We start from the raw sequence: 72,089 nt of genomic DNA on the forward strand, positions 1-72,089 counted from the left end.
ATTTTGACTTCACCCTTTTTTATGTGAATGGAAATCCTATTACTCATTTTCAATAGGGAGGCTAGTTGATAATTTGTGTGGTTACTGGGCACCCACCTTAGATTGAATATCAAAAATGGAAAAGAAACGGATGTGCTTTTAGTGTTTTAATGCCGATCCTTGATACTAAATTCAAAGGTGAGTGATCATGAATCAACAACTACTGACCAAGAAATCATGACTCCCAATAAAATTTGATTAATTTGAAGTTGAAGAAAAAGAACGGAATAGAAGCATTTTGTGCGCATGATTTCTTGGCTTTTTGAAGTGGAAAGATTATAAACCAACGAGGAAATAAATATAGGTTTGTAACTATATATATCATGCATACGACCCACAAGAATCAAAATTACGCAACTAAATATTCATGCAAGTTGACCACAAACACTACTCTCCTAGCAAAGCAGGTCTGGAGAGTGTTGGAAAAACCTAATGATTTTCGGGTTGGAATTCTAAAAGCTCGCTATTTTCCCAGGGTGATCTTCTCACTGCCATTCGTGGATCCTGTCCCACGTGGGCTTGGTCCAACTTACTGGAAGGTATGAATATCATTCGGGAGGGCTGTAAATGGCAGGTTGGTGATGGTTCTCGGATTCGTATATGGAGTGATAATTGGCTTCCTCCTATCCGCTCCTCTCGCTTAACTCCTACAAGGATTGAACCTGGACCAATTCCAACAATGGTCTCCTCCTTAATTGACACGGAATTTATGTCTTGGATACTTGATACCATATCACATCATTTCTAATCAGAGAAGTCATTTCCTCTATTCCTCTTCACCTTATTGAGAATGAAGACCGGCTCATTTGGCCTTGGATTAGAAATGGGGATTACTAAGTTAAGAGTGGATATCGGTGGGCCATTGAGAAATCTTCGCATGGTTTATCTGCTCCTCCCCACTCTTCCCACCAGATTGAGACAAGAGTATGGAAATTGAATGGAAGCTTAAAATGATTCCCAAGATCAACAAATTTCTATAGAGAACCATGTCTAATTGTGTTCCTATAAAGTTGAATTTGTTCAAACGTCATATAAATCCTAATCCTTCATGTCCTTTTTGCATGGAGCTTGAAGAATCCATTGAACATATCTTATTGTTATGCCCGGAGCAGGTATCGGCTATCGCCCTAATGTACCAGCTGTCACTTCCTTGGACAGGTGGTTTTCAGCTATGAAGCCTATTGATTCTACTCCAATCTCTCAGAATCACAAGGTGCTTGCTTAAGTTGGGAGATATGGAAAGAAAGTTCATACTTCACCTGAGGGATCTCTTTCTTCTCCCATATGGACTGCCCTACTCCCCCTTTTTTCAAGATTAATGTGAATGGCGCATGGATGACTCCTTTTCAGGCCAAGGTGGCTATTGTCTTTCGAGACTCTCAAGGTTTGCTGATTGGTGAGGATGCAAAATATCTAGTTCGGGCTTCTTCTGAAGAAAGAAACCGAGGCTAAAGCTATATTGGCAGGGATTGAGTTGGCTCGCGAACACCACATGGAGCATGCCATTATCGAGAGTGATCCTAAAGCTGTTTTTGAGATTCTTTCTAAGCGCACGCGCAAGGGTTCTTGGCGCATTTGCCCTATCGTTGATGTAAAGTTGGCCAACTCGAGGGTGAGCTCCTAAAGTTGGCCACCTTTGGTGATGGTTTTATCTCATGACGATTTACCATGCCCTCCCGTAAATGAGGTTTGAGGTTGGTGGCTTTGTCCCTCCATCCTCCTCGTTCGGTCGCCTTTTTGCCTTTTGGGTGGTATTTCCTTGTTTGGCTGAGAATCTTGCATTTCCTGTATATTTAGTTTGTATGGCATTTCTTCCATGCTGGGATTAGGTTGGCCTCTAGTGCCTCCTACAATGTGTTGGAATATTCATGCGGAAATTGCAGTAACATGCGTGGCTTTTCTATATTTTTATTGTGTTATTATCACCTACATTAATAAGAAAAAAGGGGAGGTCCAGGGCTGGCTTTCTTGTAAAGGAAACAATGAAACTTACAGCATCATGACTTTTTATGGTTGTATGGTAGTAACAAATTTAAGTGAAGACGCAACAACACAATAATCTAATTAAACAAGAGACGACAAGTGACTTATAACTCGGTTAACAATTTTCATATTTGTAATCGAAGTCACAAAGTTCGATTGAATTTTGAAAAGCTAAGGCCAAAAAAACAAAAAACAAAAAGTTGCTCATGATCATGCACTTTTCAATCAAGAAACACAAATTTAACATTTCCATAACATTGGTCAAGATGAATCGAAAGAATCAAAAGAATAGTGTTTCAATTTTGAATGGCGGAATAACAGAAAAGTTAAAAATAAATAAATAAATAAAGAGTTGGTAATTCACATCAAGTTGACCATTGATCATATCAACTGTGGAGTGAAGAAATCACTTAAAAAAAATCTTAATTATTTTTTTTTAGTAATGACAATCCACCAAAATTTGTGTTCTTAACCTTTCTTGCTGCTGCTGTTCTTGTTGCTGCTGCTTTGAAGCAAACACAAACTTGGTTTCTCTGTGGTGATCATCTTCTGAAGGTGCTGGAAGGTTGAGATCCAAATCCAAATTCAACATGCTTTTCTGCTTCTTCATGGGCAGCTGTGGTTGCTGCTGTTGTTGCTGTTGATGAGATTCAAAGGCCGCTGAGACTGGCGGAGGCGTCAACGACAAGGTTGTGTTGGTGGCTCCAGTCGGCCCCCTGTGGCGCCTCATGTGGCCGCCCAAGGCCTGTCCGGATGTGAATTCCGCGCTGCAAATTGAGCACTCGTGGATTTTAGAAGAGGACTTGTTGGAGCTCAAAACCAAACCCCTGTTGCTCAAATGGAGAGAAAGTGGAGATGAAGATGTCTTGATGTTGTTGTTGTGGAAAATGTTGTTCTTAAACAATTGCGTGTCTTGATCTTCATCCGACGGCGGCAATAGCCCAATTCCAACGTGTTTGTTTTTGTGATCGTCTCCTATATTCGCCTTCGGCTTCTTGTGACTCGCCCTGTGACCCCCTAATGCTTGGAAAGAAGGGAACGTTCTGTTACAAGTCTTGCATTCATACACATAATACCCAGCCGCCCCCGCCACCTTGCCCGCCGGGGCAGTTGTTGCTTCCAAGAATCTTCGACTACTTGTAGTAATATGATCGTTGTGGGGTTGGTGGTGGTGATCGGGGGAGGAAGAAGCCGCCCGGGATTGGCCTTGCGCCAAAAGAATTAGGCAGTTTGCCATGTCCTCCTCTTCTGATGTGGTGCTGTCTTGGAATATTTCAGCTGATGTGGTGGGGGACAAGTTGGTACTATTGATGCAATCGTTGTTATTTTCGCCGCCATCACCACCTCCACGGTCGCCAACGCCACCCTCCGGGGAAGATGAGTTTCTTGGGATGGCAAAAGGGATTGGGGATTGGGGCCTCAGGCGTTTTGTGCGCTTACCCTTCATAATATTAATATTGTTGTTATGTTGTTCCTTGCACCCCAAAATCATGACTTCCTCTTGATGATGACGATCACCACCTGCTGCTTCCATGGCTGGTTCCTCCTCGTCTACCTTCAAGAGACTTGGGAATTAGTGCTTAGAGAGAGAGAGAGAGAGAGAAGAGAGAGAAAAAAGAGAGATTTAATTGGTAGGGGTGGAAGGAAGAAGAGAAGACTGTTATTGTATTATATATATAGTGAATATTGACATGTTGGAGGAAGTCACAATTACAAGGCCATACCCCAACACAACAGTAACTGTGAATTTAGTCTCCCCAATCTTTTGTTGAGCTTCCAAGGTATTTATAAAGGGAAACGATTTATACAAACCTCTTTTCTTCTTGTACGTTCCCGTTTTGTTTTGTTTTTTAATTCCTTATTGACTTAATCAATCTCATGGTCAGGAAAAAGAAACAGGGATGTGCATAAGGAGAAAGCGGGTATACAAAAGTCATTTTCGTTTATAAAATTGAAATTGTTTTTAGAAATTGAAAAACCAACAAATAATTTTAGAGAGTGAGGTTTTAGTAAATGTATGTGGGATAGATAGAGATTTAAGGCAGGGAAAGCCAAAAACAAAAACCAGATGTAACGGAAAAGAGTTGCAAATTTAGAGAAGTGAGGTTGTTAAACGCAAAGTCCGTTTCATGCTCTCTTTCTCACACTTTGCCAACCACGCATTACTTCTTCACCAATTGCAAATTTGCAAACACAAAAACAAACAAACCAAAGCTAATGAGGTTCCACCATATACATTACCATGCACCTTCATAATCTAACCTACTCTCACCTCCAAAGCGCGTGTTCTTCATCTTCCAATTTCCCAACACACACTACGAAGTAATTGCCACCTAGGTAATTAAGCTCTTCACTCAAACAATCAACTTGTACTAGTCCCACAAATTAGGTGCAAAGTCTAAGATTGTATTAAACTACTAATTAATAAGTGTCCTCAACTTGTTGATTGAGATTTAAGGAAGTATGGCTTTTTAAATCACTTACCAACTATACCAAATGTATGTTTTTGGCATTTCCTTTCAGTTAGATGTTAATTAATTAATTATTGTTATGTAATCCTAATTTGAAATAAAGACAGTTAATCCTTGATTCCTAAAAATTAACCAAGTTAGGTTAGGTAGTCAAGACTTGAATATATACATTTGAGTTGATTGTGTTATATTTTTTTTTTTACTCAATAAAAATAATTTAAAGAGAAAATAAACTTAACGATATGGTATCTCACTGAGTATTTATTTTTCTTTTTTCTTTTTTTTTTTATGTAGAGGAACCATATCACCTATATGTAGCATATCATAGCATTTATTCAACAAGTTAAGAAGATCAATACCTGAAAATGAAGGAGAACGAGAGTTAATTATATTGTCTCCTTTAATAAAGTAAGAATAAGTGTTCTATTAATGAAACTTGCATATGTATTGTAATATTTAATGACAAATAACGCATGCAAGTAAAATTTAAGCGATTTGTCCAAATATGTGTAAGCACACTACAAGTCTAAAACGCTTGAAAATGGAATTTCACATAACATAGTACTATGTTCTTTGTGTTTTATTGATCAAAGTTGAAAAGGAGTGGTGTTTGAGCCTAGAGCTTTGTTAGGCGCGTGTGAGTTTACACTCCCACACTTGCTACTAACACGTCTTGTTGAATATACAGCAAAATACAGGCTGCAGTTCCACATGTACATGTGTACATGTTATTTTAGTATTGAGAGAGAGAGAGAGAGAGAGAGAGAGAGAGAGAGAGGGAGAGGATTGGAATTTACAAAGTGTGTTGAAGGGAAGCAAGCAAAGCAAAGGCAAAGGCTGAAAGGCAAAGCCCCATTACTTTGCCTCAACGATTTGTGTAGAGACGATGATTGGAGTGCAAGCCTGGAACCACGGAATCTGCGGTGCTCCCCTCACTCCCACTCCTCTCAACATTTTACCTTATATATATATATATATATATTCTTGTATTTTAATCTATAATTTCTATTATCTATTCTATGTATGACAGTTTATGTTGTCAAGTGTTGTCATGCTTGCACGACCACACATTACATGCAATTTTTGAGTGTCTTCTTAATTTATTTTTGTTGGTTGTGAAAACAAAAACTTGGTTACACCAGTTTTATACACTGATTTATCGTCACATAATGTGAGAGAAAGACACAACCGATGTATGAAACGAGAATATGAGAGTTTTTCTCGCATTTTGGGACTAAATTTAGCGACTTGTAATTTAACTCTCCTATATTTAAGGATTTTCTTTTCCTTTTTTTAAGAGAAATTACATCCAACTAAATTTGGATTCCTCTAAATTCATGCTTCATGATGATCAAGATCTATGGGACAATTATATGACAACAGAGATATATGGTACATCATTTTTGTCATACTTACAACTCAACCACTAAATATGTACTGTATTAGTGATCAATCAAGAATGGAAATTTCTCAATCACCATTCAAGATAAATATGCACATTTTACCTTAAATGCCAATGAATCTCTTGATTTTCTGTGCCATGTAATAGTTTAATATCACCCCTAGCTTGAGAAATTTTCAATGCCTGGAATAAGGGGTGATACGCCATACGTTATTATACAAGTGGAAAATTTTTATTCAAGTGTCCCTCCATTTGTATAATAATGTATAGCGTGTGTGTCTGTACTCCGAGCACACTAAAAAAAAAACTCTCCCAACTTTTAGGCAACATCGTCACCCATCTTCTTTGGTTCAATTGTTTTGGTTAAGTTTTGAGCATTGTTTGACTCTTCTATGTGATAGGGTTCATAAATTGAAAATTAGTCTACCAATATGTGAAACTAATTGTTCAAATTATATGGGACGAATTTCGTACACACATTTTAAAGAGTAATGTTAGAAATATCATATATTTATATCACATTTGTGTATTATCTGATGTGGCAAGTAATGCATACAACTAATAATATCTAACGAGATCAAGTCATTAATTGATGTGTCATGCATACATCACTTGACACATTAAATAATACGTGATACAAAAATGCGTACTCCCTAATAGCTCATTAGAGTCATTATACAAGTAGTCATGCATGTATGTTCCATCTGTTTTTAGTTGAAATTTGAAATACTTTAGATTGCCTTAAATATCAGTTTTCTTTTTTGGGAAAAGCCTTAAATATCAGTTTTCAAGTCATTAAAAATATATATAAATCCAACAAATAAAAATGTCACTAAAATAAAGGAGGAAAATTAATAAAACAAGATGCCTTTTTATTTTCCTCGTTTTCCCTTTCTTTCGATTTCATGGGTTTTGACTTATACAATTCATGCCACCATGTGCGAGGCAGTGAGTGTGATGTCTCGTAGCCTAAATCCTCGTTATATATACCAAGCCAAAGATTAAAGAAAATGATTTATATGTCTTTGGTTGAATAATAAATTATTTTCCAAAAAAAAAAAATTAATATGTATTTTGTTTAAAATAGAGTAATTTTGCTCTTAAATACAAGTAGCACGAAATATAAATATTTTTGGAGTTAAGGGTAAGCTGGTTTGTTTCTCAAACTGCACTTCATGATAAAATTAATTAATGGAAACTAAACAATGCTGCTAAATTTTAAATTTTCTTTTATCCAACAAAATATGAATTTTAAAACGTAGTAATTTGGATAAGTATCTTTGTGAGTATTATTAGGAACACTATTTGTTTGTAATCAATCAGTTCTTGTGTGCTGTTGACCCTGCAGCAGCCAGTCATATTCCCCAAGTACTAAGCCCGTTTCTATGATTATCAACTAATTAATCCTGTTCTGCATATATTCTATGTATAAGCTGATCATCATTGAGGTTCACTTAAAAATATTGAAATGGATGGAAATAATTATTAACAAACCTTATTTTAAATGGTTACTAATAAGAAAGAAAAATTAAACAGAAGTTATATGTTAAAGTGCTGAAGTCATTGAAATTGTGCACCAGAATTATGACACAGCTTATCTTTGGGATGAACATCTCTTCTTAGTGGCGAACTACTACTTGAAGTTGTTCAAGTTATAAATATAGCGTATGCACTTTTATTAGTACGTATTCGAGTACCCTTATTTTTTAGGGAACTTTAACGAAAAGCTCCCGGTACTGTTCATTTTAACGAAAAACCATATTTTTACACTAAAAAGTCAATTATGGTACTATTCATTTTACCCTTTATTTTGTCCTTATCATTAAAACTCAAAGTTTTCAAGCCATTTTCATTAGTTTTCCTTATTTTTTAATACCAGATATATGAGGGAAAGACAATTGAACTTGGGATTGGTGTATGGTCGGGTGAATGCTCTTAATCATCTAAGCCATTATTCAGTTAAAAAGCATTGTTTGATTGAATGAATTAGGTTTAAGAATGTATATGTTTTTTATTGCATAACGTTTAAGAATGTATATATTTTTTAAGGTAATAAGTATTTCATTAATTAAATAAACCGAATTCCATCATAGTTCTTTGTCAGGCGAACAAACAAACAATGAAACCACAACTAAAACAAAGGAAAAAAAAACGTCACAACACAAAATAAACTCTTCAAAGGTACGATTCCTCAATTATGGGAGACTTGCACTTAACCAACCAGAAAGATAAGCTTAGAAGGCCTTAGCCCTACAAGCTGAACCAAACACCGTCAAGACACACAAGGTAAATATTATACCCTCACCTGAAGACTTTGCGACAAGAAAGCGTGATTGTGGATCCCTGAAAGCACTAAGGAAAGACGGGACCAACTTTGGTGATCTTGCAATCGTCGACAAAACCCTGTTATGAGTCAACTCCAACAAAAGTTGAGCTTCCTCCACATAATCCTTGCCAAGCATGCAAACCACAAAAATCACCACCTCAGATTTGGCTCGCTTTAAGATTCGGGTTCATGCCAGGGCGCTCAACCATGGAGGCAATCTATCTCTTACGAAGATTGATGGAAAGATATAGAGATGGGAAAAAGGATTTACACATGGTCTTTATAGATTTGGAAAAAGCGTATGATAGGGTCCCAAGAGACATTCTTTGGAGGATTTTAGAGAAGAAAGGAGTACGAGTAGCATATATCCAAGCTATAAAGGATATGTATGAAGGAGCAAAGACTGCCGTAAGAACTCATGAAGGACAAACCGAAAGCTTCCCCATAACTGTAGGATTACATCAAGGCTCATCCTTAAGTCCTTACCTTTTTGCGTTGGTAATGGATGAGTTAACAGGACATATTCAAGATGATATTCCTTGGTGTATGCTTTTCGCAGACGATATAGTGTTGATAGATGAAACTCAGGAAGGGGTAAATGCGAAGCTTAACCTTTGGAGAGAAGTGTTGGAATCTAAAGGTCTTCGCCTAAGCTGATCAAAGACAGAATATATGGAGTGCAAGTTCAGTGCAAATGGAGGCCAAAATGAGTTAGGGGTAAGGATCGGAGATCAGAAAATACCAAAGAGCGACCGTTTTCGCTACCTAGGATCTATCTTGCAAAAGAACGGAGAATTAGATGGAGATCTCAACCATAGAATACAAGCTGGATGGATGAAGTGGAAGAGTGCATCCGGCGTGTTGTGTGATCGTCGTATGCCACTGAAGCTTAAGGGAAAATTTTATAGGACGGCAATAGGGCCGGCGATGCTGTATGGCACAGAATGTTGGGCGGTGAAGCCTCAACACGTACACAAAATCGGTGTAGCGGAGATGAGGATGCTTCGTTGGATGTGTGGGCACACGATAAAGGATAAGATTAGGAATGAGGATATCCGAGGTAAAGTAGGAGTACCCGAAATTGAAGGAAAACTGAGAGAAAATCAGTTACGGTGGTTTGGACATGTGCAAAGAAGGCCTACTGACGCTCCGGTTAGAAGATGCGACTACGGGACAGAGGTTCAGGGCCGAAGGGGTAGAGAAAGACCTAGGAAAACTTTGGAAGAGACTCTAAGAAAAGACTTAGAGTACTTGGATCTAACGGAGGACATGACATAGGATCGAGCACAATGGCGTTCTAAGATTCATATAGCCGACCCGACTCAGTGACTTGGATTTTTCAAGTCTCCAATCGAGAAGTTTTCCCCACTCGGGAAATTAAGGGAACACTACCTCAACCTACATGCTCCACTCACAAAGCTTCAACATACAAGCTTCAACAAAAGAAAAATTCAAAGAACTTAGTGAAGAAGGCTTTGGTGTATTTAACACAATACGTTGAAATGAAACAAAGCTTATTTATTGATATCTCTAAGAAGTTACAAATATGTACATATACACGAGTCAAAATAAACAAACAAGAGGGAGTCTTCACAAAGGTTGCTTAGGAAAAGTCTCAGCAGTCGGCAGAGCCCCAGAAAGAGAAGGCACCGGAGGGGGATCATTCGGAGCCTCAGTACTGGATAACACCCTAGAAGGAGGAGGCATCGGAGGTTGATCATTTGGAGCTTCATTACGCGGTACAGCCCCAGAAGACGAAGGCAATAAATGCCTTTGGAACAAACCCACAAACCTCTGATGATCATGTAAAATCTAACCATCAGATTCCTTCATCTGGTCAAGCTTCCTCTTCATGTTTGTAGCATAGTCATGTGCGAGCCGGTGCAACTGTTTATTCTCATGCTTGAGCCCTCTAATATCCTGTTTGAGACTCATCACTTCAGCCGCCAATGATTCAACTTGGCGGGTTCGAGCAAATAGGCGTTGGGCCATATTAGACACAGAACCTGCACACTAAACACTGAGAGCCAGAGAATCCTTAACAGCCAACTCATCAGACCGTTTGGAAAGTAGTCTGTTATCTTTGGGAGTGAGAAGGTTCCTGGCCACCACCGCAGCGGTCATATCATTCTTCATCACAGAATCCCCAACGGTAAGAGGACCAGTAGGGGATAAGAAGGATGGGCGCCATATGTTGTCTGGAGAAGGCGTGGCTGCCTCTTCAACAAGGTTAAAGTCAAAACGACGGTCAGAGGGGCCAGACATTTTCAAAGGTGTTGAAGAGAAAAGAGATCGGTCAAATCAAGATCTTAGAAATGCAAGAATGGAGCTTCTACTGGTGGAGATTCAAGTGTGCTTTGGAACTTAATACCAGCCTCTATAAAAATCTGCACTCGATGGAGCTTCAGAAATCGAAGAGGCGTCTGCTCAGAAATCGAAAAGGCGTTTGCTTTCTCAAAAGCTGGGCTGCTCAGAGACCACGAGGGCCGATCTCAGGAATCGAAGAGGCGTTTGCTTTCTCAAAAGCTGGGCTGCTCAAAGACCACGAAGGTCGCTCGTAGAAATCGAAAAGGCTCTTGCTTTCTCAAAAGCTGGGCTGCTCAGAGACCACGAGGGCCGATCTCAGAAATCGAAGAGGCACCGGCTTTTTCAGCCTTGTCAGCACCTGTCACATGCACACTCAACTTTGCGGAAATTACGGGCATTCTGTCGAAGATTTCTAGTGAAGTAGAAAGCACGTGAATGTTACTGTTCAATCATTCACTTTCCACACGCAACATCAGCTCACGGGTACCACAGATAACTTTTCCAAAAATCTCTGACAAAGTTTAGACACGTGAAGCTTGCAGCTCCCATTACATCGCTATGACCAAGAAGGGTAAAAGAATAGCAAAGAAACAGCACTAACAAAGTTTAGACACATAAATTTTGAAGGTCTAGCTACCATATTATTACCCACAAGGGTAAAGGAACAGGACCACTGCTGGATAATTGGAAAGTTCATGTGGGTCAACCTCTGTGCTCCGTGGCAAAGTAGACTAGCAAACAGGCCTAACCTTTACTCACATTCGAGAAAACACTCCCAACAAGATTGTTTGCTTCAAGATCGAAGAGGCACCGTCCTCCGAATCTCGAGAGCCAGACTCCCAACATGATTACTTTCTCAAAAAGTGACGAGACACCGCTATCCGAATCTCGAGAGCCAGACTCCTAGCAGGATTGCTTTCTCAAAAATTGAAGAGGCATCGTTATCTGAATCTCGAGAGACAGATCCCCGACAGGATTGCTTGTTCGAAAACCGAAGAGGCACCGCTTTCTCAACTTCGAGAGCCCCTTAGATAAAGCTTGTCTGTAATCCTCACACCGTTTTCTCAACTTCGAGAGCCAAATCTCCTTGGATAAAGCTTGTCTGTAATCTTCACACGTAACATCAGCTTTCCAGATACCACAGACCACTTTTTCAAAGTGCTCTGACAGAGTTAAAACACGTGAAGCTGGCAGCTCCCACTACCGTGCTATGACCAAGCAGGGTAAAAGAATAGTATTACTCCTTCTTGTCATGGAGACTCCTATATATGTCGACATTCATCCTCAACGGACAGGCAGACCTGCAAAAATGCTCAACCCTTCCTCATATCTGAGAGGGCACTCCCAACGAAGCCTCTCGAAATACTCAGCTTTCTTTCCCCCCGAGAATACCTCTGCAAACAAGCTACACCAGAGCAAGAATATCTCATGTCATCAGGGTTAAAAGCAAGAGTATCCCATATCATGCTTTTTCCCTGTCTTTTCCTTTGGCCTTGTTCTTACTTGCAAGACAAGGAGAAAGAGAGCAATCAGTCAGCACTTGGAATCAAGCTTCCAGTCCGGAACTGACTGCCTGGAACCCCATTGCTCTCGAGTACTCATCTTCAACATCTTATGCTTCCCGAGAAGATACCACATCTGCCTGATGAACAAATAGGGAAAGTGAGAAGGATACAAGGAAGCATGTGGAGACAAGCGCAACAGAACACGTGCCGATACATCCACTACTTTGTCAACAGCAAAAGTATCCCATATCAGCAGGGTCGAATGTACTCTAGATTTGATGGACTTGTTTTGACCCTCAAATTCTTCAGTCGGCCTTATACTCTGGCGGAAACAAGAAAACCCTCCAGCCCAGTTCAAGAATAAGCCTGTGGAAAGTTACTTCTTCAAAAGCAAAAGTATCTCATATCACCTTTTCTCATTTTCTTCTCTTTATCCTTCATGCTACCTGCAAGATAAGGAGAAGAATAACAATCAGCCGGAACTCGAAATCAAACTTCTGATCTGGGACTGATTGCTTGGAGCTCTGATTGCTTACCTTGTCTGTCACCTCTTTCAGCAGATCCCCTAGCTCGGCGACTTGGGGGACTCCTACTACATGGTTTGTATCGCGCTTGACCAAGCCTGAAACTACAAGTAAGCGTCAAGTGAAATTGATACATTACCTTGTGCATCTCCACCAGTTAAAGATACCACCCCTGGAGGGAGGAAGAGTACTTCCAAAGAAGATGCCACATCTACCTATGAGACAGATAAGGCAAGTGTAGACAATACCACACTTCGGTACTTAAAAGTTTCGTGATTACGAGATCATTCTTCCACAATATTTCCTAATGTCATTTGTACTAAATCATTCACTTGTACTCACTAAAGGAGAGCTTGAACCTATATACTGTGTAAACCCTTCACAATTAATGAGAACTCCTTTACTCCGTGGACGTAGCCAATCTGGGTGAACCACGTACATCTTGTGTTTGCTTCCTGTCTCTATCCATTTACATACTTATCCACACTAATGACCGGAGCAATCTAGCGAAGATCACAAACTTAATATTTAAGATGATATTCTTTGGTGTATGCTTTTCGCAAACGATATAGTGTTGATAGATGAAACGCAGGAAGGGGTAAACGCGAAGCTTAACCTTTGGAGAGAAGTGTTGGAATCTAAAGGTCTTCGCCTAAGCCGATCAAAGACAGAATATATGAAGTGCAAGTTCAGTGCAAACGGAGGCCAAAATGAGTTAGGGTGAGGATCGGAGATCAGGAAATACCAAAGAGCGACCGTTTTCGCTACCTAGGATCTATCTTGCAAAAGAACGGAGAATTTGATGGAGATCTCACCCATAGAATACAAGCTGGATGGATGAAGTGGAAAAGTGCATCCGACGTGTTGTGTGACCGTCGTAGGCCACTGAAGCTCAAGGGAAAATTTTATAGGATGGCAATAAGGCCGGCAATGCTGTATGGCATAGAATGTTGGGCGGTGAAGCATCAACACGTAGGTGTAGTGGAGATGAGGATGCTTCGTTGGATGTGTGGGCACACGAGAAATGATAAGATTAGGAATGAGGATATCCGAGGTAAAGTATGAGTAGCCGAAATTGAAGGAAAGAGGAGAGAAAATCGGTTACGGTGGTTTGGACATGTGCAAAGAAGGCCTACTAACGCTCCGGTTCGAAGATGTGACCACGGGACAGAGGTTCAGGGCCGAAGGGGTAGAGGAAGACCTAGGAAAACTTTGGAAGAGACCCTAAGAAAAGACTTAGAGTACTTGGATCTAACGGAGGACATGACACAAAACCGAGCGCAATGGCGTTCTAGGATTCGTATAGCCGACCCCACTTAGTGGGAAAAGGCTTTGTTGTTGTTGTTGTTGTAAGATTCGGGGTAGAGCAATAAGTCACAACCGTTACAAAACTCTCCTCCTCAAAAAGAGAGAATGACCACAACCACAAAGGCCCTCCTTGACAAAGCTAGATAGCAACCACTACCAAAAACAAAAACATAAAAAAAGAGAAGGAAGGAATCAAGAAGGATTGTCACCGACCCCAAAACCAAAGACTGGAGTCAACATCAGTAGGTTTTTCTTTGGTCTTTTTTTCTCCTATAGCGGCTAGGGTTTGTCTCAGCCGCCTACCCCCGAAAATTTTACCGTTTAAGAACGTATAATAACTAATGTATTTGTTGGGGGATACTTCAAATTAAGGAGCGTAAGAGTTAGAGAAATGAAGAAGGTGAAAGTTCAACTTTTAACTTTGAATTGCATTTTATTATCAACGTTTGCATTTTATTATCAACGTGTACACAAAATCAATAGAACTTTTGACCCTTCCATTTGTAGATACATGCACAAACGTCTTCCCTTAATTTCACTTTGGCAATTGGATTGGCCAAGCCAAGTTATGCATATGCTCAAAACTACCAATACATTAATTGAAATTTCAAAAAATGGAAAATATTGTTGTATTAATACGACTACTTTCCTTAAGTATTGGTTTAGAAACTAATATGACAATTATGTATTCATGCAATGAGTACAATAGTACTTCTCCCCCATACATACACATACATACATTATACATACATATATATATATATATATGCATGTATATATGTACAATATCCACAAAATCTACTTTATTAATAGATAATTAATTAATGAAAGTAATATTATTACCGTATATGTCAAGATGCAAAGCATCAAGGTAGGTTTGTTAAGTTATAATTTATTAATTAATGCTTGGCTTGAAGAGTTATCTGGGTGTTGTAACATCCCACATTGCCGAGAGGAGTGGATCATGTAAGCCTTATATGTATATTCTCATCTCTACCTAACACGAGACCTTTTGAGAACTCACTGGCTTCAGGTTTCATCTTAACTCCGAAGTTAAGCAAGTTTGCGCGAGAGCAATCCCATGATGGGTGACCCACTGGGAAGTTCTCGTGTGAGTTCCCAGAAACAAAACCGTGAAGGCATGGTCAGGACCCAAAACGGACAATATCGTGCTACGGTGGAGTCAAGCCCAGGATGTGGAAACAAAACCGTGAAGGCATGGTCAGGGCCCAAAACAGACAATATCGTGCTACGGTGGAGTCGAGCCCGGGATGTGGTGGGGGCCTGTGACAATTTGGTATTGGAGCCAATCCCTGGCCGGAAATGTGCCGACGAGGACGTTGGGCCCCTAAGAGGGATGGATTGTAACATCTCACATCGCCCAGGGGAGTGGATATTCTCATCTCTACCTAGCACGAGGCATTTTAGGAGCTCACTGGCTTCGGGTTCCATTGGAACTCCGAAGTTAAGCGAGTTCGCGCGAGAGCAATCCCATGATGGGTGACCCATTGGGAAGTTCTCGTATGAGTTCCTAGAAACAAAACCGTGAGGGCGTGGTCGGGGCCTAAAGCGAACAACACCGTAATCGAGTCGGAGATGTGGTGGGAGCCCGGACCAGGATGTGACAGGTGTGGTGTGGATAATATACGTTGTGTCCGGCACGTAAGATTCCAAAAACCAGCCTAAGACGAAATTTAAATGTAAAGATGAGAGTAGGGTTTGGTCCTTGGAGAAGCAAGGGATCACTTTATTCTGCTGATCATGGGTTCCTCTCATGACTTCATTTTTACGTACTACTACAAGACAAGATAACCATACATATAATAATATCAAATTCAAACCATATATTAAACATACATATGGTTCATATAATAATATTACACTATAGCTAGCTTGGACTAAGAAATTGCTTGCTAAGCAGGGAAATATTAAGCAACTACGCCAGTTAATAACCGAGTTTTCCATTTTTTTATGCTAATATTGTATATGCATACTATCTGTCTGTACTACTTCACAAGTCACCCATGAGAGAGAGAGAGAGAGAGAGAGAGAGAGATTTTGTAACTTGTGAGCCACTCAATGGAACATGTTTGTTGCAACTAAGCAACCCAAAACACCAAAGTAGTTGAATAGGGTTTCAGTGTGTAACAGAATGAATGAGATTGTATATCTATCTAGATATAAACTATTCAGAACACAAGTCGCAAGGTTTTTTTTTTAATTTTTTTTTTCAAAAAATGGATCAATTGGTGACTTCTCCACGACAGTCCATTCTTTCAGAAGCCTGTAAGACTCATGGAGGCATTTCAACCTCACTCTGGCCACCATCGTGCTATTCACCAGTGCCAAGAATCGAACATAGAATGTGCCGTATGTAATACGAGCCTGGAATTCGTCCCCAACTATTGGACCAACCCTGGTGGTTTAGTCACAAGGTTTATTTGCACAAGTCAACTTGGGCAGCAGAAAAACATAAGATTAAGGCTTAGCCCTGGTTTGGTACTGAGGTGCTTTTGAAAAAAGTGGGTATAAAAAAAAGATGGGAGCTTTTTTATGTTTGGTAAACATTCAACTTCAGTTTTTTTTTTCTTCACAATTTTGGGATGAAAAAAAACCAAAAACACAAAGCTGCAAAACCCAGCTTTGAAAAACCGGCTTTTTTTGCTTGCCTAGCTTTTGCTCAAACTGATTTCGCAAGAGGCACTGAGGCCTTTAATGAAATTTTCCAATACCCAAAATGGTCTTTAGCAATTAAATAAATTATACAGTATACCCGTCGACTTCGACGCGGACCCCACCATGTATCTCTTCTGTCATCTCTGACTCTGAGCTTCTTTTGATTTCTGGGACATGAGCGGCGGAAGGCTCGTCGATTTCTGGGCTTTTGTCAAAATTCGGGGCCTCTTCGTTAGATTTCTGGGCTTTTGTCAAAATCTGGGTTGCACAAAGAATGCTAGATTTGCACCCTTCTGCTTGACACCCAAAATCGCAATGGGAAAGCGTCGACGCCTTCACCGCTAACACCGATGGTAAGTCCTGAAATTGGAGTTCATCCATCTTTCGCGAGTCGGTTGATGCGACCCAACCTTCCTTTCCCCATGACCTAGCCTTCCTTAGGATCAGGCAGAGAGAGACAGAGAGAGAGACGAGGGAGAGAGGGAGTGAGCGGTGGAGGATAGAATATACAAAGGTTCTGCAAAAATAAAATAGGGAAAAAGTAAAGAAGAAATGACTCTTAGAGAAAAGAATAGAATAAAAAAATTATAAATATCTTAATAAAAAAAAGGTAAAAGTGCATTCTTCAAAGCTCACAACTGTTTATAAATAGTTTATATAAATCCTATAAATGTCATAATAAAAGAAAAGATAAAAAAAATTTATTATATAATATTCAACATCATATATTTTTTAGTCATTTTACACGGTTGCAGTAGTATTACATAAAAATTTATCAAACACTTTAACACTGTTTTTTTTTTTTTTTTTGCTAAAAGCACTTTTACAAAAAAATTTACCAAACACTCTATTGCTTTATTTCACAGCTGTTTATTCTCGCAGCATAGCAGAAGCAGTTTTTTTTCAAAGCACAACAATACCAAACCAGCCCTAAACAATATTGGGATCCACCAATTTAATTATCTATGTCAATTATCTATATATAGAGATTACAGACACATGTAGTGATCGTATATGCGCTAGAGACCACTTCTCTCTCAGAGATATGAGTCTCATGCATAATGTGCCATGCTTAATGCCACACTAATTACTTATTACAGAGAAAGCCATCTTTATTTCCCTCTCCCTCTCATGACAGATACTACAACAACCAGCCCAACCCCCCTAATGTGTTTTGGCTGAGCTTGTGATATTCGAATATTTGGGCTTTTATGGATTTCATGGTGTCTTTGTGTTTGAGCAGAAAGCATGGGAAGTTGCACAGGCCCCATTCAAGAATTTGATGATGATGGGTTTCATGATGTGGATGGCTGGGAGTACGGTGCATTTGTTTAGCATTAGAATCACCTTATCACGTATGAATGGTTTTCTATTACCATCAGTCATGGCATTTTGTAGTAGCCACCTTGTCATTGCGGAATAATTCTGGTTTAATGGGAGGGTTTTGATTCTTCATTATTGTTATTCTGCCTTTACATGCATATGTTTTGATGAAATAAAGGCTGATCAGGGCTTGCTGTCATAGCTCTCTCAGTATGACAACAAGATTACTAATTATTCACCTGTGCAGAAAATGTGACTGACATTACCTTCTCAAACATACATATGAGCACAAGATACTATGATCAATCCTGGTGGGGAAGAGCGGAGCCAATCTACGTGACCACATGTCCTCAACACTCAAAGTCAAAGGAGGGTTCAATCTCTAACCTACTCTTCGTTAATATCACCTCAACTTTCGAGAATGGAGTTTTCTTAACAGGTTCTAAAGGTGCGCTTCTCAGTGATTTACGATTCATTAACTTGGATCTGACTTACAGAAGATGGACCAACAATGCTGGTGGGTTGGTAGACTACAGACCGGGATGTCAGGGACTTGTTAAACACAGCACGGCCGGGATCATCATGGAACACATCAATGGCTTGGTGATTGACAATGTTAATATGAGATGGTCCGATGATCCGTTAAGGCAGTGGAATGATCCTTTGGATTTCAGGGCTGCTACTGTAAATAACATATCTCTGCTTAATTTCCACTCCAACTTGTACAAACAATGAAGGAGGTGGATAGAGAGAGAGAGAGATTAGGAAGAAGTATTGAATAATGTCATTCCTTAGATTGTATGTTGGTGATGGATTTTGTTCAAAGTTTTTATTAGATTAAGGGCATGAAAGTTTGTTCAATTGGTCACCCACCAAGCAAAACCAATATCTAGAGTTGTTTTGTATGTTATGGTTTAAAAGTTTTTTAACCAGAATACACTACAAATTCTGTTCACTCACACTCTGAGTTGTGAGAAATACAGAGGTATTTCAACTGAAGTAGTTTGTCGTACTAATTAATATTTAAGATAAAGTTTATAAATATTTTTCTTTTAAAAATAATGTAAATTTAGTAATTCACCTTTATTTGTTAAGAAAATTAAATTAATAGCACATATAGTATTATACCATTTTTGGTCATTTTACACAATCACAGCTGTTTTACATAAAAGTTTACCAAACACTATCATACTGCTTTTTTTTTCCAAAAGCACTTTTACAAAAAAGTTTACCAAGCACTCTACTGCTTTATTTCACAGCTGCTTATTCTCACAACACAACAAAAGCAGTTTTTTTTCAAAGCATAACAATACCAAACCAGCTCGAAGTTCTAGGAAACAGATATCACTTTTTTTTTTGTCGGAAAAAAAAAAAAAGAAGAGGTAGGAAAATGTTACTTCACTCACAAAATAAAACTCTCTTTGAATCACTAATCACTCTAGAATAAAATTGGAAAATAAGTTTGATTGGGTTTTGCCTCTCCCTCCTCAACTGCAGGAAAAAACCATGCTTTGGTCGACCATGGCACTCAACTCTTATGACATCCTTGGAACAACATGTCAAACTCGCCGAGGTTCAACAAACACAGATGTAGTTCTTGGGGGCACAGTGAAGCATCCTGAGGAAGCATCATAGGTAGATCTCTTAACTATTTCATCCGTTGACGTTACCTGCAACAAGTTCATATTTAAAGAACCAGTATAAAACAAATCAAGCAGGTTTATCCTTGGAGCAACTTCAAGTGATCTGAGCTCATCTGACATTCAGAATCTTTCTTCTAGGCTTGAGATGTTATGCAGAAAATCTCTGGCGCTCCTTTCGATTACCCCAAATTTGAGCAAAGAAACAACATAAAAAAACAGCGGTAATTGACGTCAATGGTTTACCTGCACAGGATGCAACTGAAGAGTCCTAGACTGAAGAGGGGGACTGGCAAATGACACCTCTGTTGGACACGCATTGATGATAACCACAATGTAAGAGAAACTGTGCAGCACAAAGGTTTACAAGTGAATTATTTTCCAATCGTTGGTATCGTGGAAAAATTAAAGTTAGAGATATTTATACCGACATTGGATCGAGCTGAGATAACCCTGGCACGCCTTCATGACCATCTTCAATGCTCATTACTATGACTCCAGGGACTAATGAAGGGCCAGTATTATGGAAACGTACCCGTTCCTGAACATTGAATATTATGTATTAAAACTTGGGAGCAAATTTGGTTTATCTCTAAAATAAATGGTTCAGCTCATAGCGTTTGCTATACAAGAAGCCTATCACTTTTTCTTGGTAAAATCAATTCCAAGAAAAAACATTACTATTGTATTGGAACGTAAGTATAGATACGAGGCTTCTCACCTGAATAGCATTTGCCGTCCTCAAACGAAAAAGTGGTGAAGTGTACCTAATACGTAACAAATTAGAAAAGTTCTCCAAAGCAGCGAGGATGTGACTTTTCTGAGGCTTAAAGGATGGATCTGCTAATCTTGGTTTCATTCTGAAAGAAGGAAACATAACCAAAAAATTATCACTTGACATTTTATACCAGTCGTTATAAAGTTTCTGATGCCAGATACACCTTTCTACATCCCATGTCAACGTCACTAAGATATACGCAGGATCAAATGATTGTGGAAATAGACGAGGGCTTACAGCGGCCAGCTGTGTTCGTTCTTCTCTTTTGGAGGAAGGCCAACACCCCAATTGTTAGAGCTATAAGTGAAGTCCAGCCTGGAAATCATACCAAACAAACGTTATGCTTGAGAAAGACAGAAGTTATAGCACGCATGGGTTACTCAATTAGAAAAGATGAAATGGGACTATAGGAGTGAGAATTATTGTTGAACACATAAAGGATCCAACTTGTAACTCGAAAGTAGCATATAATGCAGAAGATCATATACTTATTCGAGCAGTTAGATATAAGATCAGCTAAAATCGTGAAATCTTATGTGACAACTATAACTAAGACTGTAACTTGGGAATGAGATTAGCAATTGACCTATTGAACCAATCACCAGAATTGTATGAGTCACGATCAAGTGATTTTGACCGAAGCAGCTCATCGCCGGCGTGGAAAAATGGTATCCCCTAAAATTAGAAAATCATTTATAACTGATTGGTCATACAATATTCCAAAAAATGAACTATATAAAAATGAATTAATAAACATTATAAATAATCCTAGTAGCCTGCCATTTCATACATGAAATTTTCGTTAAATCAACATTAAATACGATTTAAAACCTGTCCGAGTGCTATTATACTTGTCGCCAAGTGATTTATCCTGCATCTCTCCTCTAAAGAAATTTCCATCGAAGTCTACAAGTAATGGATTGAGTTAGACAAGAAGTTACAAATATGAAGTCAAATAAATACTGCAGAAGTACATGTACCTTCAGAGCCACGATGTCAAACAGAGTTTCGTTGTCATGAGCAGAAACATAATTGATCTGGAGAACAAACGTAGTTGTCAATTGTATGGTTTTTCTATGTTAATATTTGTCATTCTACCTTTAAAGCATCAATATGAAGTTATGAACAATGCATTAACATCCTGAGCAAAATGCATTAACCGAAGTTCATTAACCGCCAATACTCAGATTTGCTAAGCCCACCTTACAGCAGGTTCTCAGCCTAGCATCTAAAATTATACATTACATTACATCGGTTAAGGGTATAAAATATGGCTCAGAAAACATCAAGTACCTTCAAACAGGTGGTGATAGGCACAAAATCACAAGAACTAAAATTATGAATCCTGATATAGATACTTACAGTTTCAGTAGGAGATAAAGTATATGCTACAGGTGTACCGCCATAGGTCAATACTTCTGCTCCTTTTACCTGAATGAATCATTGGAAATGTCAAGGTAATGCATTTTCAGCTAAAACATCAACAGCGGATATTGATACTTAACCCTTTGGAAATTAATGTATACCTCTTTCCCTTCATAATCAGTTAGCACAAAATCCCTCAGGTTTGCAGCCATTCCAACCTGCATTGCTGTACTTCCATTAGATACGATCACAACAAAAAGACTAAAGGAATTATGGCTTATGAAGCCTTTTGCAATATCACCGAAGAAAGACAATAAGATTTGGATCCAAAGTCGGTTAAGTAGTATTATTTAAAAAAGGATGACAATCAAAAGTTCAAATAGATGAGAAAATGATACGTAAAAGAAACTTCAAAGCGACAGAAATTTGTTTTTTATTGAAAATTCTTATCCCCTAGGTGAAGAAACCTATCAGTTTTAGTCTACCAATGCAGCTCATTCCATCAATACAAGAACAATTTTCAGTTTAATTTCAGTTGGCATCCATAAATTTTCATGATTTCATTTGTTCACGGACTAAGGAGACAAAGGTGTCCAGCATCGGGCCAAAAACAAAATGCTAGATATACAAAAATGCATTAAAATGATAAACCTGAATGTGATCCTTTGATTCAGCAAGCATGTGTTTTGCAACACTTTCTGGACCATGATCGTGACCATTAGGCTACAGAAGAAAGATTAATCCATTAACTATGATGAAAGCAATCATACAATATTCTACGTAAGAGATCACTTTCACCCTTAGCATGAGTCAAAACTGTAGTGATATACATATTACTCCTTCAGTGATGCAAAACAAGATATATGTGTATAGAGTGATGCTCTTTCTCCGTATAATCTAGCTCACAATGTTGATCATGCAAATTTCACTTCACCTTATTACGGTCTTAAGAGACTGCGGGACACATAACATGTCAAAATGTTTCAGTACGGAGCACCCACTATACTCATACAACACATATATAGTATATGCATGCAACTTATTAGCACACGAAATAAAATTTGTAGTAGTCTCGCTAAATAATCAACTAATATATAAAGAGCTCCTTTAAAAGTCATTATATACCTGCAAGAGTAGACCGGTCACAAATCCTTGCTGAAGAGGATGGCCAAATGGAGATCCACCAAGTATTGCATCCCGTATTCGATCATTAAAACTGATAGATAAATCAACACCTAGCTATAGGCACTCACTAGGTAGTGAAGAAAGAAATGGAAGAAAGGAAAATCTAGTATATATAGTTCCCACTGAGTTCGCATTTGACTAGAACAAGACATTCCAGTACAAGGTTGAAGTTCAACCACCGTACATCTTTATTTGTGTCTCTTTTGAATCTCTGATAAGGAGAGAAAAACTAAATAAAAATCAGGTGCCAATATCATCCTTTCAACTGTCAATAAGTGAAAGACTTTTTTTAATCAGACAGTCCTATATCTAATTCCTGCATGCAATCCTATTTCCTAGTTCCTCAACGTAACGAAAAGAAATGTTGGACCCCATTTAAAGGAAACGCAAAATAGTACCTTCCAATTCCAGTTCCACGAAGATTGGACTGTGACGCATTTATTCCACGTCCATTATTGGCAACTTCACCAAAATCCCATCCTTCGCCATATCTTGATAAAAGTGATAAAACAAGAATATTGAGCCAAAATCATGCTAAAGATTCAAGAATTGTAAACAAAACAACAGATCCATAGGGAAAATTCAAGCATCGATTTCCAAAGCTACAATAATAGTGTGTTAAATGAATATAGTGACTAATTACATATAGATACTTGAGCCATCAACTCCATCCCTTTCCTTTGTTAGGCTGCAGAGTGCATCTTTTGCTTTCACCTGTGCACGAATTAGTATCTTTTAGGCATTTGGCTATTGAACATCCACTCAATGTACTATGCTAACTGGCTGAGAGTATCATACCATTGTTCTTCTCATTATATGACCCATAAGATCGAACCGGAACCCATCAACCTGCCAAAAGATTCATATGATTCCAGAAACCACCTTTAAGACTTACAAGTATACATCCAATGATGCATAAAACTCAAACCCTTTCAATCCAACGATGAAACTACGTGAGGCTTCTTTGAGGTATTCAAGCACCATTTGACGAGTGAAATCTCACCTTGTAATCAACTGCCCAGTGCAATAGATCATCAACAATTAAACGCTCGACCATAAAATGCTCACTAGCAGTGTTGTTCACACATGTACTATTCTCGATAAAGCCATCTGTATTTCTTCTTAAGTAGTATCCTGGAACAATCTATAAGTAAACTTTAAATCAAAACAGAAGAATAGAAATCATTCAGGAAGACTGTAAGGCAGGACAACAGTCTATATATGGTGGGATCTTATGAATAATAACAAGTCATACCTTATCAAGAACAGAATTCACACTAAATGGCCCACTTTCGGACAAATGATTGTAGACAGCATCCAAGACAACACGAAGGCCGTAACGGTTAAGCGCCTGCAAGCAATATAACCGTTTTCCCATTATTTTTCACCCAAGTAAACAGGAGGCATACGAGGGGACACTAAAAGCAGAAAACAGGAAAGTCTGAGGAGAAGAGGGTGGGTGGAAGGGATGAAGAGAGAAATCGAGTAAATAAATTGCAAAACAAAAGGAAAGAGAATAAAGATCCAGTTAGGAAAATGGAAGAAAAACTTCAACCAACTGCAGATAAGATAACTTGTTAATCTAGTATTAGTATATCACAAGATGCATTAAACACAGAATTTGGAGAAGTGACAACCTAATATCCATACCTGGACCATCTTCCTGAACTCAATTGCACGGTATGTACCATTTGCATTACTTGCATAGCTTCCTTTAGGGACCCCCCAGAGAACAGGGTTGTACCTTCAAAAGACATAAAAGTAAAGATCAAGCCATCAAAAAGTACTTAAGCTAATAATGTAAAACAAACTGACAGAAGCATACCCCCAGTTATATCCATCATCATTTTGGATAGCTGTAATAAGAGCTTGTTGCTCATCCGAATCTGGAGCAAACTTTTCAAGTATCTTGAAATCTGGCCAATGTCATACAGAGGAATGGTGCAATCAAGCAAAAGTAAATTTAGCTTACATAAGACCACAACATTTTATTTCTGAAACATCAATGTATATACACATAACTCATACATCATATTCTGTTTTGCATCAACATCAATGGGAAAGGTTCCTTTATGTTTGAAGTTCAAATGGAAAGGACTGGTTGTTTTGCAATGCCTACGTATATTCACTTACCTACATTCTTCCAGTTCTCATTTTCATCATCAACCCCTGCAAATTGGAAGGCTGGCAGTAGATGGACATGAGTGATACCAGCATTTGATAATTTCTTCAAATGAAATGCACCCGCTGAATCCTTTGAGCAGTCAATTACGTATTTTTAATTAGTACACTCTTATAGAATTCCCCTTTCCTTTCATCCATCAGGTAAGATCCACGTGGAACTGAATACTTATAGTTCTAAGTTAAATTAGTATGCTTCGGGCATACTTGGGTTACGCCTCTTAATAGAATAATAGAACTACCTGCAAAGTGAAGGCAAGATATCCACCACGAAATTCAGAATGCACAGTCTGGTCATTGGCACTGCAATGGCAGCTGAGTATATTAGGAGTGTAATGCAATACCAAAACAATAACCATATTTGGAGAAACAGACACAGATTACTCGTCAAAAGTTAAACATAGCATACATCACTTGAGATCTCTTTTATAGATAATTGGCTGAAAGTGGCATTATATGTTATTACCTGAAATCTCTGATGTGTAACTCATAAATACTTATGTCAGAGAAAGAAATTATATCAGGCTTCTCATAAGCCAATTTATCCCATCCTTCAGGTTTTATATCATCAGAATCAAGATTAACCAGCAATGTCCGCCTGCCATCTGATGAAAGCCTGCTCCAACAAAAATCAAAAGAAATTAAATCTGGGAAATGTCAATAAGCAGGCATATAAATCAATGTTCATGACTAAATACATACTAGTGGATAGCAGTGATGCATAACTTTAGAATATGGAAAAACCTTAGCTATTTTCCGATAACTGTTGGCTAAATTAGACAACCGGCATACCCTCTAGCATATGGATCGTTTGCATAGCACTTTTCAATTTTCAAGGTGCTAGGATGATATACAGACACTTCATACACATAATAGCAGCCTTCCCAACTTTTTGGCCCTTTAGTACTCCAAACGCCATTAACCTCCTCAAGTTGCACAACTTCTTGGGGATTCCCCCCACCTAACGGTTCCTTATAGATGCAAACACATACTTCCTGTTTCGTAAAAAGAAAATGATTGCTTGCATAAGTAGAACTGAGAGGGCAACTCTAGTAATTAATAAAAAAACTTTTCACATATAAGTTATATACCTGAGCCGTAGGCGCCCAAAGGTACAGTGACACTGATTCTTCTGAATAAAGTGCACCAAGGGGACCATTATATGAGAACAATTCATCTAAAATACCAGGTAACTGCAGACCAGTGGCATCACTGCACCTTCCATTAGCTGTATAATATGAAAACAGATAAACCATATATTCACTGGCTGAAATTAAGAAACTGCAATCGATGATTTATGCAGATCTAGATTCACACAAAACACACTCACGGTAATGACTATGTTCCGTCATAAAAAAATTGTGTTTTCAAGATTACCAAGCTTACAAAGCAGTGATCCATCTGACTGAAACAAAGAAAGTTAAAATACTGATCCAAGATCAGAAAAAATTAAACGTAAATGAAGAGCTTCTATATTTTGCAATATAGCACCACAAGTATTTAATGTTAAATTAAATGGTTTACCGGACGGACTGCTACAAAAAATTGTCAACCAATGAAACAATATATGATGTATGTCTAAAGGATTCGAAATAATTAGTCAGGATTCCGATGGAGGTGTTTCATTATATATTCAATCTGAAAGATAGTAGATAATACAATATATGATGTATGTTTAAAGGATTGGAAATAATTAGTCAGGATTTCGACGGAGGCGTTTCATTATATATTCAATCTGAAAGATAGTAGATAATAGTTCTATAAAAAAGCAATGCAAGAACGCTAAACACCTTAAATGGTCCGAGAATAACTTTTAGCACAAACGGGTGACTACTACAAAACATTAAATTACAAATAACTAAGAATATTCAAAACGTAATTGTTTAGAAATTGTGAGTTTTATCTACTTCAGCACTCTCAATCAAATGCACACCCTCAACAAAAGGTAATTGATCAGAATTTGTTGTATTTCACCACTACCAGTCTAGGGAGACAAAACGGTTTATCTAACGGTGGGTTGATAAAAACTGACTGGCAACGGACAAATGCAAAAACATTCTTACCATCGAAAGTAGCAACTTCCAGTTGGCATTTGAGAAGAGGTTTGGCATCCAAATCAGGGGGCACATTAAAAGCTCTGTAATCTTTGATATGTGGAAATTTTTCTTTCACCTAACAGAAATCATTTTATACATGGGTCAGTTCGAAGCAGTTTCAAAACTTCTCCAGAAGTTACACTAAGAAAAAACAGCAACAAGAGGCTCCATGAAACAGCTTCTACAGATTACATAACATAGTACATTTTCCGGAAGCCCATGTTTATCTTCTTCAAGCTTTACTTTTATATCCTCACCTGCTAGCAAAGAAGTCTCATTACACTTAATTTAAAGATTTGAAATAACCACGAATTCCATTACTCAAACTCGAAGTATGAGTCAGGAAAGTCCTTACCTAGAATTCCATCACTCGAACAAGATAAAGCCGCGGTTTTACTAACAAATAAGTAGCAGGAACCATTTCCAACATCGACATTCCAGGCAATAATTGACTCACTAACCCAGAACGCCCTCGAATACAAGAAGCCACTCTGCAGCTGTTCACCCCTCTACACACATACAAGGTCATAACTTAGCATCAACACAAAAAATTGTTTGAATCCCCCTCCCTCCCGTAGTTCAGATTAGATTAGAATATCGCTCGAATAAAAGAAAAAAATACAAGAGAATTGGATTCTATAAATTCATTCGTATCTACCAAAAGAGTAACAAAGTTTAATCCTTTAATCAAAACCCACAACCAACTCGAACTTCTCCATCTTAGTTTTACTCAAATTTATCATCTCGTTCCGAAATTCACGGAAACCCAATTTCGAAATTCCTAACAGGTTTTGGGAGCGAGAGAGAGCAGAAGAAACCTGCGAGGTCGAAGTGGGCTCCTCCTCGGCCGACATTGATACGGACGACGACGACGACGACGAGCACTGCAAATTGGGGTGTCTGAAAACCCCGGCGGAGCGGAGTGGGAGCGGCGGGAGAAGGGGTTTACGCGCGGAGGCGAAACGGCGCCGTAGAGAGGATGAAGGACACGTGGCGGGGCGTTGAGGAGGGAAGTGGCGGTTGGTCGTTGGAGCCGTTGATGGTGGCCGGTTAAGAAGAAACGTAGACGAATATAATAAAGGCATCGAATTTTTAACCAAAAAATAATAATTCAGAGAAAGAGGGTGTGATTGTGAAGCTCTGAATTTTGCTGCTTTTCTTCAGATCTTTTCTGCCATTTCAGATTCTTCCATTTTTTTGTTGTAAATACAAACCCAACAAAAATTCAAACCCTAAGTTATTAACAATATTTGGCAAAGATGTTTTCCAGTGCTTTCTTGAAAAGCACTTTTTTTTTATGAAATTTCAACGCACTTATGACTGTTTTCAAAGAAGCATTTTCAATCAAGTACATGGTTTACCAACTATAAACCAACAAAAAAAAAAAAAAAATCAGAGAAAGAGGGTGTGATTGTGAAGCTCTGTATTTTGCTTATTTTCAATTACCGTGTCATTTTTGCTATGGTAGGGTAATGAGAAAAAAATTTCAGTGTCCCTGAAACATGATCCAGTACACTCAAGTATTATAAAACAAGTAGTTGAATTTTTTATTTTCAAATATCACTTATATTATGACGTTTAATATACCGATACGTGTTCTCAACGTATTGAAAACTCTCTACAATGGTAGACTTTACGACTATCTAGCTCGTATAAAAATAAATTTCTTTTTTACTTTTAAGGAAGAAATTGTACTCTAAAAATAGTGTTTTGCACACCTCAATTGCACTTTACATGACAAACTAATAATTTTATTATGCCATTTTAGAATGCTAATAATGGTTTCCAAGTAATCATATTCGTTTTAGTTTCATTAGGGTTTGATGTAATTTTAGCTCGTAAAGCTACATGTCGGACAAATAAATAAGAATTTTGTACTTTGAAGAAAAATACTACACCTTAAAAATAGTTTCTAATGCACCTCTATCTTGTCTCCATTTCGAACTATCGATATTATTATGTTATTTCTGGAGAGCTAACATTAGTTTTCTAGTTATTTCATATCGTTTTTGCTCTGTTCTGATTATGTACTATTTAACTCATGAATTTTAAGTACAACGTGCGTGCAAAGCATGTGATCAAATGCCAAATCACAATGACTATAGATTGAGGTGAAATATATACAAATAAAACTGGCTACTAATCTTTAATCAAAAGTGGAATTGGACGAACATATAACAAAATAGTACTAATTGGTGGTTTATATACAACTTACTATCATTTTAGTGTTCTTATTTCTTATTTTGATTAAAATTAATATTTGCTATTAGTTTTATTTGTGCGTAATTTTTTAAATTGATGGAAAATTGAATAAGAAATTTAACTTGAATTTTGAAGGGAAAATTTGATATGTTGTTCAATAGACCATTACCCCTTCAAAACGTGTGGGACCAACTATTGTTAAATTTCTCACTGAGCATGTGACTTCATGATGATCCTATGGCTCATGATCAATGGTTTCAAACTAAGAAAGCAACGTCCATAAACATTATATTATTTCTTCCTTCGATTTCATTGACTTGCTTCATTTGTCTAAACCAAACCCTCCAGTGGAGCAGTGAGCTTAGTTTCCTGCTAAACCTTTGCAGGCTATGAAGGTTTTCTTTATGAGAAAAGATCTCAAGTGTCAATATCATCACGATATGTTGCCAATATTGTTCCATTGTATCGATAGAAAATAATATTAATATAAGGTAAATAAGTATTAATATGCGATTTGCTACAACAACAGTGCGACTTGAGAACATTGCTATCGTAATACTGCTATTTGAGATCATTTCTCATTCTCTCTTTCTATTTTTGAATTGATCGGGGGCATTATGGCAGACACTCACAGTGAAGGTGAATGGTGGGCATGCATGCTTCACAAAAAGAAAAATCTCTGGGAGATTTATGATTATTTGTCACAATTATTACGCTACTTTTATGTACCAAGAAAAAAAGCAAAAAAAGTGAGAAGAAAAGCACGAGTACTTTCAATCATCCCCAATGTACCAAAGGGCACTCACAACATGTGATTCTACATTAATTGGAGGCTATAGCTCCCACTAATTTTACATCGACTACAGAATTAGAGCAACTAAATTCAGAGAATAGAAGATTGAATCCCTCCGAGTTAAGGACTAAAAATGAAATAGTTATTAGACGGACCTAAGAAGCTATGAATTTTCATTTGTAAGACTGTTGTTTGAAAAATTCTAACTGATATGGATTGTAGCAATCCATTCCATGCTGCTGCCTTTGCATGTTTGACAGTATGAAAAGGATGTGCAGCCTTAGAAAATTATGTAACTAAAAAGCACAAAATGTTGGTCAATGGAGAACAGTCTTTTGGTGCTTGGTGTTGGGCGGAGAATCAGAACCAGAACCATCAGAGCTTACCAGACTTCTCTTGTTACTGAAACAACTAGCACTACTACTACTAATGCAGGAGTCTCGGTTTAGAAGTCGCCGTGGTGGAGGAGAAATGGCAACCGGTGGGATCTCAATGGACTTTAGTTGGGGAGGAGGGTGCTGCCACTGAGGCAACGGTCCAGCCAGGAGAAGGGTTTGAAGCAGAGGTCCGGCTTCAATCACTGCTTGAAGTAGCCTCCCTTTTTCCGGCAACGGCTTCTCAGCTCCTAATTTCAAAGCAGCATGTGGCAGTGGCGGCGGTGATGACAATGGCGCCGGCGGCATCATAATAGGGTCTGCATTCGGAGATGGAACGATGATCTCGGAGTCAGAAGAGGCAAAGTGTTTGTTTGATTCGTTATCCTCATTTTGTTGCTGCTGCTTTTGTAGCTCTTGTTGGAGCTTGAGTTTGTCCAAAACTAGGGTTTGGCATTTTGCTTCTGCTTCATCTCTCTCTTGGAGGGCTTTGCTTAGGAGATCTTTGAGACGAGCAATTTCTTCTTCTCTTGTCGAAATCTTCTCTTTTGCTGATAAAATTGTCGTCTCAAGCTCCAAACTTGTGCACGAAAGAGAATGCTTTAGCTCTTCTATCCCCTGCAAAAATAAGAACATTACTTAGCCATGCCTATAAGAAAATAGAATTTGAGAAATTGAAAGCTGAAATAGTTATCAGACGAGCTCGAACGAGATCCAGTACCTCTTCCTGATAGAAGAATTCCCAGCTAAGGGGGCTGCACTGAACCTCCATTACGGTTAGTGTCGGTTGCTTACAAGTACGTACTTTGGTTTCTAGTTCTTGTGATATATATGATGGACGTTGAACAAAACACACAAGGCCAAAAGCATTTATAGAAGGTGAATTGCGCTTCAAGTGCATTTTTTGTACCCTACACATGTACACAAGGACTCAACTTTTGTAGGAATGTGAACGTGAATTCTGCAGTTTGAGAGACCTTAAGTCTTCATCAGCGGCACTTTTTGCCCGTAACTGAGCCGCATAGCATGTGCATGTGTGAGTAACGTGGGAATTACCATATTTGCTTATTACATTGTTGAACCCGCACTATATATTTATTGATTACATTACTAATCAAATCACTCGATATTCGATAAAATTAATTGATATTGATATGATATTTGGTAAAGAAGAAGAACTTCTGGAATTAAACAACAGACAAGTCATAAACCATTAACTTGTGTTGGAGAAATTCCGTAGTCAGACAATATAAGTAAAAGAAAAAAGTCATATTTGATGAATAATTAAAGCCAATTTATTTACAACACTTTTCTCCTTTACAGTCTAATCTCATGTGGTCTTTTTGACTCATACAAGGAGAATATTTTGTCTTTGTACGTATTTTATTTAGCCGCAACCCTTGCTCAAATTTAAATGTAATTTTATTTTTTAGTACATTGATATTTTTACAATAGTAGAAGTGAGAGTTCGGCTAAGTCATATAATGGGTAACCTAGTTTGGTATCGAATTCGTCATCCACGATATTCGAACCTAAGACCTCTCACTTCTAAGCAAATTAATTCCTCTTTCCATACAACTTCGATATCACATGACGAGGCCGAAGCATATTTTTGGCTCATGCGTCAAAAGGTATGCTAAAGCAGAGTTGGTAACCACGAAGAATTCGTCTGTGGATTAAGTTGAGGATTTCCAAACCTCTGCTCATATATATCCCACTAGACAAAACTTGGGGAATTTGAGTATACTTATATTGGCAGCAGTGACCAGATTAAGAAATTCCGGCTATAAAAGTACAGAATCTTCATGGATTAGGATGTGTGATTTGCGGATAATTGCTTGGATTTGAAATTACTTAAAAAATTAAAATCTTGCAGATGATGAATGAAAAATTATTGTATAATATTGTGACGCCACAAATATTATATTTGAACAAAGGCATGCAGTGTTCAAGTACCATATAATAACTCGTAAGACTGTTATAAATAACAGAGGTAGATTGTCTGGCCTCCTGTTTGGGTGTCATTCTCATCCCTTTCTATTTTGTGCAGTCACGATTAAGCCATGTCAACATTTTATATTAATTTTTTTATAGAGATAATAAAACAAAAAACAATAAAAATATAAAATGTTGACGTGCCTTACCCGTGACCGCACAAATAGAAGGGAATGAGAAGGGCATCCAAACAGGAGGGCAAACAATCTGCCTCCACAAATAACAACTCGATATTATTTATTAGTGATTCATCCCATGACTTGACTTAACCTCCAACATAATATCGTTCTATAAAAAAATTATTGACGAACTCAAAAGTGAAAACAACAATGTCATATATGACGTTATGGTGTGCCATAATTAAAATGAAGTATTTTCTCCAACCACATGTGACAACGTCTGCCTGAAAGATCTATGATACATATCCTGTTCATCTATAGTTCAACTAAAAGATTCAAGAAGCTGAACCAAAAGTAGTCTAACAAATTAGACAAATTTTTGAGAGTGCTCGAAACACGTCCCAATTCATCAACTCGTCATAATACAAATAATTGGATTCTCCGGAAAATGGCAAAGGAGATAATGGTAGGGTTCTTGAAAAGATAAAATCCTCCTATTTGATCAATTGATTCAGATTTCGTGAGCTCGTCGTATTGGAAGAGTTTTCCAACACTGCCTTGCGCGTGGGTCCTCCTACATCTTACATTAGATGATGACTAAATCTACTCCGCACCTTAGTGTCCGAAGTTTAGGGATCAAAAAATCTGAACCACACAAATTGAATCTCACGGTTTCCATTAACTCATTTTGTTGGCTCGTCTTACACAAACCAACAATTCTTATTTTTTTTCCACATAAATCAAAAGTTCAAATTTTGTTATTCCTAAATGTTGGATACTAAGATCCGGAGTGAATCTAATTCCATAATTGAGGAGTCCACATCTCCGATTCGTCATTTTTCATGGCTCACTTCTACCTTCACATGCACACACATGCAAAGTATATTTATTGTATGTTCCACCAAAAATTAAACTACGAGAAACGTGGGCTCTCATTTTTGGTGCAATAAGAATGTGACACGCCATAAAAGATTTAAACATATGAATGCACGTCAGAGAAATATAAGACAATTATGAATCCTATTTTAGCAAAACAGAAAAATTGACACGACGGATACGAAGCGTGGCACGTGAAATATTTCAAATGTTGCGCTTTGAGGAAATATAAGACAATTATTAATTATTTTTAAATGAAATAGAAAAATCGACACAATTGACATGAATCATAGTATGTGAAATATCTCAAATGTTTCTTTATATACACCATATAAAATAACACAATCTAAGAATTTTGCATTTTAAAGATGAATTGAACTAAAGATTGTCGGTCGTGTTGATTGATCATGTAACTTTAATTGATGTGTAGGAGCATTCGAGACATTTTCTATGTTAAATTTTGTTATGATAGTGTCAATCGATTGATTTTTCTATGTTAAACTTTCAACAAATAGAATTTGTAATTGTCCTATAACATACATTTTCCCATCACTTTTTCTTAAATATTATGTTTCAACTAGTACAAATTTGAGTATTTTTCACTTTCTAAGTTGAATTTGTTCGTAGAATTGTTAATGACATTTCAAAAATAATAGTTAGTTCTTCTCTTTTTATTTTATTTAAAATACATAATTATTACTTTAGAGTAGCGTTAACATATACATTTACGCATATTCCTTATGGGGAGAGATCTCCATTTTTTTAAAAAAGATAAGGATTAGTTGTGGGGTCAACATCACATCGAACTTACAAGTGACCCTCTACTACAGTGCTGAAGATGAGTGTTGCCTTTGCATCTTGCACCACGGCGTAGATTCTCATCGGTTCTAACAAATCTATTGTTGACAAAAAATAAAAAATAAAAATCACATCTAACTTCAACGATCCGAACAGTCTATTTTTTAAGTTGTATCTCATAGATTATCCTTTCAAAATATGAGTCAAATCAGAAATATTTGAGACATCTAATTAATTCAAAAAAATTGGTGAGCACTATATTCTAAGAAATATTGAAATTTCATCGTAATAATTAAATGAGCAAATAATTTCAGATTGAAATGAACTTTTGAATAGATTATCTATGAATCTAGATTTACAAAATAAACAATTTTGATCGTTAAAGTTAGATGTGGAACGAGTCTCACAACTAATTCCCTTCTTCTTTTTCAAAAAATAAGAATGCCTTTTTTAAAGGTCCCGTACATTTACATAACGAGAAAAACTACAATAACATGTGAAAACTAGCTAAGGTCCAATTAAAATATGCAAATTTGTTTAGCTTTTTCTCAACTTGGACTCACAATTCCAACTTTGAAGCATATTTTTTTGTTGTCTAAGACAAAAGACATGCTTTTTCCTCAACTTGGTTTATTTACCTAGGCTTTCTTCTTTCCCTATTTCGTTCGTGCAAGGACGCGGATTGGATTTGTAAAGGATGATTTGATCATGATGTAAGAAAGAAAGAATGAATCGACCTCTTTTGTCACTTGCGTCTCCTCTTTTGCATGTGAATTCGTGATACACTCGTATGCTCATCATCGGTGCTATGAGCCTTATCAATGGCGACTTTGTGGGAAGCCAAGTGTTCGGCCGCATAGGCTTTCAAAATATAAGGGGCCTCCTAATTTTTTTTATCTAATATATAAAAGAGCATTAATTTTTTTTATCTAATTGTTTAGGCCCAAAATAACAGTTTGGGCCGAGGGAGGAGTCACTTTCGGCCCGGGAAGCTGTACGGCGAGAGGGTCATGGGGCGTTCAGCTCATGGGCTTCCAAGCCTAGGTCGGTTAAATCAGAGTGCAAGTCGAGTCCTAATACAATAGGGACCCTCGACGAGATCAGTAAAACTAGAAGGCGAATCCGGCTCAGTTAAGGACTAGATTCGTAGTCCTAGCAGAGATAGGACTGATCGAGGTAATGTTAATCCGGAGAGGGAAACCTAGTTCGAATATGATTGGAATTCGGGCTCGGTGTTCTGCTACTATAAATACAAGACGTTCAGCAATGGAAGAGCCCCCACAAAATCAATACAAAATTGCCCTGCGCAAACTCTCACAACTTGAGATCTTTTTCTTTTCCTTTTTCGCTGACACATCTTCCGTTGGCATCAACAGCACTGTGGAAGCAACCGGTGATATCTTAAGTCGGCATAGATAGCTCTGTCACCGTAGAGTCGGTCGGTCTCGTAGTATCTTCCGTTGGCATCAACAGCACTGCGGCGAGAACGGTCGATTACCTATCCAAGTCTCGGTCGAGAAGGGTTTTCGAATCCTTGTTGGTCGAGGTCATCTCATTAGCCTTCTCGGCGAGGTAAGGTGTCACAGTTATTACATTCGGCACATTGCAAGCCGAATTCGGTTCGTGAACTTTGTAAGAAATAGCAGCCTTGTCTTCAGGCTCGAGAACCCAAGAGGCCGAGACGTGTTCCTTTCTCGGCCGCAATCGCAAGACGCAGAAGTCAGTAGCGCGACCCAACGCAGCATCATCAAATTTACTCCTCGGCCGAGCCCCGGCCGACGAGTTGGCACGCCCGCAATCACCGAAGGACGTAGTTAGCTTAGAATATACTTGGCCTGCGCGCCACGTAGGCTTTGTAATTTCTAGGGTCAACATTTTGGCACGCCCAGTGGGACCCAGTGCTAAACTACGAAGTTCATGCCAATTGAAACACGATCGGTAAAAAAGAAAATCACTATGGGAAAGTCGGTAGCTGATTTGCCGAATCAAAGCATGGGACAAAGTGTGCCACAAGCGCAGAATCCCCTTAGCGCCGTGACACCTGAGTCCACGAGTGCGACCCGCCGAGAGAGAGAAGTTAATCTCGGCAGTCAACTCCGCGGTCCAGAAATCCCTAACCGGAACACCTGCATTCTCACTAAAGGGATAGTAGAAGAGTGTGACGAGGATGGTGGTGAAGGATCTGATCCACCAACAAGGTTGTTTCTTCGAAAGCGACTGGACGAGCAGTCTCGGTCAGTCGAGCAGACGTTTAGTCGAGGCATTGACAAGCTGCACGACGCGATACTCAGTTCCAATGATCGACAAACCAGGCTGCTTGAAATGCTGGTTAGTCAAGTTGGTGGCAGCAGGCCTTTCGATCTTCGCCAACATTGTTTACCAGGAAACAACTCGGTACCGATTCTACCGGCCGAACCTATTCCTGCCCCGCTCAAACCAATTAACTTGGAGAAGGGAGGAGGGTCGAATAGTAGGTTAGACGGGACCGACCAGAGGGTCGAAGCAACACCTGTTGATATGACCGAAGTTCAGCGGATGATCGACTCGGCCATGAAGAAAGGGCCGAAGTTTCCCAAGTTTATTCATCCGTACCCAGCTTACGTGGAGACGTTTGGATACCCAAAGGGTTTCAAGATCCCAGATTTTAGTCTTTTTGCTGGTGAATCGTCCCTGTCTTCGTTGGAGCATGTGGCTCGTTTCACCGCGCAATGCGGAGATGTTAATAGTGATTTCCACAAGTTACGGCTGTTCAATTTTTCATTGACCGGCTCGGCGTTTGCCTGGTACATCAATCTCCCACCTAATTCTGTCCAAAATTAGGAGGAGTTGGTCGAGAAGTTCCACGAGCAGTTTTATCGGCCGGGGATGGAGATGTCAGTCTCTTCGTTAGCACGGATGGCTCAAGCATCTGATGAGTCACCAATGGATTATCTTACCAGGTTCAAATCGGCTAGGAATTGGTGTCGAGTGCCTTTACCCGAAGTCGAATTTGTCAGGCTTGCTTTGAATGGCCTCGACGTCGAATACAAAAAGAAATTCTTGGGGGCAAATTTTCGGGATATGTACGAATTGGCCCAACATGTCGAGCAGTATGATTATTTGCTCCGCGAGGAAAAGACTTCGAAGACTCCAACTCGGGGAACGATTTACAAGAACCCTACTGTTAATTATGCATCAACCGAGGATGAATGTGTTAGTGTGGACGCGGCTGAGATAGTAATAGATAAGCCATACATTTGCAAGGCATTGACTCAGGTTGATTCTAGAGAAGCCAAAAGTCGCTCGGCCACTGAAGGAACATCGAAACCGTCAAAGGTTTATACTTTTGATATCACCAAGGCTGACGCAATTTTTGACCAACTGTTATCAGCAAGAATCATTAAGCTTCGGCCCGGTCATAACATTCCTAAGGCCGAAGAGCTTAAAGGAAAGGTGTATTGCAAATACCACAATTCGAGCAAACATACGACAAACAATTGCATCGTATTTCATGATAACGTCCAAAGCTGGATTGATAATGGCAAACTGAAGTTCCCCGAGAAGAGGATGAGTGTTGATACTGATCCGTTCCCCACGGCAACAGTAAATATGGTCGACGCGTACCTGCCCAAGGACAAAGGGAAAGGCAAGGCTGAAGTGGTTGAGACACAACGCCCGTGGAATCAGAATGTTCGGCCACGGTTCATGGCCGATTCGCGTTCGAATAAACCATCCGCGGCCTTAACGGGGCCCGCTCTTGTCAAATCTATGACGGAGTGTAGCGCCGATGAAGATAGTAGAACGGCGGTTCTGTGCAGGAAATGTAAAGCGAAGGTCGACAATGAACCAGAGGAGAAGCCTTCTTCGCAACCCATGGCCGTAACTCGGCAAAAGATAGCCAATGAAAACCAACATCATGGGGTTTTTGGGAGGCTCGGTCCTAAAGCACGGGTGGAAGAGACACCCCCGGTCAGGCGGCGCCTCGATTTTGATGCTTCATTTTATGACGATGATTACTATAAGCGTAATTCTAGCGGTTCAGGATCATCGCGGAGTCAAAAGACCTTCAAGCCTCCCGAGCCTAGAGATCAACGTTGGTATACATACCATTCTTCGAGGGGCGTTTACACCGCGTTGTCCAAATCTCAGAAACGCCGGCATCAACGGATAGATTGCATGGCTCGACGACAAGTAGCCCAAGAAGCTTCGGCCCCTAAGTGGCGGCCGAAGGATACAGTTGCCACTGAAGAGGAGCGACCACCTCCAGCAATTATGACAGAGTTGGCTCAGGGGAAACGGTTGGTCGATCAAGATGTCGAGACCATGTTTGAAGCAGCTGATAAACGGATCAAACTTCTCATTCGACCGGGGGAAATGAAGGCACGTCTTGAACATTTCAGGCAAGAGGCCGAAAGCAAATTATCCCCGCTAGCTATGCAAGAGCCTTTGGTCAAAATTAGACGGAGTTTGCATCCCCCGTTCCTTGGGGAGTCTTTAGAGTATATGCGAGAATTTCATAAGAGTCATTCGGCCAACGATCTATATGGTTTGCCGAAGGCATGCCAGGACACCATTGATCTGATCCTGAATTGTCCGGATGCCGAGCGGATCATCCAGAAAACCTCAGACCCCGGATTGAAAGCAAGGTTCCAGCACATACGAGAAGCTCGTGTTTTTGGGTTTGAAGTCGACCCATACATCGATATCAATGCAGCCGACCTTCCTTTCTCGCTGGAGGACCTTCAGTATTTACGGTATCACTTTGAAGTATTTTCGGCGGTTTCTCTCTTCGGCCTTACGACCGATGAAATCGCACGTATTGCCCGTCTGGATGCTTATCTTGACACTAGGGATGCTCGGCTACACTACCAGGAGCAGGTTCAGGTTTTGACCCCAAGTTCATTGTCAATCTCGACCTTACCTGAGGCGGTCACGCAGAACCAACAAGTGGCCGAAGCGGCTCCACCGAGTGACATTATTGAAGAAGGGACGGAAGAATCTCATTGTCCGACTCTGACGATAACTGAATACGTAGTCACTAACCAACCGAACGAGGAAGGTCTTGACCAGTTGGGCCCGTCAGTCTTGGATAATATGGAAATCAGTATGGTTCATGTGTTACCTACTGATTTTCAATCAAGCACGGCTCAACCAAATTTCCTCGATGGAGATGTGGTTGCTGAGGAACCCGGCCATGTGGATTTTGTATCAATTGCTGAAGGCGAGCCAACAACAAAAGATGATAGTCTAAAGGCTGCTTTGGCCGAATTGTTCCCTCGTTTATCATCCGCCAAGCTTCACCATTTAAAGCCATTGTATGTAACGGCACACATCGAGGGATATCCGGTTTCTAAAGTTTTTGTCGATTGTGGAGCTACTGTCAATATCATGCCCCTGAACATCATGAAGGCCTTGCGCCGTTCAAATGACGAACTTATTCCGTCGGGGATCACAATGAGCAGTTTTGTCGGCGACAAGTCCCACACTAAAGGTGTGCTTCCGTTAACTGTGAATATTGCCGGTCGCACCCATATGACCGCCTTTTTCGTGGTTGATTCCAAAACCGAGTATAATGCACTGCTCGGCCGAGATTGGATTCATCAAACCAGCTGTATTCCTTCCTCGTTGTACCAAGTGCTTGTCTTTTGGGACGGTAAATCGGTCACTGTTCATCCGGCCGATAGCCAGCCCTTCGAAGCCAACATGATTCAAGCACGGTATTATGACGATCACGTCGGCTATATTACGTTGCAAGGCTTCAATGAAGAGGGACGGCCGACTCGGATTTCCGTTCAGAAAGCTATCGAGGTTGGCGCCGAGACTGTCCAGCAGGATTCGGCGAGACTCGGATTAGCTAATTTTCTCCCCGAAACCGATGTTTGACGCCGATCGGGAAGCACGTAGGGCCGCGGTTTCATCTACTATGGAACGACTGCTGGCCCATTGGTATACGATATCTAAACAACCAAATTCGGGCGTCAATCTCGTCGAGTTCCTTGCTGAGGGAGATAATGGGCCTGTATTATCTTTTGATAAAATTCGAGCCGCCCCGGCCGAACTCGAAGATCATCGGCCCCTTGTTAAGGACCCTTTGGAAGAGATTAATGTTGGGACGGCCGATGACCCACGACTTTTGTTTATTAGTTCGTTACTTCCTCAACAAATGAAGGACGAGTTGCGGGCCTTGCTTACGGAATTCAAAGATTGTTTTGCTTGGAGTTATCATGAAATGCCCGGCTTAGATCGTGCTTTAGTCGAGCATGAATTACGTATTAAGCCCGGTTTCAAGCCTTTCCGTCAGCCACCTCGTCGATTCTCGACCGAAGTACAACTCAGTGTCAAGGACGAACTAGTTCGGCTTTTGAAAGCCGGGTTCATTCGGACAGCTCGATATGTTGAATGGTTGGCGAATATTGTTCCTGTATTAAAGAAAAGTGGTGCACTGCGCATCTGCACCGATTTTCGAAATCTGAATCTGGCAACGCCCAAAGATGAGTATACAATGCCGATTTCAGATCTGTTAATCGATGCCGCGGCGAATCATGCAATCTTATCCTTTATGGATGGACATGCCGAATACAACCAAATATTTATTGCCAAAACCGATGTGCACAAAACTGCTTTCCGTTGCCCGGGGGCACTCGGCACTTACGAATGGGTTGTCATGCCATTCGGCCTCAAGAATGCCGGCGCCACGTACCAACGGGCGATGAACACCATCTTCCATGATTTAATTGGCACCATCGTCGAAGTTTATATCGACGATGTTGTCGTCAAATCTAAACGCCGACAGACGCATCTGGACGACCTCCGACAGGCTTTCCTCCGTATGCGTCAGCACAACCTCAAGATGAATCCTGCCAAGTGTGCCTTCGGTGTATCGGCCGGGAATTTTCTTGGTTTCCTCGTACATCATCGTGGGATTGAAGTCGATGCGAATAAGGCACGCGCAATTGTCACCGCCCCACCCCCAACAACGAAGAAACAATTACAGTCCTTACTCGGCCAGATCAATTTTTTACGCCGATTTATTGCTAATTCGGCAGGTAAAATGAAAGCATTTTCCACACTTTTGAAGCTCAAGGACTCAGACAAGTTCATATGGAATGAGGAGCACCAGGCGGCGTTCACACAAATCAAGGTTTCCCTTACAAACCCACCTGTCCTGGTCCCTCCTCAGCGCGGTAAGCCTCTCAAGCTGTACGTTTCAGCGGCCGACGAGTCCATCGGTTGCCTCCTCGCGCAAGACAACGATGCCGGACGGGAACAGGCTATCTTTTACCTTAGCCGTAATCTGAGTCCTCCGGAGATCAATTATTCCGCCGTTGAGAAGCTCTGTCTCGCCGTGTTCTTCGCTGCATCCAAGCTTCGGCATTACATGCTCCCGTCGGTCACCCAAGTCATTGCCCAGACCGACGTTATCCGGTACATGCTTACCCGGCCAATTGTGAAGGGCCGAATTGGGAAATGGACGATGGCGTTGTCCGAGTTTAGTTTGCAATACGTGCCGCAGAAAGCTGTGAAAGGACAGGCGTTGGCCGATTTCCTTGCCCAGCACCCTTCGCCTTACGATTTCGGGGGTGATGATGTCGAGATTGGCATGGTGGTGACCCGCGACAACTATTGGACGATGTATTTCGATGGTTCCAGTACTTCGTCCTCGGCCGGCGTAGGCATCGTCATTCAATCTCCTCACAATGATCGTTGGTATTTTTCGCTCAAATTGGATTTCGACTGCACCAATAATCAGGCCGAATACGAGGCTCTAGTCATTGGTCTAGGCCTCCTTCTTGACCTACATGCCACTCGTGTCCTCGTCCTCGGGGATTCTGAACTAGTGATTAACCAAATTAATGGGTCTTTTCGTTGCATGAGTTGTACTCTGGCGCCTTACCACATGGTCGCCAGCTATTTGGCCGAGTCTTTTGATGGTATTACATTCGAGCATATTTCTCGGGTTCATAATACCGATGCAGACGAGTTGGCTCAAATCGCCTCCGGTGCACAACTCCTGGGGGGCAAGCTAGGCCGGGAGATACCAATATTACAACAATTATACCCGGCCTTGGTTGATCAGCAAATCCTCTGTCGAGACAATGTGATACGCACCAGGGTCATGTCCTTGCCTTCGTTGTTAGATCGGCAGGACTCTATAGACATTTGCGCGGCCGAGGCAGTACCAGATGATTGGAGAAAGCCCATTATGCAGTACCTTGACAATCCTAACGGAAAACATAGTCGCAGGACACGGGCTCACGCCACGAACTATGTCACGTACCAGAACGAGTTGTACCGAAAGGGCGAAGATGGTTTGTTATTGCTATGCCTTGGCCCCCAAGAGAGTGCTCGAGCGATCGCAGAGGTTCATGAAGGGGTATGCGGAGCTCACCAGTCTGGACGAAAAATGCGATGGCTACTCCGACGACACGGTTATTTTTGGCCGAGAATACTGAAAGATTGTATCGAGTTTGCACGAGGATACGTGCAGTGCCAAATCCATGGGCCTATACAAAGGGTCCCGGCCGAATCGCTACATTCGGTCATTAAGCCGTGGCCGTTTAGAGGATGGGCCATGGACGTAATCGGTAAAATCACACCGACTTCTGGAGCTGCTAAGCATGCATGGATAATAGTCGCAACTGATTACTTCACTAAGTGGGTCGAAGCAAAATCATATGCCGAGTTAACATCTAAAGAAGTTTGCGATTTTGTGGAGGAACACATTGTGACCCGGTTCGGTGTGCCAGAAACGATCATAACCGACAATGGAACAATCTTCACAGCCGAAAGGTTTAAGGAATACACGGCCAATTTGAAAATTCGGCTGGAACAGTCCACACCGTATTATCCACAGGCGAATGGGCAGGCCGAGGCAAGTAATAAAGTGTTGATTGGCATCCTCGAAAAAATAATAAAAGAAAGGCCTGGCATGTGGCATTTGAAGTTGAACGAGGCATTATGGGCATACCGAACGTCGCCCCGATCGGCGACTGCAACAACCCCATACGCATTGACTTATGGACACGATGCGGTGCTACCAGTCGAGTTGAGCATAAATTCGTTGCGATTAATTGAACAAAGTAGTTTGTTTAGCGCCGAATATAATCAGTCCATGAGACAGGAACTAGAAGATTTGGAAGAGGCGCGACTTGACGCTTATAACTTACTGGTGGCACAAAAACAGATTGCCGAGCGAGCCTATAATCAAAAGGTACGACAGAAAACGTTCGGCGAGGGTGAATTGGTGTGGCAAACGGTGTTGCCCGTAGGAATAAAAGATCCTAGGTTCGGCAAGTGGTCGCCGAATTGGGAAGGGCCGTTCATTGTGCATAAGGTATACGGCAAAGGGGCGTATCATCTTAAAGACCGGACTGGAGTAGTTCACAAATTACCGATTAATGGGAAGTTCTTGAAGAAATACTATCCGGTCACATGGGAAATGCGTGAATAAATTTTTTTTTGTAGAAAAATCATTCCATTAAAATTGATAGGTATTACAAAAATGAGTAGGTCGAATACATTCAAGGAGACGAGGGAAGAAGAGTGCTGAGCAGAGCTTTCAACTCCAACCACCGCACGTCGGCCATGATGACTTCGGCTTGCCGATTCTTTTTGTCCAGCCTCAGGCGCTCGACCCGTTTTTTGGCTGCCGCGTACTCAGTTAGGCGATCCTTCCCGCCTGACTCGAAGTCCCTCGCAAGCTCAGAAGCAATGACCGAACGACGTTTTGCTAGTTCGGCCATTTGACGGTCGAGCTCGGCTAACGCTTCTCCTTTTGCCCGTAGATCGTCAATCTTCGGACGGAGGGTGTCTTGAACGGCCGTGGCGGCTTGTAGGTCCTGTTTGGCCTTCAGAGCAGTCTGGAAGATGCTAAATGTCTCCCGAACGCGCTCCAAGGCAGACGATGCCCGAACAATGGCATCTCCGCTCAGGCGACCGTCGGCTCCAAGGTCGTTCAGACACACGCCGAGCAGATCAAGACCGTTGCGCTCAAGTACTTGCGATGATGAGAGCGACAGGACTTCTCGCAATTGGGCTAGGGCGCTTGGATCGGCAGCCTCAGTCGGGGCGGCCGAAGGACCGGACTCTGCGGTCGTGCTGGAGAGGAGAGCTTTGAATTCAACCTCCCATGAAGCCTGCACGAATAGACAAGGTTAAGCTTAAAGGAAGTCATGGCAAGAATAGTAAGAAGGTGTCGTTTTTTTTTTTAACCTGCCGAGAAGAGACCTCGGCCATGTCCCCAGGGTCGTTGCTCGAACCTAAAGAACTCAATGGCCGAGCCCAATGTTTCAGATTGCTTCTCACTTCACGCGGCCGATGGAGGTTATCTACGTTTGATGGCCACTGAGGCGGCCAGGAAATATAGATAACGCCCTTCGGCGCATAGAATTGACGGTGAAAAGAATGTACAGGCACCTGACATTTAGTTTTTCCTTGTTTAGAATTTTAAAGCAGAAAAGCAATCAGGAGGAAAATTGAAGGTACTTACAAAAGCCGAGGTAACCTCCTGTGGATGAATGTGGAAGCCTTGGTCTTGAGGGTGGACCGGCGATTCCGCCGTGGCCTCGGGTTCCTCGAGCAGCCGTTTGCCACGGTCGGCTGCCGATGGGCCAATTGGCGCAGCTGCTTCAGTGGAGGCAGGGACGTCCTGGTCCTGAGAAGGAACAAGAGGTTCAGCCACCAGGGTCGGTTCCTCGACCGTGCGCTTGCCACGATTAGCCGAGGAGGAGCCGGTTTGGACCGCCATTTCGGATACTGGAGGAGGTTGTTGACGAGTATGAGGACGACGCGCCAGCGGGACCTCGTCGCTCCCCTCACTTTCTTCCAACACGAAGACCGTGGGCTTTGGATTCTTAGGAGAGGTTCCCTCGGTCGTAGGAACCGCATGTTGTGAGACAGGTGCCTTCTCGACAGAGGGAGGTACAATTGATTCGCCGGCCACAGAGGCAGGCCGCGCTGGGGCCGTTTCTATGGCCAAGGCCGGCTGTTTCTTGACCCCAGAATGGCCGGCGGCGGGAGAAGGGGAAGCACTGGGAGTCGTCGTGTGGCTGGAGACAACGTGGATCTCCTGTGCACCTTTCTTCGCCAGTTGTTTGACCCGCTTGGCAGGCGGGGAAGGCTCGATGGCCGGCCCGGCTTCCTGGCGAGGCCGTTTGATCAGCACGGCCCTACCAGCGGGTTTGTCCTTTTGGGCCACGACCGATTTTTTCCCGGCCGTAGCAGCGGCAACTGCCTCCGTTTTTCTCAAAGGCCGACTACCTAAAAAGATAAAGACAATTCAGTAAGGCAAATCAATGCGCAAGGTTGATGGAAAGGAGGAAAATGGAACATGTACCTTGAGTATGAGGGGCCGAAGCCTTCTTGGGTCGGTCGCCGAAGAGTCTGCTCACCACATCTTCGACCGGCGCACTAAAAAACTCTTGGGTGTAATTTTCCCACCACTCACCGAAGGTGTCGGTGCAATGAGTTTCTGGGGTGGCTGGTCGAAGCCGGAATTTTTGGCAGTGCTCTTGGAATTCCCTCACGGCGGTTCTACATTCCTTCTCAGAGGAACGAGGTTCGCGTCCACGGCTTAGGACCGTTCGGGAGGAGAGAAGGGGGATAGGGCAGCCCTGAAGGTAGCCGAGCTGTCGGGCAAGGAAGTTCGGATGATATACTTCCCAACCTGACCGTTTCCCATCACAGCCAAGAGGGAGGTCGCGAGCAAGCACAAACGACCCCCAGGTCTGACGAAGATCGGCGTCCTCCTCCGCGCTCCATGGGGAGGTAGGCAGCCTGATGGAGGAAGGGTAGTCTCGACGACGACATATTAGGAACTCGTCGTTGGAGAAGTCGTCGAGAGCGAAGAGGTACCGAAATACCTCTTCGGCTTGATGGGGAGGTGTCGGTCGAGAGGCCAGTTGAGGTCCAAGCGCCTCTGTTGGTGAGAATTCAGCTATGGCCGGCCGAAGGGAGGCGAAGTATACCTGCAACCAGAGTTGGAAGACCCAGAGAGGACCATTCTGGTGTGGGTCGACCTTGTGGAGGGTCGCTTCGGCCAGGCAGCGGAAAAGTTGGGCGAGAATATTGGAACTCAGTGCCAAGACATGACCACTAACCAGGGCTTCGGCTACCGGCATGTTCTCAACCAAACACTTGTTTGACCTGGTACAACAAACGTATTTGTTGTACCAGTAGAAGAGGAAGGCTTCATGCTCTCCTTCTCGCAGGTCCTCTTCTCCTCGGCCGGCGAAGTGAAGATAGAGGGTGTTGTAATTGCAGAAGTTCTTGTGGAGCTTCTGAATATCTTCCTTCGACGGGATATGACCGTCACGGTTCAAGGTCTCGAAGGCCCGACGGTCGAAGAGCGTTTTTAGGTCGATATTCGACGGATGCCCAGAGAGGGTCGCGTCGACGGGGATCCCGGTCACCGAAGTCCCCAGAATAGTAGTGATATCCATGACGGTGGGACCAATGGGACCCAGAGGAAGGACCATCGTGTTGGTGGCCGAGCACCAGAAGCACAGAGCGGCTTGGAGAAGCTCATTGTCGAGGACGATTTCCATAGACGAAAGGAGGATAGCATCGTAGATGCCAAGGGCTTTCCATTGCTCGCCGAAGAGTCGTTCCATTCGAACGACCCAGGCTGCCCAGGATGTGGTCGTCGAGGGCCAGGAGCCCTGGGGTTTAGCCGCATCCCATCGCGACCATTCAAACCCTTGAAGCAAGGGTGTTAGGCAGTGCTCCTGGAGAAGGCCGATGATAGTCGGCGGTATGGTAGCCTTGAAGAGAGGACCCAGGATTTGGTACTGGGTGCTCATGTCGTTTTCAAACCGGATGGTCTTGATCGAGCTCCGATCAACAATCTTCTGGTGTTGGTCACATTCCCTGGAAAGCTTGGAGATAAAGGATGCCATTGTGAGAAAGAGGCACGGAGTAAAAGGTTTGTCTGGGGTGGGGATTTAAAGACGAAGACTTGGAATAGGAGGAATGCACTAGAAATCAATGGCAGAGGATTTCAGGAAGTTTGAGAGCGTAAAAGTACAAATGAGGGAATTTCGGTATTTATAGAGTTATGAGGGGGGAAGAGCAATCGTTCGAAATTCAAAACAAAGGGCAAAATCGACCGGAGGAATCGTTGATCATGATGAACGTTTGGGAAATGCGGTTGAGAAGACCGACGGTTTTAGGTTTTGGGGGCGCACGATCGCGTGTGACGGCGAAGTTAATGACGAAAGACGGTTCGACGCCTGCACGAGGACAGGTGGGCTCACGGACTGATGTAATGGCTCGCGGATTGAGATAGTGGTCATAATGGCAAGACGGTTCGAGCAGGCGCACGCTTCAGACGTCATTATCGGGGATTGGCCATGTTAGAGGATGCCACGTGGCGAGGGGTTTAGCAGGATCAAGATCGTGCGATCGTGTTCAATAAATGCGCCTTGGAACTCGGGTATTAGGATTCTGAGTGGTAGATTCGCTTCTTCAAGGCCGAAACTCGGCTGAAGGTTTCAGGCCGAAGACCTCAGAAGCGAGGGGGCAATGTTTAGGCCCAAAATAACAGTTTGGGCCGAGGGAGGAGTCACTTTCGGCCCGGGAAGCTGTACGGCGAGAGGGTCATGGGGCGTTCAGCTCATGGGCTTCCAAGCCTAGGTCGGTTAAATCAGAGTGCAAGTCGAGTCCTAATACAATAGGGACCCTCGACGAGATCAATAAAACTAGAAGGCGAATCCGGCTCAGTTAAGGACTAGATTCGTAGTCCTAGCAGAGATAGGACTGATCGAGGTAATGTTAATCCGGAGAGGGAAACCTAGTTCGAATAGGATTGGAATTCGGGCTCGGTGTTCTGCTACTATAAATACAAGACGTTCAGCAATGGAAGAGCCCCCACAAAATCAATACAAAATTGCCCTGCGCAAACTCTCACAACTTGAGATCTTTTTCTTTTCCTTTTTCGCTGACACATCTTCCGTTGGCATCAACAGCACTGTGGAAGCAACCGGTGATATCTTAAGTCGGCATAGATAGCTCTGTCACCGTAGAGTCGGTCGGTCTCGTAGTATCTTCCGTTGGCATCAACAGCACTGCGGCGAGAACGGTCGATTACCTATCCAAGTCTCGGTCGAGAAGGGTTTTCGAATCCTTGTTGGTCGAGGTCATCTCATTAGCCTTCTCGGCGAGGTGAGGTGTCACAGTTATTACATTCGGCACATTGCAAGCCGAATTCGGTTCGTGAACTTTGTAAGAAATAGCAGCCTTGTCTTCAGGCTCGAGAACCCAAGAGGCCGAGACGTGTTCCTTTCTCGGCCGCAATCGCAAGACGCAGAAGTCAGTAGCGCGACCCAACGCAGCATCATCAAATTTACTCCTCGGCCGAGCCCCGGCCGACGAGTTGGCACGCCCGCAATCACCGAAGGACGTAGTTAGCTTAGAATATACTTGGCCTGCGCCACGTAGGCTTTGTAATTTCTAGGGTCAACACTAATATATAAAGAGTGGTGATATTCCTACCCCGGTGTCTTATTTCCCCACCCACCATTTAATGAAAATATTAATAACATATTTATCATTTTATAAAAAGACTCTTAAACCCCTATTTAATTCAGTATTAAAATTTTGAAAAAAAAACAAAATATAATTTAAAATAATAAATAAATAATGGTGGGTGGGGTGTGATATATTTGGTGGAAAGAGGTTGGGAAATATTTGGGTTAGAATCGACGGAAAGGTTGGAGGAAGAAATGAGCATGTGCTTGATGAAGGGGCGAAACTTCAATGGAGAAAAAAAAAAGAATTGGGTGTGAGATCTGTGGTTTTGACAAAAAATGAGGAAGATGAATGGTTTGGGGATCCGGGGTCTCTGCAGGGCTGCGTTAGGTGTGAAGGAGATGAGAAATGTCTAGGTCTTAGGTCATGCATTTTCTTTCTTTTTTTTCTTTCTATTTTTATTTATTTATTTATAATATTATTTAAAGATATATTAAAGTTATTTAAAAAAAATATCATGGTTATTTTGGGAATAATGGTGGGTGAGAAAATAACATTTTACTTTTTAAATTTTCTTTGATGGGTGGGATTATCATGTGGGTGGGAAAATAAGATACTGGGTGGGTCTAGTAGCACTCTATATAAAAGAGCATTAATTTTTTTAATCTAATATATAAAAGAGCATTACAAAAAATTAGCTAGACCTACAATTACCTCTTTTCCAACTTTTCCATTTTTTCGGAAAAAAACGAAAAAAACAAAAAACAAAAAAAATCCCACTTTTCTGTTTTTTTTTTAAATTTTTTTTCTTGCACTTTAATAATACTCTAGTGGCCCTTCAACTAAAATTTTATTGATGATTTTGCAACAAAGAATGCATGAAGAATCATCTTTAAGTGAAACTTCAATGTTGTACTTTTTAAAGTTTAGTTCATTCGGTTTCGTAAAATTGAACTGATTATTGATTATTTAGTAATGCTTATTTTTGTAGCTTTATGTGCTTATTATGTAATGATATTTGAAAACTGATAATTAGAGTGAGCTTTAAAGTTTGTTTCAGTTTTAGTTATTGTTTCTAGCATCAATATAAAGGTCGTATCCAGTGCACAAGGCTCCCGCTTTACGCAGGATCTGGGAGAGGTGAATGTCGGCTAGCCTTACCCCCATTTTATGGAGAGGCTGCTCCCAAGTCTCGAACCCGAGACCTACCGCTCATGGGCGAAGGCACTTGTCATCGCATCAAGTGCGACCTCTTTATAAAAATTTGGAAGACTATCCTAAAAATACACTCTTTATAAATTTTGCACAGAATTCCAAAATTTCAAAGACAATCCTGGGCCCTTTTCTCACATTATCATAACTTCATCACATTAATTTATTCAGGATTGGTCAGATCAGAGTATCTGAACATGTACAAACAAAAGAGAAAGGAAAAAAAAATCATAAAATCCCTATGAATAATTGAACGATTGGTAGGAAAAAATCGACAAAAATCGTACTTTCAATGATCACAATACCTTTATAGAGAGAGAGAGAAAGAGAGAGAGAGAGAGACGAGTTTTTGATACAATAGTATGTAAAGAGGAATCGAACCTAGAACCTCAAATGCAATGGTAATACTCTTTAACCGCTTGAGCTATAAGCGGCTTTGTGTATTTCATGTTGAGTTTGTGAAATTTAGCCCTTCATCTGCTGATGCTATTAACGGAAACTAGATTAGCATTAAACTTTACAAAGTTAAAAGCTATTTCCTGAACCGAGAGTAATTTTACAAAACAACTACTTAATACCAAAAGGCACAACAATGTAGTTATTCTTCTGAGCATCAACTGACTCATTCTCTGCGCATCTTCACATTAACTGGAATTTCCTTGTATGACTGAATCTTCTGCGTTGCTCGGCGCAGTGGCCTGGCAGATGATTTTCGACATTCCTGGCCTTCAGATCTCGGGTCAATGTATCCGCCATCGTCCTTTTTCACTGAAGAACAAGTCAAACCACTTTCATGAACCACTTCGTCACTTAGAGAAGAGGCATGGACTGTGTCATCGTTGATCTCAAACGACGCTTCAGTTGCTCCCCGTTCTTCAGTTTTAAACTTTGTGGACTGCCTTGTCAAGCGTCTATTAGGAAACAATAAATCATTTGTAAATATAGTGAAAATCTACAGAAACATGTACCTGCTTAAGGAAATCAAAGTTCAAACAGAGACAAACCTTTTGTTGTCCGCCTTCTCTTTATCATGGACAGCTTCAGTAATAGGATCCTCTTTTTCCGCCATTGAGCATGTCGGAGCACTTTCATGAGCAACATTTTGACATGGAGGAGGGACGGGAAACTCTTCGCCATTGGTCTCAAACAACACTTCAGGCGCCTGTTCTTCAGTTTTTAACCTTGCAGATTGCCTCGTAAAACGCCTATTAAGTAACCATAAAGCAGCTGTAAGTAATGTGAAAAAACTACTGAAAACACGTACTTTCCCAAAGCAATCAAACCGTGCACAAACAAACCTTTTGTTCTCGGCCTTCCCTTTAGGTTGGAGTTCTTCAATCGTAGGATCCTCTTTTTCCCCCGGTGAACATGTAGTCTCACTTTCATGAACTACATTGTCACATAGAGGAGAGACGGGAATTTTGTAACCATTGGTCTCAAAAAAAAATTCATTTGCTTCCTGTTCTTCAGTTTTTAACCTTGCAGACTGCCTTGTAAAACGTCTATAAAAAAATCATAAAGCAACTGTAAGTAATATGAAAACCTACTGAAATCATGTACTTGCACAAAGTAATCATACATGAACAAACCTTTTGTTGTTAGCCTTCTCGTTAGCTTGGACTGCTTCAATTGTAGGAGCCTCTTTGTCCACTAATGAAAATGCCATCTCACTTTCATGAACCACATTATCGCATATAGGAGAGACAGGAATTTTTCCAACATTGGTCGCAAGCATTTCTTCAGTTGCTTCATGTTCTTCAGTTTTAAACCTTGCAGACTGCCTTCTCAAACGCAACCAAGGAGCACATATAAATAGAGTAAAAATTCACTGGAAACATGTATTGCATATAGCAATCAAACATACACAAACAAACCTTTTGTTGTCAGCCTTCACTTTAACTTCGACCGCTTCAACAGTATGAGAAGCCACAGCTGCATGCAAATTATATCTCAAGAAATAGCACAGAAACAATAGACCAGAAAAACAATGAGATGTCAATTTAGTATTTACGTGGGTTTTTTGGATGTCGTCCCCTTTTGGTATTACAAGGCCCATCCTCGCTGTCTGCTTGCAAGGACTCCCCTGCTTCAACACACTTAGTTGAACCTTCTACCTATGGGTAGTGAAAAGAAACATGTAAAGAATACAAGAGTTCAACAAAACAGATCACTTCTTCAAAGTTTAATTTAGAAACCAGAAAGGAATGCGCTGACTACCTGATTTTCTTTACTTTGGCACGTTACTCTTTTCGCTCTCCCCTACGAGCACACGGTTTACGGTTCGACAACTAAGTCTATAACCTTACAAAGCAGATTAAAGTCTTAAGTAGTTATACTCACCTCAGCCTCCAGTTTTCTCACATTCAGCAAACCATTTTTGCATCCAATTTCATGCTGAAGTGCTTTTAGCTAAAAGTAAAAGCAGAATGCTGTTAGTTCATACTTGTACACTTGAATATAAAATAGAAAGTGAAAGCATACACTATTCTGACTTCACCAGTCGAAACTTAACTTACCCTATCTTTACCTGAATTGAGTTCCTGCAAAATTGGAGTAGAAAGTCGATTTTATATTGGTTGATGAAATTACCAGGTATCGGGAAGATTAGAATAATCTACAGCTAAAATTTGTAAAGAAATACCCCTACGATCTGGCTATTTGCTTGGGCAAGTTGCAAATTTTGTTGTTGTACTTTCTGCAGATTGATTCTCAACTTCTGTATCTCCACTCTGCTCAATTCTATGATTTTGCTACCAAATGGCATTAAGAAAACCGAAAAAGCAAGACATGCCAAACCAGATTAGGAACATAAATGAGAGAAATACACAATGAGTAAAATAGATAGCCAAAAGGATACTTTCTGTCAGTAAGAAGTTTCATCAGTGTCCTATTTTCCTGTAAACACATTCAACAAACCCAAAATTAGCTAAACCAACTACATCATCAACATACTTAGACATATGAGATTAAGAGAGATCCAACCGAGACTGTACCTTCTGAAGATTGTCAATATACTCTTTATTTGTATCTGAATCAAATTGCTGCTTCTCCTGTTGAACTGATGGTTTCGGCCACTGCTGCTGCAAGTTGCTAATATCAGCAAGCCTCTTCCGTGAGCTACTTCCAATCGACAATCCTTTAGAAATTTTCCCTCCTTTTGCCTTGTTGTCTGACATCCACACCAAACATTCTGTCATTTTCAGCAAAACCCAACCCCAAAAATCCCAATAACTAATTGGCTACCAAGTCTACCATCAAAACAAAGAAGATGTACACAAAAATTTCCAAATAACGGAATGCTCCTGTGGGTTGAAACGAATAGCTATGCTGGTCAAAATTAAAAATTCCCCTCTTTTCCTACATTTCTCAGCAACCAAACAGAGCTTGAAACTAGTTATGCGTCTCAAATCCAACAAATTTCCACTATATCCTACACAAATTTTACCCAAGAAAACCTCGATAGCTAGCGATAACGAAATTTTCCAAACTTTAACGAAACCTAGCCCTATGAATCCCACACAAACAGCACCAGCATTCGTAATTGCAATTTGTCCCAAATTATGAAACCTCAAACATTAATTCTAAATCAAGAAATGAATTCATACAGAAAAATCAAACGCTAATTCATGAATAAGCAAAAAAAATAGTAGACTATCGATTTCAAATGACCTAAAGAGAATCAAATTCTGTGAAATTTACCTCCGGCGGCGCCGTTCTCCGTATCGAGAATGATGAGACCTTCCATCGTGAAACCCGAGCTGAAACCCTAAATTCTCTCTCTCGATCACGATCTCACTCTCTCTCCTCTCACTTTCTCTCTCTAAAGTTTCATTGCTTCTGAGACTCTGAGATTAATGGAGGGAAAAACGCCGTCGTCGATCAGTATGTATTGGAAATTGAATAAGGAGGGAAACGAAGGGACAGAGGGAAGGGTACATTCGTAAATGTGCAAAGCTCGGGACACCTACGGCTTTCCGAAGCTAATCCCAGACCCGGACCTATGGCTGATGGTCGCAATTAAATCTTATTGGGCCAATGGCCCAAAGCAAAGCCATTGGGCTAGGCTAACCCAACTCCATTTGAGACCCAACATGGAAAAAATGAGTGACATCCGTCATCGTTTGTATATGTAATGTAGGAGAAATTCTAGGGTTCGACTGACTGGTCACGTCACCCGTCCGATTGACCCCACAACATAGCAGCATCATTTGTATTTGGTCTCATCCAACATCATATTGATCTCACGTAATTGAGTATGTTGTCCATACGAGTTGTCACACACAAGAACTCCTCGTGATGTAGGTAATGCTTAACGAAAATATATTAGAAAGAAATAAATGGATCGTTTCGAGTCGAGTTAACGAGTTCTAAAAGGAATTGCTTGGATGCATGATTTTGATTCTTGTGAATCCTATGCATGACTATATATATATATTTCATAACCGTACATTTCTTCCTCGTTGGTTTAGAATCTTTCCCACTTCAAAAGGCCAACAAAATCATGCCACAAAATGCTTCCATTCCCTTCTTTTTTCCAACTTCAAATTATTCTTCTTCTTCTTTTTTTTCGAAACAAACGATATTATTTACACTAAGAGGGTGGGGGAGTTGGTTAAGTATCACAATGGGTTAACAATAATATGGTTCAAATTCGTCTTTAGCAAGAATCGAATCTAATACCTCTCACTTACTAGTGAAGGAATATCACTAGACCGTAGTACTTCTTAAATTTGAACTTTTGTGTTTCTATCTTTTGTTTAGGTTTTTTAACCAAAATAGTCATTGAGATAGGCATAATTCCTCATTTTGATCTCTGTGATTTAAAATCAATATAAGTGGTTTCTAAGATTGTCGCCATCAATTATTTTGATCATTCTGTAAAAAATCTCCATTAAATTGAAGAAATCACCCGTTTAAGTGGGGAAATTGATTTGACAAAATTACCCTCAATTTAACAGAGATTTTATACAAAATAACTAAAATAATTGACAGTAGAAAATTTCAAAGACCACTTCTATCAATTTTAAATCCCAAAACTAATTAAACCTGACAAAACCCTAACCCTTTGCTTTTATGTGAAGAAAACTTTTACGATGAGTCATGCAAAATAGCTAAAGCATATAAGCCGCCTAATTTTTCGTCAGATTTCTTTATCTTTACATAATGGATCGTACTTTTTCTCCCATCAAAACAAATACAAGTAGATTAAGCACAATACTTTTGATCCCAATCACAACTTGCATCATCTCCTTATCTGATGGAAACCCTAACTGTATTCATACATGAATTAGACATTATATATTAACCTGCAGTTGGAGTATGTTTCAAGGTATCGATAAGCTTTATCGTTGGAGTTTAAACATGTTATTTCCTCATTTCCATGTATTTATTTGTGATCGACTAAACGATTCTTTTTGCCAGGCAGCAATGCATGACATACATTGATGATTTAACAAAAATTCTAATTCTAATATAGAAGGTAGAAGTTAAACTGTCACATCTGATAACTAAAAGAGTTGATACATTCATATTATATACATTGTTTAATGATAAGACTTTACTCAATTTTTGTTATTGTTTTCACCTTGTGTGATGGTAATAGAGGGGAAGTACATCATCGGCGATGAGGAAGAGTGCATGATGGATGGTGATGGAGATGAAGAAAAAAAGCACATAATTACTACTAAAAACCAAAAACTATTTTAATTCGTTTGCATTTCCAAAATTTTGTTCTCTTTCATTTCTCCTTATTTCTTCCTTTCTCTTCCATCTTTGTTTTTCGTCCCTCTATTTGCCTATATACTTTCCTCATACCTCAAACACGAAAAAAAAAATCAAAACTTAAAAACAAAATAATTATCAAACAAACTCATACCATTTTAACCAGACATTAAAAAATCGATACGGTTTTGGTTATGATCTCGTATTTTACTTGCACAAACTTCACAAAATTCATCAAAGAGTATTTAAATATGCAGCTGAGGTTAACCGAAATGCAATCCTATCAATAATTAGTGGCCCTACGATGATGACATGCTTTTAATAATCAACGACTATGAATTTATAGGACAAGGATTGTCTGCTCTCTCACTTCTGATGCACATGCCCTCCTATTTGTATAGTCACGGTTAAGCCATGTCAACATTTTATATTAATATTCATTTTTGTCTTATTATCTCTATAAAAAATAATATAAAATATTGACGTGGCTTAACCGTGACCACACAAAACAAGAGACCACGAGAGGGCACCAAAAATGAAAGGACAGACAATCCTTGTCCGAGTTTATATTATCTTCAAAATTTGCATTTGTCTTGTCACCATTTGTATGCATCGTAGGGAGTCAACATTTACTGCCTTCAATCGATTTCAAAAATCTCTTATCTGTTACGAATTATAGTACTGTCTTTTTTTTCCTTCTTTTCTTTATCATCAATCAATCGTAGAAAAAAGAAACGAACTTTGAACATTTTCTAACATGTGAAAGAGCAGTATTATTGTCCTAAATTAAAGCTAGTTTAGTTTCAGTACTCTATTTTTTTTAGCAAATGTTATTATGTCGTTCAAATTCATCTTAGGCGAGAATCGAATCTAAAACTTTTCACTTACAAGTAAAGAGAAATATCAATTGACCGCAATACTACTACGAAGTGACAGTTTCAATACTCTTTTTGAATTGAAGTTTTTGACAATATAAAAATGTTGATAAAAGACACTAGGCGCTAGTCGAATTGCGGGCTAGGGACAAGCAATTAGGCGGCAACCTAGGCAGACTAGGCGGATTTAAGTAAATTTATTATATATTATATAAATACGTGTCTATTTATACTTTAAAAACACACAAAATTATATTGGAATACATAAATTGCAAAAAAGCATTTTATGTATTAGTTTTCAAACACCTAGGAAAACTAGACTAAGCGGACACCTAAGCAAGCTTATGCGTACTTTCTTAATTTTCAAATGCCTAATGACTAATCGAAGAAGTAGCTAGGAGCCTAATGCCTAGATGGCGCTAGACGAAAATTTTTAAAACAGTATTATATATTAGTTTGCGTTTCATTTAAAACGATCACAAATCGGTTAAATGTGAATGTTGTACAAGTGGAAAATTAAAATAGGATTATAATATATGTTTACTCTTTTTAAAATGGAAATATGTACAGCCTGATCAAAAAAGCACTTTTATACTTACATTCATATGGCTCGTTAAGCACTATTCGAATTTTTTTTTTTGAATTTCAAAAACAATTGAAGTGTTTTCTGCAAGAATCACTAGTTATGTGTTTACATGAAACATGTTAAGTGAATTAGATCCAAAAATATTTTCACTTTAAGCACTTTCAGTCATTTTAAAAGCACTTCTAAACGAGCATATAGTCTCATATACTTTATTATCTTCTAGCCCCACTTTGCTTTTAAGAATATATTATGTTTGTAAATCAGGTCTTTCAATTTGAAAATCCAAGATTTTCATTACAGCACATCTATGTGGTTCCTGCTGTCAAAATTCGTTAAATTTTCTGTTAGTTTGATGACATGGAACACAGAGTTTACATAGATAATAACTTGATACCACGTAGATAAAAAAAAAAAAAAAAAAAACCAAATGAAATATTTCAAAACCTCTAAATCAACAGCAACAACCAAAAAAACAAAAGCCCAGTCCACATCTTAGTATCCTACCCCATCCCCATCCGCCTCTCTCTCTCCCTCTCACCCCTAGACCACCATCTTCCACAGCCACCCACCAAAACGATATCATAACATAAGAAAAACTTGGAAGAAAGAGAAGGGCTTTCAAATAAGGGGTCCATATCGACGAATCTAGATTCTCGCCGAATCTTTTTTGTGAGGATCTTGGAGATCCATGAATTGTATCCGTTCATCGTACATCATGTGGTCAAAAATCATTTTAAATATTTTTATTTAAAATTAAACACAAACATTACCTAACAAAAACTGACCGCACGATGTACGATGAACGGACATGATTCACGGTTCCCTAGAATCCTCACCAAAAGAATCCTATTGGCATATCGACTTGGTTGCACAAAATCAATCCCGATCACCGGTCCTTCACCTCTCCCCATCATTCTACGAACCGCAAGCGAACCGCGAAGAAATTATTTTATTTGGTCACGTCATCAAATTAATAGAAAATTTAACCAATTTCAATGTGAAGGATCACATTGATGTGCATGGATGAAATTCAATGACGAGATTAATTGATTTGCATATTGAGGGAAGAAAGTGATCAGTTAGATCAGTTTCTAAAATTATTTGTGATAAAGACTAGCTATAATGACATTCACTGGTTGAGGAGGTTAATAGGTTCATAACATAATGTCTCAAAATTTCTTCATCCTATAGTCTTTCATTACACATACTTTCATGGTCACTGTTTACAGCCGGTTTATTTGAAATTTTGAACAAGATCAAATAGAATTTGAATTTATTTTTTCGCTATAATGATGTATGCCGTATTTTGTTGAATACTTAGTCGGTTTATTGTTGTTAGCCAAACCAAGTTGCACACATGTCAACATATATCGACATATGTTGATGCAATTTGATGAGTGGTATATATAGAGAGAGAATTTGTTTGGTGTTATCGACACAATATGTCGAGATATGCCTAGTAGGTGTTACATCAAACACTTGGTAGACCTTCACACATACAATTTTTGAACTTCGTATGGTCATAGTGTTCATCCGCCCCTATTGGAGGGTATTCATTTTAGTATTATAGGATGAAGAAAATGGCCTGTCAGTATTCATTCTTAATCAAAATGACATTTTGTGTATGAAAAATCCATAGTAGATCAAGCTTTTTTCTTTATTTTCTCTTATGCTATTATTTTATTATTGTAGCGGAGTCCACAATGATGTTGACATTTCTGTCTGGAAATACATGATTTTACATGATGCTATTCAACTTATGCTAATTTGCTGTCAGCTCTTCATGCTTCCATCATGTTGTCGATGTTATGCAGCTCTTCTTTTGTCAAATTGTTCCTGTACTGTTCATCACTAAATTTTCGTGATGAATATCTACAAATTTGTTCGTCAGACTTTGGTGACTGCTTATGCTTTTTCTGGTATAGTATACATGCCCCATCCTAATGATGAAGCGTCTGTTTCAACTATTTTGTAACTATCATCTAATGGTAATGTTAATAACTTAAGTTTAGTAATTTCCTCATTTATATTTGAACTAATTTAATCTCTTCACTATTAAAATATTTTTGTCCTATTTTGCTAGTTTTACTATGCAATACTGCTATTTTTCTTCTAACTTATCTGGAAATTCTAAGACCTTTTTAGTTATATGATCTTGTAATTGTATTGTACCTGACTTAATATACATTCCTAAAAATTCTATATCTTGCTTTACTAATGCTATTTTATTTTTGCTAATCACAATTCCATAATTAATAAATTCTTGTAAAACTATCTCTAAATGCTTCATATGTTTATTTCTATTCTTAGTATGTACTAAAATATCGTCTACATAAACACTACAAAAATTATCATATTTCTTGAAAATTTGATCCGTCTTTCTTTGAAAGATCGATGGAGCATTTTAAGTCCAAATGGCATAACAGGCCACTCAAAATGTTCTTCTGGACAAGTAAAAGTTGTCCAGTCAATTGATTCTTCTGCTAATCGTATTTGCCAAAATCCTGATTTACAATCAAATTGCTAAAATATTTACTTTCTTGAATTTTATTTATAAGCTCATCCTTATTTGGTAACTTATAACTATCTTCATATGTATTATCATTTAATCTCTTGTAATTATAAACTATTCTAACAGTACCTTTCTTTAGCTCTGAATGTTTTCTCATAATAAATGTTGTTGATCTATATCCAGACTTAGAGGGTTTAATTACTTTTAAAGTTAATAACTTTTTTATTTGTTGCTCAAACTCTTATTTATCTATTAAACTACAAGACATATCAGTTGTCTTTATGGTTAAATCTGGATTAATTATATCTAATTTTGCTAATATTTTATTTTTACTCAAATGTTGTCACAACCCATCCTAAATATATAATTTTCGACGATGTAAAATGACAGTTTTATCCTTGGACGGGAAATTGTAGTGTGTATGTGTGACATATTGAGATTTTGAGTTTATTGTGTGGTTTTGAGGATGGTGACCACGTGGACCACACTCACTCCATCTCTCTTCCTTCCTGTGCCCTCATCTCTCTTGGACTCACTCTCTTTCTCTCTTTTTCCTCATACAGACCAAGCTCGAAGTGAGCTTTCCAGTCGCAGATCGAAGATTCTAAAGGCACCATTGCATTCCTCGTGCCATTTCGAGTTGGTTGGTACCCATTTCAGGTAAGGATTCATTCGAAATCTCGAGAACCCGAAACTTATTTTTCATGCACTATTCATGTGGACGTAAAACCTTGTGTTTCAGAAGATTTCAAGCTCACAGGGAGCTTTAGGAGGTCATAAGGAAGCTCGGGGTAGTTCGTTGGAAGAGTTTGGACGTCGGAGGGCCGAGATCGAAGGTTTTCAAAGTTGGCCGGATTATCGAGCTTCCTCAGGTAAAATCTAGTAGATTTCAAGGCTTAAAAATGGTATAACATGATTCTACATGTTGTTAGCTTTCCAATGGTTCAAATTTCATGAAAAATGGTTGAGAAACGAGTGAGAATAATGGGTTTGAAGTTTTACCCAGTTTCTCGGCGACCGGCGACTCGCCGGAGAAGATGACGGCATATTCCGTTATGGAATATGCTGACGCCGTTAGTCAGTTTTAACGGAATATGTTAGGTTTTAACGAAATATTCCCTAACGGTGGTTAGGGGATCCGTCAGGTTTAGTCGCGTGTGGGGGTGCGTTTTGTTGTGCCCTTGCCCGCGAGTGGCAGCTCGTGAGAGCTTGAAAAAATTTCTAAAAATATCACGATGTTCGTGAGGTTATGTAGGTCACGTTGGTATATTCAAATACCAAAGTTGAGCAATGTATGAGAAGTTATTAGTTAGTTTTGTCTATGTGCTTTAAAATAACGTTTTTATAGTTAATTCGCATATAGGTGAGACTTATCCCGAGGACGAGCGTATCTACGGGTGACTCGGGGGCTACGACCCTTCAACATACCAATGAGTGAGCTTTTGTTTTCAGTATATATTTGTATACTTGATATATTTCCCAGAAATGCATTTTTAGTAAAGTATGCTTTGAAATAATATGTCAATTGCTTTTATATTCTGAATATGCATTTCATGGTTGCATATATATATATATATATCTTTTATATTCTGAATATGCATTTCATGGTTGCATATATATATATATATAAATGTGGTGCTGTGGAGGCACATGTAAATGCATGTAAGTTATGTGGTTATGTGAGTTATCGATGATGTGATATGTGATTGATTAATGTTGAGCTCATAAAACTGCACCTAGGGTGATTGTGATTTAGCCAGATATATGAAGTACATGCCTGTTTATTTACATCACCTCCCGCATTATATGCTCATATTGGATCCAACTTAAGTGCACAGTCTTGTCGTACAGACCTTATTTATGGTTCCGACTTGTAGGTGATTAGCGATTTATTGCCCGACTATTATGAGAGAATAGAATTGAGCATAATTATATTTCACCCAATCTTGTTGTACATACCCTCTTTAGTGGTTCCGACTTATGTGCAGTATATTGCCGTATAGATCATTGTAGTGACTCCGGCTAGATTGACTATTGAGTTATGAATTCAACCGTACAAACTACCTCAGGGGTTCCGGCTAACATATCATATTTCTATGAAATCATTCTTACCTGGATTGTTTACTTTGTTATATTTTGGCATGGCATACATATGAATATGGTCATATGAAGCATGAATTGAATTGTTATGATTTCAGATATATATGTATATGCTTATATCTTGATTCTGGGAAAAATTATACATGTTTTACAGCGAGGGGTTAGTATGTTGATAAATGAAATGGTTTTGTAAAATATTTGTTTTTGCCCACTCACGTTTTCTGTTTTGCGCCCCTCCACGTTCTAAGTAAGCTTGCTGTTGGTGGCTCGGGATCGTCGGCAGTTCTAACCTATTTGATTAATAATATGACATTCCTAGTACTGCGTAACTAGTACTTGTCCTACTGTACTGCACCTTGACTTATTATGCTCTGATTATGAGTGTTTACGGTTGTAACTAACTCCTATCACTTCCTGTTAGTAGTGCACTCTAGAAATGTGGGTTTTAATTATTCGTATATTTGCTACCTTTATCGTTTCCGTACTGTGCACATGGCTACGTCACTCTCACGTGACGGCCAGCATGCCTTGACCTCGGTCGGGGTGTGTCAAATGTAACTGTGGGTCTTCTCCTATGATCCTAGTTTGTTCTGCTAATTGTAATAGTTATTCTAAACTCTTTGGTTTATTACAGTTCCTTGGTCTATCTAACTGTAATGTTTCTATACGGGTTTTTTCTTCTTCTAAAATCAGATATTCATGTTCAAATATTTCTTCATCAAACTCTTCTATATTATTATGCTCATCATTTTCTTTTGAGTTTTCTAAATAATAACTATCTTGACTACTAGATTCTATTATATTTATGTTTTTGTATGCTTCTACAATATTACTTTGGTCAGTTATTGTAATGCCTCTTTTGAAAAATGTTATGTTAGGATTCATAAATAAAAAACCTTGTAAACTTTTCAAAAAATTTAAACCTAAAATGAATAGATATGATCTTACGGGTGAAATAAATGTTAATGGTAAATTAAATTGTTGTTTTTCTACTTTAATAGACTTATTATTAATACAATGTGCTAAATAAATTGGTCTCTCATCAAACTGTGTTATTCTCATTGGTTTTACTAATTTTTGTAATACTAACTCTTTTCTTATGACACTCTTTGTGCTTCCTGTATCTATCATAGCTGTTGTTTGTATCTTATGTTCTTTTTCTAATTCCATTTCACAATTTGTAATATCCCACATCGCCTAGGGGAGTGGATCCTGTAAGCTTTATATGTATATTCTCATCTCTACCTTGCACGAGGTCTTTTGGGACCTCACTGGTTTTGGGTTCCATCGGAACTCCGAAGTTAAGCGAGTTCGGGCGATAGCATTCCCAAGATGGGTGACCCACTGGGAAGTTCTCGTGTGAGTTCCCAGAAACAAAATCGTGATGGCGTAGTTGGGGCCCAAAGCGGACAATATCGTGCTACAGCGGAGTCGAGCCTGAGATGTGGTGGGGGTCTGGTCCGGGATATGACAATTTGGTATCAGAGCCAATCTCTGGTCGGAAGTGTGCCAACGAGGATGTCGGGCCCCTGAAGGGGGTGGATTGTAACATCCCACATCGCCTAGGGGAATGGATGTTGTATGCCTTATATGTATATTCTCATCTCTACCTAGCACGAGGCTTTTTGGGAGTTCACTGGCTTCGAGTTCCATCGGAACTCCGAAGTTAAGCAAGTTCAGGCAAGAGCATTCCCAGGATGGGTGACCCACTGGAAAGTTTTCGTGTGAGTTCCCAGAAACAAAACTGTGAGGGCATGGTCGGGGCTCAAATAAGACAATATCGTGTTACGACAGAGTCGAGCCGGGATGTGTTAGGGGCCCAGGCTGGGATGTGACACAATTTATGGTAATTAAAGAACTATTTTTTGGCTTTTCTATACTATAAACAATATTTCCTAATATTTTAGTACTTTCTTATGATTCTGCTGAATTAATTTCTAATAACTTATTATTATAACACTTTTCACACAATATTGAATATGTATTATAATATTTATTTGTAACTAATTTACTACACTTATGACATTTTTCTGGCCAACCTAAATTAATGTATTTATATTCTTCTTCATGTTGTTTTTCTATGAATGCACACATATACTTTTCTAAATCACTATTTGTGCTACTTAAATTTTCCAAATCTGAATCTATCATGTTAATACTCTCTTTACCATAAATACTCTCATTATCACTTAAATCATTTAAACTGTATATTGACTGAATATCTTCATCTTCTTCTAATTTAAACAACTTCATCAAATGTACTTTTTCTCTTGGCTGTTTTCCTAATTTTAGACATTTAAGTCTAATATGCCCAACTTCTCCACATAAATAACATTTACAACTACTCTTATTTTTAGGCGCTTTATATTTTCTAATCCAAGGTCTACCACTTCTTTTTCTAAATTGTTTTGGAATATATTTTCTCTTCTTGTATGTTCTTGAAGGTCTTATGTTGAAGTTCTTATGCTGTTTGTATGGTTTGTATGACTTATATTTCTTTTTGTATATTTTCTTATGCTTATTTTTCTTATGACAACCATACTGTTGTGGTACGTCTATATTTTTACAACTCATGTAAAGTTGTTTCCTAATCTATCTCTTAGCTTTTATTTGACTACACTCTTGTATAAGTATATCATATACATGTTGAATTCTAGGTCCTATTGCAATATCATTTTTCTTTGGATGCTTTTGCCATTCATTCCAAATTTTTTCTCCTATTGGTCCTTTTATTTTTGTTATATAAATATCTAATAAATTAATATCATTAATTCTACTTGTTCTTCCTAAATATTTAAAGAAATCTGCAGTATACTCAGCTATATATTGTAAATCACAAATTTGTAATTGTTCTAAATTTCTAATTGCTCTAATTTGTTCTTGTTTGCTTCTGCCATCTAACCTATTATGATCTAAAAATTCTTGTTTAATCAAAGTAATCAAAGTAGAGGTCGCACTTGGTGCGATGGCAAGTGTCTTCGCCCATGAGCGGTAGGTCTCGGGTTCGAGACTTGGGAGCAGCCTCTCCATAAATGGGGGTAAGGCTAGCCGACATTCACCTCTCCCAGACCCTGCGTAAAGCGGGAGCCTTGTGCACTGGGTACGACCTTTAATCAAAGTAATCAAAGTAAACTATTATGAACTTTCCATGACTGGAAATAATAAAAAACTAAATCATCTAAGGTATGTTAAAAAAAATCTAACATATTTTGTGAATTACTAAAATCTAATATTAATGCTACATGTACACAACCTTTCTCTCATCTCTCAATAATTCCTTCCCAATCTTGTGGATCTACATTATCTAAATTTAATATATTTCCTGTCATATTAATTTGTTCTAACCCTCTCAAATATGGAATTCTATTTTTTCTAGGTGGTTTTACCATATTTTTCTTCTATGTAATCTACTCTTGCTTTTTCATTATATTGTTCATTTGTTGGTCTCAAAAATTGTTGATATGTTCTACCCGTGTATCCTGGATTTTCTACTCCTGATGTACTACTTTCTTTTGCTGGATTACATACATTATGCTTTCAATTCTAATAAATTATTATATTCTTTTGATCCTAAATTATGTTCTACTCCTATTTCTAAAATTAATTTTTTCATCTCTTCATCTGAAATTTTATGTAGTTCTAAATCATATGTCTTATACTTTTCTAAGTATTATTCTTCATCTAAATGATCAATATCTTCTATAAACTTATCTACAATATGATCAAAATTTTGCTCAACTAAATTAATATCTAAATTATCAAAAGTCATATGAATACTCTCATTTTCAATCTCACTCTCATCCTCTTCTATTTTTTCTAGTTGCTTGTAATTACTAAACCTAATTGTTGCTTTACCTGTACTAGTTTCATATATTTGTACTCTATCTGGTTGTCTATTTCTTGTTACTTGTAAATTAAGTAATGTCCACTGAGTTCCTTTTAAAAAGCTATTATCTACGGGTTTTGCTTCCATCATATTTATATGTTTACTACGAAATGTATGAACTAAATTTTGAAATTCTAAATTAAACTTATGATTATATTTATCAGACACTTTACCAATATATATTAAACTAATACACAAATTTTTATATTTTCCTTTCATATTATAATTTTTTGTTCTTATGCTCTAAACTCATTAATTGTCATAACGTAATTTGGAATACATCGTATGATTGCTAAGTTTGAACTTAAGTCTACTTCAGCTGTTGCTATTGCTGCTTGTTGGTGATTATCCCATCTATCATCATATATGTATACTAAAGCTTTTGTGTCTACTTGTGATCTGGTTAATCCTGCTATTCCAATTAATATTGTTCCTAGGTGAATTTGACTGAAATGCGATTTTCTCAAATGAGTAATTACTTCTCTACTAATTAAATTAAGTGTAACTTCTTTATCAATACATCTAACCTCATGTTGACTGATGCTACTTACAATTTTGCTTCTATTTTCAAATAAACCTAATTGATACAAATTATATTTATTTTATCTGTGTTCTTTCAAAACCTCTTCTAATAAATTCTTGTGCTTCTTCTTCATTTTGGTAAATATCTTCAGCTCTAACTACTTCTTTTCTTTTTCTCCTAATGAGTTCCATTTTCTATTATCAAAATGATTTATCTTAGGTCTTCTAATATGATTATTTGTGTTTAAAGTTAAATTTTCTAATTTTTCTAGCAAAGATGGTGGAAGTGATGAAGATGCGTTATGTAAAACTTGATTTATTTATGCTATTTGTTCTTCAACTTGATCTAATTTTTCAGTCAAACTTAAAACTAATTGAATAATTAAATTATTTTGCCTAATGGGAATAGTACTACCAGCTACTTGTGTTGTAAAATCTGTTAAACCTAGTGGTTCTTTATCTAACTTACTAATTTCTTTCAAAGTTTGGATATATTTTCTGCTAGTTCTAGAATTGGTCATTAAACTAATAATTTATCTATTTTATTATGCAACTTATCTACTTGTTCACTTAACTCTTTTTGCACTAATTTAATTATTTGAACTTCTAATTTTAATTGCTCAACTATTTCTAATGATCTGAGTTCTACTTGCTTAGACTTACTATCTAGGAGGTCAACAAGCTCTTTTATCTCTCTTTTGCTATGAAACCTGTGAATATTTTTATTATTATCTACTAACTGAGATGTAATATAATCTAAATTTTGTCTAATTGTTTTTATGGATTTTTTTTTGAAAATGCTCTAACAACTGGTTTAACAAATGATTATGCTTATGATTTTCTAATTTTATATTTTCTGCTTGACTAATAATAAGATCTACAATGTTATTGGCTTGTGGATTTTCTTCACTATGCAAAATATGATTTTGCTTTCTCAAAGAAAAATAACAAACTAAACTATTTTGGTCTAAGGTTATTTTTCTTTTTTGAGGTTCACTAATTTCTAAATTAAGATAATCTATCATATACTACAGTCTACCTTTCTCTAAAGTTACAGCTAATTGGTTTCTTAGAAACTCTTTTTTTTTTCTCTCAAGGTCTCTAAAACTTGATATGTTGCTCTTTTTGCTTCTAAAACTTTATGTTGCACTTCTGTGTTATTATATTTACGAATAAATGAAGGATGTTCAAGATAACTAAGATAAAAATTTTGCTTCTTCAAAGTCCTGCTAATTCTTTTGGATATATATGCTAATCTTCTCTTTATGCTAGTTATAGTTAGGTGTCTGAGACAATAAATACTTAGTGGTTGTCGTTGACAAAATCTACAAGGACAATAATATCTATTGTTCATACAAAATAAACAAGTGTGATATCAGTTGTATCAATGACTTCCGTCATCAAAGTACTTTACTATTATAATTATACTATTAAAATGCTAAACTTGGTTCTGATACCAAATTCGCAAAGCAAGCCTGGTTAAATAGTTATATGGTCATTATAACAACTAGACATAAAACCTTGCACATGGAACTCGACATGTTTCAACATGATGGCCACTCACAATGTAGGTATGATGCCTTAACGACTGAACTCAGAGGTACCCTGGTTAATGTTCAGTTATTTGTATGGCAAGCATTTAACTATAACAGAGTGCTCAAACAAAGCATGATCGTCAGTTTAGCAGGTTAATAATATAACTACAATAGTGTTTTCCTGTTTTTAACTAGAAGTCTAATTAAACAAACACACTAAAGAAAGAAAAGAAAGCTTACTTAAGAATTGAAGATTGCTTGAATCTGTACACTTGAACTTGTATTGATATATAAAATGTTTACAAAGAGAAGTGTTTACAAAGGATGCTAGGAAGGTTTCAGATGCTTGAGTGTTTTTAGGTTGAAGTATGATGTGTGTATGGTGTGGAGGTGTTGAGATATTTTTACAATGAATGGAATTCCTCTTATATAGACTGAATGAGGATATAGCAATATAATTGTTTTTTTACAAATGAATGGTGTGGACATCTCCTTGGTATACTTGTCACTTTGCTTCTACTGTTGCTGAAAATGTCAGCACTGTTTCTGAAACGTGGTCTGACTTTTGCTTTGTTTGATAAATGCATGTGAACTTGCTTGTCTCATTTTGCTTTGCATGTGAACTTGCTGCATAGTTTTTCTCTTGGAGTTTTTGTATTTGCTTTGATGAAGAACAAGTGACTTCTGATGGATGTTGGAGACTGGGATACTTTTGTTTTTTTTTTTGTTTTTGTCAGAAGGTTTTCAAGGGCAACATTGCCATTTTTGAAATTATTTGTCCTTATGGTTAAATGAAAGTTTTCTAGGGTGTTTCTATTAGTTTTCCCTAAATTAAACATGTAATCCATTTGGCGCCAATGCAATTTTTATTTAAAAGTATATAATAAAAAAAAACTTTATCTCGCTAAATATGATCGGCTGTATGAATTCTAAAACGTCACTAAATTCAGATTTGCGGTAAGTATTCTATTAGCTCCAAGTAATCCATATATTTTCTTAAAATCTCTTTTCAATTATTCCTAAGTATTTCTCTATCCCTTTCGCCACGAGTCTATTTTATAATCGCATCTTCCGTTGTTTTAAAATCATCATTGAATAGAAAAGGAGATACACACTTACAAATTATGAGCATAGCCAAAGAATATAAAAACAATTTTCTACGGGTTCACCCAATAAGATGCCCAGCAAGAACAATAAAAGACTCCAATGGAGTGCTATGCAAATAAAAGCAAACTCAATTCAACAACCAAAACTATTTAATTAAAAAAAAAATCATAAATTGTGTTACACTATTCTATGAACTCAATAATCAATAGCTGATGACACTCCAATTTAATTTAAGTTCAAAAACATCTTTAATCGGAAAAAGGTTCTAAAGATGAAATTTTGGCTCTTCAAACTGTCAATGCATGTAAATAAAAGAGTTAAGATTGGGAATGATTTTCTAAATGGGTATTAGGTTCTATTTTTTTCACACTGCACTATGAGATTTTGAAATTGTATTAATTTACACCTTTTGTTTCGTTGAACATCAAATCATTCGTTACACTGATGAATTTTTATGTCAGTGTTGTCCAAATGGGGCATGCACGTTAATCATATAAGAGTGTTAAGCTCGCCACATTATCAATTTAATGAAGTATCATAAAATCAAGGGAAATTTTATTTAAACCCATCTAACCTATTTCTACACCCAACTTACTCTTTGCATCCATTTGATTTTTAACTAAACTATTAATATCTCTTTAAACCCAAATTTAATACCTAATATACCCCCATAAACTCAATTCAATATGTGGATTTATTTTACACCCATTTGATTTTTAGAAGCTAAATTTGATGGGAGGAAGCTCCTCCTGTAATCTGAGGCCATCTCCAACCGATGGCTGGCCAGAGGGCTCGTTTTAGCCCTCTGGCCCTCTAAGATTCTCCAAGATATTAATATTTTAATGAACAGTACAGGGCCATATTTGCCTCCGTCTCCAACTGAGGGCCAGAGGGCCAGATGGCTCGTTTTAGCCCTGTAAAAAAAAACCGTCTCCAACCGAGGGCCAAAGGGCCATAGGGCCAAACATAATTTATTATTTAAAAACTACAACTTAATTTTATTTAAAAATCATGTTGGTTAGTGTTGTATAATTTTTATGTCGGTTAATGTTATTTAATGTTGTTTCATATTGTTTAATGTTGTTTCATGTTACTTAATTTAATTTAATGTTGTATAATGGCTTAGGAAGTTATAGGAAAAAAATAGAATTTAAAAAAAATATGAAACAAATTTTGTGAAATAGAAGTTATAGGAAAAAATGGAATTTAAAAAAAAAATATGAAACAAATTTTGTAAAATAGAAGTTATAGGAAGTTATAGAAAAAAAAAAGAAAAAAAAAGGTTTAAATTCATAAAAAAAAAAAAGGATTTACAACGGCTAGTGGCGCTAGCCGTTGGAAGTTTGAATTCAAAATGTTATTTCTGTCGGTTGTAACCGACAGAAATAATATATATTATATTATTTTTGTCGGTTATAACCGACAGAAATAAGAAACATTAAAAAAAAAAAAGCCAGCCCGGGGCTGGCTGGCTGGCCGAAAGCAGCCAGCCCTCTCCGATCCCGTGGGGCCCTCCCAGATTCCCGAGCCTTCTGGCCTAGCCCTCGGTTGAAGACGGTTTTAGGGCTATTTTTGGCCCTCTGGCCCTCTGGACCCTTCGGTTGGAGATGGTCTGAACTTGATTTCTTTGGTCTGGCCCCCGTACTTATTCCATTCCACATGACACTCCCACCAGGACTTTGCATGGGGCCGCCATGCTCCTTGACAGGCCATCCAAACAAATTAGGATCAGTAGATGCTTTTGTGGCAAGTGATTCCATGCACCTTTTTGGAATGTTGAGTTCTTCAGCATAAGGGAGCATGTCATCACAAGTTTGAAGTGTCTTTAGAGAGTCCTTGCAATTTCGAAGAACTACTTGATTGAGAAAGGCTTCACTTTGTGTGATTAAGTTGTCCTCCCCGTACTCTTCAGTCATTTCTAGATGCCGAAATTGACAATGAGAGAAACTGGAAACAACCAAGGTTGAGTAGAATCGTATAGTTTTCTAATTGCAATTAAGGCTAATGAAATTGCTGATCGTATCGAAGTCAGATCATGGTTTTCTAATTGCAACTGATGGTTTGCCAATTCATAAATTGAAATCAAACGAATAAAAAATTCATAAATTGAGTAATACCTTGGTTGGAGGATTCAAAACTTCAAAATCACCATCCATCAATAAAAAAACTTATTTTTCTCTATGACAGCTATTAGGGTTTTAGCTAGAATGAACGTAGGATAAAAAAATAGTGATCGTACAGTTTAATTATAGTGTTTGGGTATATTGATAAATTTGAGTTTTATTATTAATTTCATTTTGTACTTAATAGTAATTATGCAATAGGGTAAAATAGAAAATTAACATTTAAAATTTAAGTTGGGTGTAAAAAGAGGTTAAATGGGTTTAAATAAAATTTCCCTAAAATCAATCAGACCGAAGGGTTCAAATTGATACAATTTAAATACCTTAGAGTGTAATATAAGAAAATTGAAACTTCATAGCTTATTCTAAAAGCACTCTAAACATGAAGAGTGTAAAATATAATTAATCTTGAATAAAAGTACAATTTAAAAAGCCATATTAGCTTCTTTTCCTAGAAATGCTCTTATATGTTTATAGTTTATTTGTAGAATAATACTTGACTATTCAAAATATGAGCACCCATTCAAATATATTTATTGTCGATTTATATGATTATAACTATTCATATTATAAATTACTTTATAAAGATCGTTTTTGCTAAAAATCAATTAAAATAAGGTCATCTAGTTATTGAATTGTATAAAAATAGATGAATGAAATTAGTAAAAGTGTTACGAATCATTTATGTATTTTGTACAATAAATTGACTAAACGATCTTATTTTTAATTCATTTTTTGCAGAAATGATCTTTATATAATGATTTATTATACGAATGTTTCTGATAATAAATACAAAACTCTATATTGCACACCAAAAGTTTATATATAAGTTCCTACCCATCCTTGAGTAACAAAACATCATTGTTATTTGTGTAAATAGAGTTGGATAATTTAATTTTGAGGTTTATATAAATGGAAGAGGATTCGGTCTGAATCTCTCTCATTAAAAGCTCAGGATCAAGTGATCCGAGTCGTTGAAATTTAATCAAACGGTTACAATTATTATAATTTTTAGAGAAATTCCTATTTGTAATCATTTGATCAAATTTTAACAGTCCTGATCATTTTATCTTGAACCTTTGATGAGAGAGATCCGGACCAGATCCTCTTCCTATCTAAATTCGTAGTAAAAGCCCTGGAAGCATATGAGGAACAGAGGCAGGTCCTTCTGTGTAAACACAACATATTTGCTTCTCCAA

The 72,089-nt window shown here is 38.7% G+C and overlaps 5 protein-coding genes across 9 annotated transcripts in view; 1 reads left to right on the forward strand and 4 right to left on the reverse strand.

The window, feature by feature from the left end:
- Positions 1–2,291: 2,291 nt before the first annotated feature.
- Positions 2,292–3,896, reverse strand: LOC114824000 (zinc finger protein ZAT5-like). The gene is made up of 2 exons (XM_070824699.1): positions 3,747–3,896; positions 2,292–3,577 (listed from the first exon to the last, which is right to left on the reverse strand). The coding sequence occupies exon 2, from the start codon at positions 3,554–3,556 to the stop codon at positions 2,459–2,461; it is 1,098 nt and encodes a 365-aa protein (XP_070680800.1). The 5' UTR covers positions 3,557–3,577; positions 3,747–3,896; the 3' UTR covers positions 2,292–2,458.
- A 15,067-nt stretch (positions 3,897–18,963) lies between these two features.
- LOC114824004 (pullulanase 1, chloroplastic) lies at positions 18,964–28,542 on the reverse strand. 4 transcript variants are annotated; one of them, XR_011582767.1, is made up of 28 exons: positions 27,928–28,524; positions 27,465–27,618; positions 27,314–27,366; positions 27,077–27,185; positions 26,105–26,241; positions 25,806–26,008; positions 25,480–25,629; positions 25,256–25,316; positions 24,966–25,086; positions 24,658–24,748; positions 24,483–24,576; positions 24,088–24,183; positions 23,836–23,976; positions 23,631–23,681; positions 23,476–23,546; positions 23,231–23,323; positions 22,773–22,863; positions 22,299–22,370; positions 21,809–21,865; positions 21,645–21,713; positions 21,263–21,319; positions 21,114–21,188; positions 20,869–20,957; positions 20,446–20,597; positions 20,226–20,364; positions 19,936–20,045; positions 19,751–19,850; positions 18,964–19,534 (listed from the first exon to the last, which is right to left on the reverse strand). XR_011582767.1 is itself a non-coding variant. In XM_029100135.2 (28 exons), exons 1-28 carry the CDS (start codon positions 28,192–28,194, stop codon positions 19,424–19,426), a joined length of 2,940 nt encoding a protein of 979 aa, XP_028955968.1. In that variant the 5' UTR covers positions 28,195–28,542; the 3' UTR covers positions 18,964–19,423. The 4 variants fall into 4 exon arrangements, 2 of the variants coding, with proteins under 2 accessions (XP_028955968.1, XP_028955963.1); XR_003772228.2 differs by having other exon boundaries at positions 27,314–27,369; positions 27,928–28,436; XM_029100135.2 differs by having other exon boundaries at positions 20,520–20,597; positions 27,928–28,542.
- Positions 28,543–30,061: 1,519 nt separating this feature from the next.
- LOC103439483 (uncharacterized) lies at positions 30,062–31,736 on the reverse strand. The gene is made up of 2 exons (XM_008378044.4): positions 31,200–31,736; positions 30,062–31,096 (listed from the first exon to the last, which is right to left on the reverse strand). The coding sequence occupies exons 1-2, from the start codon at positions 31,395–31,397 to the stop codon at positions 30,422–30,424; spliced, it is 873 nt and encodes a 290-aa protein (XP_008376266.1). The 5' UTR covers positions 31,398–31,736; the 3' UTR covers positions 30,062–30,421.
- Positions 31,737–50,184: 18,448 nt separating this feature from the next.
- LOC114824006 (SHUGOSHIN 2) lies at positions 50,185–54,323 on the reverse strand. The gene is made up of 13 exons (XM_029100146.2): positions 53,623–54,323; positions 52,917–53,092; positions 52,781–52,818; positions 52,565–52,673; positions 52,440–52,463; positions 52,264–52,332; positions 52,141–52,182; positions 51,935–52,037; positions 51,798–51,855; positions 51,513–51,704; positions 51,222–51,425; positions 50,928–51,128; positions 50,185–50,834 (listed from the first exon to the last, which is right to left on the reverse strand). Exons 1-13 carry the CDS (start codon positions 53,666–53,668, stop codon positions 50,546–50,548), a joined length of 1,551 nt encoding a protein of 516 aa, XP_028955979.2. The 5' UTR covers positions 53,669–54,323; the 3' UTR covers positions 50,185–50,545.
- A 17,662-nt stretch (positions 54,324–71,985) lies between these two features.
- The window catches only part of LOC103406254 (probable pectate lyase 18), a 6,062-nt gene continuing 5,958 nt past the window's right edge, over positions 71,986–72,089 (forward strand). The window contains exon 1 of one of the 2 annotated variants that reach the window (XM_029100159.2): positions 71,986–72,089. This exon is cut by the window's right edge and continues 713 nt beyond it. The gene's annotated coding sequence lies outside the window, so the exon portion shown is untranslated. The other variant, XM_029100165.2, reaches the window with a different exon arrangement.

Source organism: Malus domestica, chromosome 01 (genome assembly GCF_042453785.1).
Source record: "Malus domestica chromosome 01, GDT2T_hap1".
NCBI classification, from domain to species: Eukaryota; Viridiplantae; Streptophyta; class Magnoliopsida; order Rosales; family Rosaceae; genus Malus; species Malus domestica.

Excerpts from the sequence above, each read along its gene's own strand:
- LOC114824000 (XM_070824699.1), bottom strand. The coding sequence starts at position 3,556 with ATGGAAGCAGCAGGTGGTGATCGTCATCATCAAGAGGAAGTCATGATT.
- LOC114824004 (XM_029100130.2), bottom strand. The coding sequence starts at position 28,194 with ATGCCTTTATTATATTCGTCTACGTTTCTTCTTAACCGGCCACCATCA. Across the intron at positions 23,547-23,630 it reads ATATAATGAGAAGAACAATG|GTGAAAGCAAAAGATGCACT; the intron begins GTATGATACTCT and ends ATTCGTGCACAG. Across the intron at positions 21,189-21,262 it reads TTGACATCGTGGCTCTGAAG|ACTTCGATGGAAATTTCTTT; the intron begins GTACATGTACTT and ends CATTACTTGTAG.
- LOC103439483 (XM_008378044.4), bottom strand. The coding sequence starts at position 31,397 with ATGTGTAGGGTACAAAAAATGCACTTGAAGCGCAATTCACCTTCTATA. Across the intron at positions 31,097-31,199 it reads AATTCTTCTATCAGGAAGAG|GGGATAGAAGAGCTAAAGCA; the intron begins GTACTGGATCTC and ends TTATTTTTGCAG.
- LOC114824006 (XM_029100146.2), bottom strand. The coding sequence starts at position 53,668 with ATGGAAGGTCTCATCATTCTCGATACGGAGAACGGCGCCGCCGGAG. Across the intron at positions 52,464-52,564 it reads CAAATAGCCAGATCGTAGGG|GAACTCAATTCAGGTAAAGA; the intron begins GTATTTCTTTAC and ends CCAATTTTGCAG. Across the intron at positions 51,129-51,221 it reads GGGAAGGCCGAGAACAAAAG|GCGTTTTACGAGGCAATCTG; the intron begins GTTTGTTTGTGC and ends GTTACTTAATAG.